Source organism: Aegilops tauschii, chromosome 5 (assembly GCF_002575655.3).
Source record: "Aegilops tauschii subsp. strangulata cultivar AL8/78 chromosome 5, Aet v6.0, whole genome shotgun sequence".
Lineage (NCBI taxonomy): Eukaryota > Viridiplantae > Streptophyta > Magnoliopsida > Poales > Poaceae > Aegilops > Aegilops tauschii.
Window position 1 is genome coordinate 162,992,041 of NC_053039.3, and position 72,089 is coordinate 163,064,129.

The window sequence follows — 72,089 nt, forward strand, 5'->3', positions numbered from 1 at the left end:
TCCAGCCCTAGGAAATTCCCCTCATGTCCCCGGTCCATAATGACTACCGATGAACAACGGAGGGATGCTTTAGTAACTAGACAACGTTACCTACCGTGCCGAGCACGGTTCAATTCCCTCGGTCGCCGCTCGATAAGGTCACCCGTCAACTGCATTGCCTAGTACTACTACTACACCAGGATGAGCACAGAACTGAGCCCGTTTGTTCGTGCCTAGTACTTGAGTTAATGTATCAGGCAATGCACTGGTACGGAGGGATTATCCTTTTACTCTGCATATATAACTTGTCTGAAGTCTAACTAAGCAAAATGTTTGACCAAATCCTTTCTTAAGAAATACAACAGGACAGATGTATGGCTTGAAAATTTATTGCATGATGCAGGTTATGATATTGTTTCGAATCCTGGATCTTAAATTTCAGAAAACCCAAAAGTGACCATAAATTCTTGGTCACATGATATGGCACAAATATTACTTCGTAATTTTTTCCTTTAATTTGAGAAAAGCTGCTTATGACAAGTTGCACAAATGAAGAGCCAAGGTATTTTGGAACAAAGACCTGTCACGTTAAGGCGAACGCTTTCACTATTGAAACCGTGGGCATTTACGTGCCGCCATGAGTCCCGCTTCTCATCGGCAGGTGCCGTCCGAGCAAGCGTGTGAGTCGACGGGAGGTGTGCGAGCAGACCTCTGCGCCGGCTGACAGGGAGGCCTGCGAGCAGACCGCTGTGTAGGCTCACCGGGAGGCGAGCCCTTTGACCAGGCTCCGCCGCCTACCTTCGTCCCAACTGCTCCCACTTAATGTCACCAGTGCCGTAGTTTAAAATCAACCCGGCACTACCCGGTATCGCTACCCTGTCGTCTACCTCCAACCAGCCTGACCTAAACGTACGCCATGCCGCATCACGATGGTCTTCCCTTAGTCTTCTAGTTTCCTGAGGAAGACATCCAGCCGGAGTCTCAAGAACATAAGGCGCTTTGGGACGAGCTTGAACTGGCCTTGCGGGAAGACGCCGCTCCTGTCCCCGCTCCCGTTCCGGCTCGCGTCGCCCCGACTGCACTAGTGCCCATCCCTGTGGCATTGATGGGCTGGGAGCCGCACATTGTCGCCGAGCTTGATCCCACGGGGTTCCACAAGGCCCCCGCCGACTTTCAAGCGCCCGTGCACCTGCCAGCACATGCGCCTGCGCGTGCACTGACGCGCACCCCCGTGCCGGTGCCCGTGCACCTGCCAGCGCATGTGCCTGCGCGTGCACTGACGTGCCCGCCCGTGCCGGTGCCCGTGCACACGAATGTCTCTGCCGCGTCGTTGACAGCGCCTGTCCCCGCACGGGTGCCAGTGCCCCCCTCAACGGCATGGATGGCCGTCGTCAACCGCTTCCTTGGAGCAACGCCAGTTGCCTCCTCCGGCCAGTTGACTCGCTCCCAAGTCCAGAACATTTTGGCCTTCCTTGAAGCTAGGCCAACGTTCAGGAGTACGCCAACAACGGTGCAAGGCGCCGCCGTCGCCGTTAGTCAATGGCCCGACGACACACAGAGCACGGCGGAGGAGCCGCTTCCCACCGCAAGACGCCCCCACCGCCGCGTAATCTAAATTTGCCATGAAAAACGTTCGGATTGCCATGCTTAAAATCCGAACATTTATCATTTCCGTTTATTTTAGATCGATCGTCGTATAATTTAAATTCGGAGTCAGACTGAACAAAATCTATGGTTTGATCGATTGAATGTTCTGCTAGAGCCGTATCAAATTAATATAAAACATCATCAAGCCACATGTATTCCTTGTCATCCAATGACCTAGATTGCTTCAATGTCAAGCGCTCAACACGTTTAGCGTGCAGTTAATTTCATGCCAAAAATAGTGCTAATCACATAATAACACGCAAATAATATCCTACTTAATATCCGCATGAACTTAATATACTTCCAAATTAACGTGCATTGCACGTACACACTGACTAGTGCTGCTAGCACGTGAAACTGGTGCCGTAACTTGTGAACGCGTCCAGATATGGTCAACGGCAACATCGCCGCGAGTTCTTCGTGTTTGCCCGTGCGTCTAAACGCATAAGGGGAGGAGAGAGAAAGCACACATGGAACCAACCAGTAAGTGAAGGCGAATAGTACTAAAAATAATATTACATGTTATCCATTAAATAGGCTATGGTAATATAAAAACATTATGTGAACAAAGGGAGGTACAACAAACATTGTTGTTCTACGTATGTTGCCTATTGACGTGCGGCTTGAAGGCCGTGGTCGCATGTTCGATCCTCGTCCTTTATTTTTTAATTTGTATATGGGTCCAAATTTGTTTCATGACATGTGGGCCCCTCGGTGTGTAGTTTGTAGCACTTTAATTTGTGGGTCAAAATTTGTTCCATTCCAAGTGGAGTATCGGTGTGTAGTTTTGTAGCTTATTTATAATAATTAAAGAGAACAACAGAGTTTTTTGCAATAATACCATGGTGCGACATTGAAAGCGAGAAAGGACGTGCGAGAGAGCGATGACTTAGCCAGAGGGAAATCAACAAGGGGAGTTGCGGGGGTTGCGGTGTTTGGAGTAGTTGTGGGCCGAATGCTACGAAAATATAATCTAAACCGACCGGAATAAATGCCTACATAAATTAATCCAAGGTTGGAGTGCCCCTTGCAATGTAAATAGCTCCGGCTTTGCGAGGGATGGAGAGGTATCTTCAATGTGTGGAAGATACGGTGTGACAAAGCGAGGTCAATCGAGAGACATATAGATAGAGAGACAAAGTGAGTGTGGTCCGACATTCATTGAACAGATATATATGCTCTGGAGAGATATTGTCCGATTGAACTTTTGGCAAGGGTGAGGGCTGTAAGATAGAGCTTGAGAGATGATCCAGTCACAGACATATGGATATATTTTGTGTGTGGGAGGAAGCAAGGTCAATCAATCACATAGGGTCATCGTGCGATCGAGAGAGTGAGACGGGTTGGAGAGAGTGACCTAGATAGACAATGTGCGTGAGAGAGTATACAATGTGAATAGGTCGAATTGGGCTCAAACATGGTGATATATTGTTTTTGTCCGAGAAAGAGCAAGGTCAATCGAGACATACAAGAGAGAGAGAGGGGGAGAGAGAGAGAGATTGAGCGAGCGTGGCCCACAATGAGGTCGAAAGAGTGGGGCGGCTTGGATGGACTGACCTAGATAGACAATCTGCATGAGAGAGTATAGAGTGTGTCGATTGAGGCCCGAACAGGGAGATATATCATTTGTGTGTGAAAGAAAACGGGGTTAAACGAGACTCGGATAAAGAGAGCGAGATTGAGCGAGTGTGGCCCGCCGTGCGGAAGAAAGAGTGAGACAGTCTCGAGGGAGTGACCTAGATAGACAACATGCAGGCGTGCGCACGAGAGGTTGGGGGGCTAGATAGGCAATGCATGTATTTAGCGTGAGAGGGTGAGAGGGAGAGCGAGAGAGAGAGAGAGAGCTCAGCATGGGGTGCAATGGCGGGTGTGTGAGGTAAATACATTTGGTAACAGAGTGGAAAAGGGGGTTGTGTAGTTGAGAGAGTTAGAGATCGAAACATGGAGAGAAAGAATGAATGTGTGTTGGAAATCGATAGCTTCCTAAGGTGGTTAGGAGAGGAAGATTGACCGATACAGGAAGTATGTAGCATGTGTGCGGGGGGGGGGGGGCTAAAAACAACATTTGAATGTAGATAGTACGAGACATAATATCGATGTCTCAATTCGGTGTGCATTGTAAGATTTGAACTGAGGACCATGCATATGGGTAATTATTTCAAATTCGTGCCATACTAGGTTTCAAAAAGTTGACATTGACTCGATTTGTTGTGCTATTTTGTAGGTCATATGTTTGAATCCATCCAAAAGTTTTCTCACTACCATGGTGTTCATCATATACATATGAATTTGTATTAAAAAAGTAGCATGGATACAGTGAAATGCGAAATCCACGTTAGAATTGGAGATTGCTATGTGACACACACTCTAATTCAAATAACTAATTATGTGACACACACTCTAATCCATGTTAGCGTGGATACCATGGATACCTTTTCTATTTTTTTCAAATAACTCTTGATTAATTAATTTATAGTATCACATTTCGAATGACTAATTATTGCAAGGAAAACACGGGCATGGTAATACATACAGATTCGTTTGCAAATGAAAGAAGATTTGTTTGCTTTCTCAAATATAGGCGCACCAGGCAGACCAGGGTCGTGTCGTGGTGGTCGCGTGTGTCGGACGGACGCTTAGCACCCAGCCACCCACACCCTCCCTCCCCCCTTCCCCCAAAAAAAGGACGACGACAAAATAAGTTCGCGCTTCCACGTTTTGGATTGAAATATCTGGCGGCCCCAATTCTAGCCCTGCAAAATCTCCCTTCTCCACCGTCCCCTTCCGCGCCCAGATTGCTCAAATCCCTAATTCGCCGCCAACCCAAGCAAAGTTCGGATCGCCCCTTGTCTTGTCTCTTTCCCCACCTCTGTGCTAGACGACGACGAAGACGACGGTCGCGCTTCACCACCGCATCGGAGCTACCTCATCTACGCCCTCGTCCACCGCACCGGGTGGTCCACCGACAACTTCGGCCGCCGCAACCGACGTGCGTCACAGACACCGACTTCCACCGCATCAGGTGCGCTTCACCGATGCCGTCTCCCAGCTCACCGGGGCTACTTCATCGAGCACATCGTCGCGCCTCCGCCCCCCGAGGCCGCTGGGGCTTCACCAACGGTCTCGTCCACCGCATCGTAGCGCTCCGCTGCCACTCAAGATCTGCATTCGTGCGTGGCCAGCGAACGCCAGCACATCACCCTCAGCGGCTCTTAAGTGACCCGCACTCTAGCTAGGCGAGCATGCCGAAACACCGGCCCGAACTAGGTATCCACACATCACTCCCTTGTGCACTGTTCCGACGATGTTTGGATATCCTTTCACTGCTCTCTTACCTTACACGCCTATCCAACTCTGACTTTAACTCTTATTTCTTCTGGAGATATCATCTGAAACAAGCAAATCCATTTTTTATCGAAGCATGACGGCGCACATCCTGCACACCCGTATAACCTTGTAAGTATCTATCCTCCGGTACAACAGCAAGGTCGATTCCTCTTATTTGATCAACCATTCGCCGTGTCAAAAATGCAGAGGTGGATGCAAGGAGCACAAGGCCCACACATCCAAGCAAGTGGTAACATGGACTTGTACATGGAACATCCCAAGCGCAAGCAGAGCTGCAATGAGCCTGTACAACGAGCTAGCGTAAGTCCCTGCATTTCATTTAATTCGTACTGGCATTCGTGTATGATTTGTGTGCAGTGGCGGATCCACGAATTCAAGTTACCAGGGGCGAAAATTTAACTTAAAAAATACGAAGGCACTTGCACTGCGGAAATCAACATAACTTGAGAAATGTGAAGCTACATGCACTTTGAAAACCAGCTAATGATCCAAAGTAGTTCAGATTATAAACACTAAGTGATGCAAGCACCAAAAACACAAAATGCAACATGGTGTACAAGGACTACAAACATGGTCTGTACCTGCTTGAATTATTCGTTCTCTGGCTGAAAATATCGAAGTGTAATTGCACCTATAACCAATGCGCAAACTGCATATCAATATATCTATCATGCACAAGTATGCCAATAGTTTCAAACAGCAGATTAGAAAAGTATTTATGCTACATTGTCATGATACGGGGACTTTCTGGTAGATGGCCTCGACGTTTCCTCAAGCCATGAAAATGCACTATAATTCGCTTGTCATCAATGCTTGCAAATCTCTATGTCTCTCTCAACATAGAAGATCATCATTAGACACTAAATCCTTCAATGGGAGCTTACAAAATGCTTGAATTAGATCCCTCATTAGACACTATATGTTCATCACCAGGAGCATGTAAACTGTTTGCATCAAATCCTTCATTAGCAGTCTGTTCATTAGACATGTCAGGCTCAAGAATAAGATGAGCTTGGATGTTTGCACCGCAAACTTGATTAGATACATCAGATTCAGTCTGTTCAATATTGATTGGGGGAGTTATAAAATAAGTAGAAATTGGTTTCATTTTCTCATATATTCCCTACATACAAGCAGTTTTACAACACCGTCAGGTTTAACTATTGGCCAGAAATTGAAGAGTTGAATTTGATATAATCAGGGATGTGATGTACCAGCTCGTCGCGCATGCTACTCTTGCAATCTGCGACTATCCGTTTGCGCAAGCTTGATGCCATGCCCGTGCTGCCGCCGCTGCCTCCCACGCAGGCTACACCCAGGGTTGGATCTTCATCTTCTTGTCCTTCCATTCGCTTGAAGCCCGGCGACCGCCCTCCAACGAGGGCGCGAGGAAGTGCTGTGTCGGTCTGTCCAGCGGCGGCTAGGTTAGGAGCAAACCAGACTAGAGGCTGGAGTGGATGAATTGGGATTTTTCATGCTGTCGATCGATATGGGAGGCGCTCGTTTGGGCCGCGAGCCTACTATAGGGCCTGCCTTGCACTTATGTTATTGGCCCATCGAAATTGAAACATTTTTGTTTATTTTTTACATTGCCTGCTCGTGCGTTGGGACGAACAAAACTAGCCTGGGCCAACCTATACGACTCAAACTAGGTGCACACTTTCCAGCCACCCGAGGCGGGCGCCCATACCAGCCCCTATGGTGGCGTCGCCCCTTTTGCGTGTATGATCCGGGTAGTGAAAAATATTCCACTGGCGCTTTTGATTTACCCACAGAATGGTTGAATTGCTTGTTTCTATGAACTAAGTTCACCAATAATGTGAATGATGTCAGTCTTTTCATCCTATTGTAGATTGCTTAGATCTCGATATGCCAAAAGTAATCGCATGAAATATACAGTAAAAGCCAGTGTGATGTGTGTGGCTACAACTAGTCTGACTACACGTCCTCATATAACATATCAAGGATGCACCATCTTACCAGATTAACCATTCGACTTACCAATGCAATGTGGGAAGAAAGAAGTATTGGGGACTGCGTATCCAAGAAATTGATGCCATGGACTCCTTCGTACAACCTTGTAAGCGAAAAAGAAGTTGTAGTGTGCCTGGACAAAGAACTAGCGTAAGTTCAGTTACCTGCTTCTTGGAATTTTAGTTAGCCACTTATCGCAAAATTGTTTAATTACGTTGCTTGGCTTAATTTAGTTTGCTACTGATTACATAATGCCACAGCCTGTTAATCCTATTATAGACTGCGCCTATCTATGTGTTTGATACTTACTGTTAAGAATTACCTGTTTGCCTGAACTTAAATAGCTACTTGTTTGTTTAACTGCTTTGCTGCTGCAACAACGGGTTACAATGATGTTAATAACTACTTTTCAGCATCCAATTGAAACTCTTTAATCCCTTGTTTGTTTAACTGGTTTGCTGTTATAACTCCCAGTTGAGATGTTTTGCTAACTTCAACTTTTCTGGATCCAATTGGAACTTTAATGGCAAAACAGGTTAGCCGAAGATCAAAGAGCAAGGTCCCCATGGACGTTGTATCATCCCACAGCAGTGGCACCGGCCCTATCGTGCATTATGAATTGCGAACTACTGATGCTCTAGAGGCTAAACTAGTGGTAGAAAGAGATTCTGCTTCTGCACTTAGAGATGAAGTTGACATGTTGAGGAAGCAAATAGCACAATCAGTGGTTCTACTCAAGACAACCATTAAATATTTGGTGGATTTCAAAACAAAGCAAGCTGAGACTGACCACATTCTTAAGGTCCTGAAGGAAAAAAGGAAACTAAATTCCCACTTGGTAAATCATAGGTGAAATGTTCTTTCCATCGTCGAATAACCTTTGTGTTGTTTGTTCATGTAATCAATCAAACCATTTGTTTAAGAGATCATGTAATAATTTTTTTTTGTTTTTTGTTTTTTGGTTTGTAATTTTATTTGGGCACAAGTCTGTATTAATTGATAAGACTCGGAGACATTTCATTTTGATTGTTGTGCCAGACCTACAAATATGCCAATCGGGCTGAATGTGCATTCAGCAATAATAGTAGTATAGATGGACCGTAAGTGGAACGCATCGGAAAGGGCCAAGATGTTGTAGTAGCTTGGCTAAAAAAGGATGTTGTTGTAGCAAAACAAATTATAGTGGCCTGGTTTATGTACGTTAGTTGATATTATTGATCCATATACTCTATAAGTGTTTATATATCTGTTAGTTCTGTACATTCTTGGTTGATTGACTCGGTATTTAAATCTTGATACATCGCTTGTGTACATATGTAAATGGGAGTATACATTATGCTGCGTGTGACATTTGAGTTGGACATGAAGTGTTCCAAATATTCGAATTCACCTTAAACTGGATTCTAGCTTCTGAATTTGAGTATCGGCATTTGTAAACCATATTCATATATGACGGTGGAATACATCTTTGTCGTCCTTTTGAAGATATATAATAACACATAGAATGATTTATAAAGATTCGTTTAGGAATACAAAATGGATTCGAATTTAGTTGCCAGGGTAAACGTGGATGCTTATTGTCCCAAAATTCGAAAGAAGCGGCAAAATGTCTCACTCCCACGTCGGCTGCCCGAAGGCAAGTGTTTGGGAGATGGAAATTACTGTCTACCCATTACACGGACAATCCATCGGCCCGATTTCCACTGCTCTAAATAGGGGTAGGTTAGTAACTTCAATTAGACGTGACACGACCGCCTCTGATCCCATTCCGACATGGTGGGCGCCAAACATGGGCGGCAAAACACATTTGATTCAAGCTCATCCGAAAGACCTCTGTTTCTCCCTCCATTTCCCCATTCATACACGGTGGGCGGCAAAACGAACTCGACTCGGCCGAAATTGATGTAGGCAAATATTTTCAATAGGGGCAGGTTTGTAACTTCACTCAGACGTGACACAACCACCCTACCTGTCAGCCCCGTTCATACACCGTGGGCGCCAACCACCCTCTCATCGCCTGAAATCGCTCTGGGCAAATATTGGTGAGATGCGAGGTTACCGTCGTATCCCCAAACGGGGGCTAAGTTCGTAACTTTCCCGTATTTCAGACAGGCGCGTCCCAAAATCATGGTTCCCCGTACCTCTCCCTCCATTTTCCCATTCATACATCGTCCGCGCTAGAACACCATCCCCACACCAGCCTCCATCTGCCACCCCATCCATCGCCGCTGTCCTCCACCCCATCCATCGCCGCCGTCCTCCACCACATCCATCGCCATCGTCCTCCACCATGCCGGAGCGCCTACCAAGACCGCGTCATCCACTGCTAGAGATGGACGTTTCTCATCCACGACGAGGGACCAAGACCCTTGCATCACGTCCTCTCGCTTCATCGGCGCCGCCATCCTCTTTGTCGGGGCCGCTCACACGACCTTCTCTTACACCGCAACGGGACTTATCCCCCGATGCACCAGTCTACCGTTGCAGATCTGCTTCAACGCCACCGACAGCCATCGCACCCCCGATGCCTACACGGCGCCGCAAGAGAGGTGGTACTTCATATCTCCTCAACTTTTTGATCTCAACCAGAAATAGATCTTAACTTGGTTACTCTACTGTCTTTTCAACTCTTAGAATTTAGTTCTTAGTTCGAAGCAAACAATGGCTGCTAAATATCATTTCTCCGGTTTGCAGCTTCAAATCTGCCATGGCACAGTCATAATACGGTTTAATTGATCTTGTTGTTTCCGTGGTGGTTTCTTTAATAGAAATCGGAGGGGAAACCCTCTTTTGCTAAAAAAATATGCTTAGAGTTTCCCCCTTTTTTGATCACTATACAATCAGAATACGTGCTTCGTATCATAATAGCACTGCTCCACCTATCAAGCTAAGCAAGCTTATTTGTTAAAATACGAATCTGATATTATTAAAACAGAGTCGTTTAATTGGTCAGCTAAATGTTCCTAAATTTGTTTCGAAAATGCATTTTCGCCGCTCGGGTGTGTATCTCTACAGGGTGCCCACGGTGGGCCGGCCCACCCTGGGATTTTGGGTCGTCCTAGGCCTGATTCCATTTTGTTCTGTTGCGCGCTTCCGGTCTCTACTCGCCCCCAGCCGCCTGCCTCGCCGGCGACTTGCCGTCCTCCGACGGCATGACTCTAGGAGGAGACGCCAGACTAACAGGAGGTCAGGAGCCGCTCGCCCAACAGCGTCACCGCTGCCCGGGTGCGCCGCCGTGCCTACCTTCCCAGTCCGTTCAGGGATCAGGCATGCAGAACCCACTAAGCCAACCCAATTTATCCTGAGATACGACCTCAACACTCAGCAGCCACTCCTCATCACCCATTTTCTAATTGATTCATTACTCATTAGGTAGGACTGTCATGAGGGTTTGTTGTGTGCTCAGTGCTACCTACACTTAATGGTTCAGATGTATTTTGGTAATCTTTAGTACCTGCAAAGTTCACAGCGTTTTCAAAATTCCGGCCCTAGGAACAGACACTAGTCATTTTGGATTGTTGGTCGCAGTGACATTGACCCAGATTACTACTGCAAGCTAGGTTTGTTGACAACTTTACTTGTCTTTCTTACTCATTCGATATAATATCCAATTATTCACGTTGATTAGTTGCAAACAATAAGTGCTAGACAAACTTCTTGATTCATATTTTGGACGGTCTCTTACTGCAGTTACAATTCTGCATACTTGTCCTAGTAAGCTCACAAGTAAATGATTGATTCACTACATCTATGCTTGCCTTGTCATATTTGTTGAAAATATTCTTTTAGGGTGGACCACCCTGATTCTAAATACTGGAACCGTAGACATGAGTGAATAGTATTTCTCTATGTGATCTCTTCCATCATGTGTGGGCAACGAACACTGCATTGCATAGAAAGAAAGTGTCATTTCCAGCTTTTACATAGGCTTCGATCTTTTGCATGGAATACAATCTGCCTCCTTGCTTTGTGTCGCACTACCAACACTCCACCCTTGAAGCTAAACATTATGCCACTCATAAATCCTTAGTTTATTTGTTCAAATACGAATTTCATGTGATTCTAATGTTCCTACTTCAGTTTTGAAATGTGTGTCTGCCTATATAGAGACATAAGGGGTTTGTATTTTTGTGTGTGGTCTGGTCAGCACAGTTGGGGGGTGAACTTTGCATATGTAGGGTTTTATAGGGAGACACTCTTCAAGTTGAATCCACAATGCATTCCATCGATAATCTGATCACTTTTTATGTTTTCATGAATCTCAGATTCTGAACGGCATCATAATGATTATGAGCTTGCGCGCATGAAAAGAATAAAGCAGAACAATGCCATGGCTGTCAAACTTGGCATTAAGGGACTGAAATCAAGTCTGGATGCAATGCAATGCAAACGCTCTCCACCTACAAATTCATGCTCAGAATATGATCCTAACAGTGATTCTGAGCTAGAGGGAGACCTAAGTCAATGTAGATCCCTAGTGGAGGGGTCAGAGGAAGATGCACTATCTTATTCACCCATCAAGGTGCTTGCTCTAACTTTCCAAGGTTATATTGGTCGCACATATCTTGCAACTGATGCATTGCTTCTACTTTGTTGAACTACCATTAGCTTAGTTTACACATCCTGTATGTGAATACGCCCCGCCTATCCATTTTCAGTACATATTCCATCTGTCATCATACCATATTTATCCATTCAAATGTTGTTCTTGTGTATCAGATGTTCAAAAGGAAGAGGGCGATTGCTGATCGTGGAGGAGCACAAGCAAAGTATTTTGAAAAGGTAGTGGCACCTGATAAATCAAATAGCCCATTAGGTGTAGTTGCAATATCACCTGACCCACAAAACACCCCAACTCTAGCAGACTCTAGCCCTACTACATTGGTCATTTCTGATGCCCCAACTCAGCAGACCCCAACTGCAGCAAACATTATGATTATGCCAATTGACATAGCACCAGCTCTACAATGCAAAACCGCCATTCCAGAAAAGAGTACACCAAATCCAGTTGCCAAATCCCTTTTCCAACCAGAGAGAGCCCCAATTGCAGCAAATAGGACCCCTGTTCCATTTCTTCCTAGTTTAGAAGACGAAGCTTATATTGTTGTCAGGAACTTTGTGCGCATCTTTCCTTCTGGAAAGATTATACCGCAGACACATAACAATTTCCAGTCTTCCTCCGCAACTTGCGCGTAAGTAATGTACTAATGTTATTCATGGTCATTACTGCATATGTTTCTGCTGACAGAAGACACAAGATTTCATTCTTTTAAATAGGCGAGGACCAAACTGGATTGTGAAGACGAGCAAGGGTTGGTTGCGCTTTTCAAGCACTCGTTGATGAAGTATCGTTCCTACCTGAGGCAAGCACACTTCGATGGAAAGCCTCTAAACGAAATTTCTATAAAGTCTCCGGTGCTACATTTATTCAACGGTGACTGGAATAATCTTGTTACACATTGGTCTCGGCTGCAGCGTAAGGTAATGTCTATGATATCACATCACAATTTGAACTACATTTCTGCATTTGCCTTAACGTCTCACTTGTACGAAAGCTGTTAGCAGAAGAACATTCATTCTCAAGGGACCACAGAATCTCGCAACTATACTGCACACTGCATTGCTCTTGTGAGTACATCTTGCTCTGTATGACCATACTTACTTTCATAGCTGTTTGATTATGTAGCATCACTGCACATGTTAGCCTCGTTATCGTGCATTTGGTGGACATTATAAGATCCGTATGGACTCTTACATAAATTTAGAATCAACCCAATGCTTTTGAAGAGGTTTAGCTCTTCAATCCTCTTGTAAGGACTGAACATCGTCTATCACTGTGCTTACATTAACAACTACTCCCTCCGTCCCATAATATAAGAACCTTTTGTAAAGTACACCCGTGTTCAAAACACTCTTGTATTATGGGAAGAGGGATTGGTTCATTGTGTAGCATTCTGCATCTTATCTCCCTCGCCCACCATTTACTAAAAAAGATCAGATCTATATTTAATCTTACCAAAAAGTAGAATACATAGACAATGCAGTGCAGAAGTGTAGCCCATTGCTCTAGTCAGTACATTTTGTCCTGTAACGCTTGTACTTCCAGGGATTGGTAGTTGATTATGTAGCATCAATCTGCATCTTATCTTCATTATCCTCTATCCCTTCCAGTATTATCATATCTATAATTACTCTCTATAAAATGTAGAGTAGATGCAATGCTTATGAAGAAGATTCTGTGCTGAAATTCTTAAGTTATCCTTCCCTTGACATGGAGAAGGGCATTATAAAGCCGGTGTTAACTGTTAATGAAAGTCAGTCCTTCTAAAGCCTTTATCCTCAACTGATGTTTAATTTGCTCATACTCCCTATCGTTTACTGCTGTTTAGCTTGCTGTTTCTACCAAAATGCATGTTCGCAAGAACCTTAAGTTCTAAGTTTTACTTGTAAAATCAAATTCCTTATTCATACCATGCACATTACTCAATACTCCCTATATGTATGCTTGTTTTGTGGATCTATAATCCAGTGTGTGGTGAAGCAGCCCACGTTTGCACCTTGTCATGTCCCGTTTTATCTTACTGATGTGGCTGATGATATGAACAACATGCCATGCACATTAACCAAAATAGATACAATGATTTTCTTTGCCCTTCATCTATGCTTGTTATGTTGACATGGTAATCAAGTAGTGTGGTAAAGCTCCCCGCATTATGAACAATGCCAAATTATGCTATTGATAGTTTGAACTTACTCCTTTTTTCTAATTTGAAATTGGATGTAATTGATACCACAGTTATCATCTTTGTTTATACACGTGCAAAACATGTCATCTCTCTGCTTTGTTTCAGGGTGATATGCCTGATGGCATGCACAAGTCTGCTGAAGGCTGTGAGACAAACCCAACATATATTGCAGCAAAGAAGGCAAAACATCTTGAAGATAGCGAGATAACCCCAAAGTCTTGTCTTGATGCAGTGTTCAAGTTACTTGAGACTAGCAGCCGGACAAGCTCACAGAATTCGTTGTCTGAATCAGTTCAACTTCTTCAGTCCCAAGTTCTAGCAGAAAGGCATTCTGCAACTCAACTTCGACTTGAAGTCCTATCTCTAAGAAAGATTGCGGAGAACACCAATGAGAACCTCATCGCTAAACAGCTACACCTGGAAGCTATGACCGACATGCTAGGCCGGTCTCACAGCCTTGCTCAGCAGCTTGCGCAGCAGTTCCCGCGCAAGGCTAACCTTTCTTGAACTGTCTTGGAAGTGGTCTCGGTTCACTATTATTTTGTTACGCTACAATGGTGCCCAGTTTTTGTAATCTGCTTCTTCGTTGCACTTTATGATCACTAGTGGCGAACTTCGATGCCAAGTGGATGTAATATACTATAAATCCTTTATTGTATAGTGTAGGTTTATTCTTAGTTACTATGCCGTAATTTTTGTATTGTATAGAGTAGGTTTTTTCTTAATTCCTACTAGTTACTGCCATCATTCGCTATCTGAAAAAAATTAGATGTAGTCGACCGGGCCTAAACATTCGCCTCTAACGGGCCTGGTTTTTAGCGGGCCACAATTGGGCCGGCCTGCATCTTTCTTGGGCCCAAATGATTGGGGCCTTCACATTTTGCGTGAGGCCCACAACTTACACCGGCCTATATTTTAGTTGGGCCTTTTGTGGACCCAACGCTTAGTTTGGCCCAGGTAGCGTTGGGCCATTATCAGGCTTAATATTGTACTAGCCTGTTACGGCCCAGATGAAACCATGGGCCTTTAGCAGGCCGAAATGCATGTTGGGCTTCAATTTTCACTAGTCGTTGACGGGCCTTCAGCAGGCTGAAATGTAGACCGGGCCTTTTTGGGCCCAGTTATATCATGGGCAGTTACCAGGCCGAAACATATCTCGGGCCTTAGTTGGCCCACTGATATCATGGGCCTTTAAAAGGCCGAAAGCATAGTACAGACATCAACGGGCCGAATTATGCGACAGGCCTTTAACACGCCCAAAGTTACGTTGGGCTTAACTATTGCCACCTTTATCACGGGCCATTAGTGGGCCCGATGTCCCATCGGACCATATATGGCCCATGGGCAGCACGGGCCATTCCCAGGCCGAAAGTCACACCGGGCTGAAATGGGCCCATGTCTACATCGGGCCTCTAATAGGCCGAAAGTCACTGGCTGTAATTGGGCCCAAATATTCGGTGAACAATTAACGGGCCAGATCTGGCTTCGGGCCGTAAATGGGCCCAAATATTCGGCGAACAATTAACGCGCCAGATCTGGCTTCGGGCCGTAAATGGGCCTTTATTAAGCAGGTCGTTATTGGGCTGGCCCACTAGTACCTGAGTAAGTACTATGGGCCTTTGACTGGGCCGGCCTTTTTAACCTATATGGGCCTCTGTTGGGCCCAGCCACGTGTCGACGTATCGTAGGCATGTCTCTTCCAATGGACGGGCGACATCTAGCCCACTGACGAGCTGACAGGTGTTCCCTCCGGCCAATCAGAATTTTACACGTGGAAATTTCCCATTGGTCCCGACTGTTAACGAGTTATCGGATCCAAAACCGGACCCGATAGCTTAACGGCATTCCGTTATGGTGGATGCCACGTGTCGATCACCCTTGACGAAAGCACTTCTGTGACGCACGATTTATCGTCATGGAAGTGGACACTTCCGTGATGATAATTTTGGTAATGTCATGGAACACTTCTACGATAGCATAGGTATGACTATCTTGATTCTATCATAAATTTGTCATGGATGTACATGCATGACAGAAAACGTGACCTACTGTGAAAAACACGTATCATCATGAAAGTGTATTTTTTTCTAGTGCATGTACGTGGCAGCTAATAATAAAGCTATCAGTGTGGCAGTTGTCGTGGAGCGCAAAGAGGCAGGCAAAGAGTATTAGGTTTCGCGGTTGGTTTATATGTCAGTGAAGTCTTGACGGAGTCCAAGCAGAGATACCCACATTGGCAAAAGCTGGTGTTTGGGGTGTTCATGGCCAGCCGCAAACTCAAGCATTATTTCCTTGGGCATCCAATCAATGTGGTTGGTTCTGCTCCTCTAGGGGATTTCATTCAAAACAGAGAGGCCACTGGCCGGGTTGGTAAGTGGGTAATTGAGCTTGGGCCACATCATCTGAAGTATGTGCCCAGAACAACCATCAAGTCTCAAGCTTTGGTAGATTTTACCAATGACTGGACATAGCTACAGACACAAAAGGAGAAGCCAGACAATACATACTGGACAATACAACTTGATGGATCTAGGTAGTTGGAAGGCTCGGGGGTTGGATGTATTTTATCTTCCCGACGAGGTGATAAATTTTGCTATGTCTTGAGACTTATGTTTCCCTGTACCAACAATGCAGCTGAGTATGAAGCCCTACTACATGGGCTCCGTATGGCCAAGGATATGAACTTGAGCCGGGTCAGATCCCTTGGTGATTCAGATCTGGTTGCACAACAAGTGTCAGGGAAGTGGGATTCTAAAGACCCGCTCATGATGGCTTATCGTCAGGCAGTGACTAATATTGCTGGTCACTGTAGAGGTTATCAAATGGATCACATAGATTGGTGGCAAAATGAGGTTGCTGATGCACTTCACAACTGGGGTCTCAGTGTAAGCCGGTTCCCCCTAATGTGTTCCTTGATGTGCTGCACAATCCTTCGGTCAAGTTACCCTCAGAGGAAGACTTAGCCATCCCTGACCCTGAGGGGTAGTTGGTGGCGGCTATACATGCTATTCCAGATTGGACGATGCCTTATCTGGCTTACCTTACTCGGGGCGAGTTGCCAGAAGATGAATTTTTTGCACGACAGATCATAAGGCGGTCTAAGTCCATGACAGTTGTCAATGGTGAGTTACAGAGATGTAGTGTGATTGGTGTGTTTGAACGCTGTGTGTCCCTTGATGAAGCCAGAGAAATTTTACAAGAAATTCATGTAGGAGACTGTGTTGATCATGCCGGGTCAAGATCTTTAGTGGGTAAGGCTTTTCGACACGGTTTTTTCTGGTTGACGGCTCACGCGGATGCAGAGGATATTGTTCGCAAGTGTGACGGTCGCCAGAAATTTGCACGACAAGCTCATGTGCTGGCTCAAGAATTGCAGATGATCCCAATAACTTGGCCGTTTGCGGTCAGGGACTTGATATGGTCGCGCCCTTCAAGAGGTCTAAGGACAAGAAAACTCACCTTTTGGTTGTAGTTGACAAATTTACAAAGTGGGTTGAAGCAGAGACGGTGAGCAATTATGAGGCGGCAACTGCAGTTCAGTTTATAAAGAAGTCGATCTTCCGCTTTGGTTATCCTCATAGTATAATCACTGATAATGGGAAAATCTATCTAAGGGTGCTATGAAAGAATTTTGTCAAAGGGAGCATATCTGGCTTTATGTTTCATCTGTGGCTCATCCACAGTCCAATGGCCAAGCTGAGCGTCTTAACCAAGAGATATTATGAGGGATCAAGCCCCAACTGATGGTTCCTTTGGAGCGCACCCCGAGTTGTTGGGTTGAAGGGCTTCCCGCAGTTCTCTGGAGCATAGGGACTACTCCCAACAGATCTATGGGTTACACGCCGTTCTTCATGTTTTATGGCATAGAGGCGGTTCTCCCAAGTGATATCCGTCACGACTCGCCTAGGGTGGTGTCTTACGTTGAAACAGACAGCAAGACAACTCGCCGGAATGCTCTTGATGCCTTGGAAGAGGAACGTGATCTCGCGGCGGCTCGGTTGGCGATTAACCAGCAAGACCCGCGTCGCTATCATAGCTGAATGATTCGAAGCCGCACTTTCCAGGAGGGCGACTTAGTGCTCCATTTGATTCAGTATCAGACAGGCATACATAAGCTTTCAACTCCTTGGGAAGGGCCCTTTGTGGTTAGCAAAAACCTCAACAACGGGTCATATTATCTCATCGACTTACGTGAGCAGAATAAGTCACGTACCTCTAAGGAGGAGACCAGCAGGCCTTGGAACATTGCTCATCTTCGGCCTTACTACACTTGACCCATCGGCTCCAATCATTGTACATACATATCATGTATATATATTTTATGATTAGTTATAATAAAGTCGGCATCCCCGAAACTCGGGCCTCTATCGTTTCATCTCATATATTGTGCATGAGTGTTTTATTTGTTGATCACATGTCACTTGGGGGCTTCCAACTCATCGAGTTTAGCCTTCTCACCCTGTTGACCAGGAAAAAAGACGCCACATTATTAGTTAAACCTGCTTGTATGTCTGATGCTACTCCGAAAAGATGACCCTACATACTCTTGACAAGTCAATCTTTATGAACCTGAACTTGTCAAAGTTAAAACGGTGGCTTAAGTCATGTGAGAGCCAGTTTACGGGAAGCGTGGATAAACCAAGGCTATCATGATAGCTTCATCGAAGCAAGACCTGAGCCTCAAAAGCCAGTCTTTTTGTCGAGCCTCAAAAGCTGACTTACAATTTATTCAATATATATGAATATGGTTTATCTCTATTTTTTGCAGGATATTCCAGGTAAAAATAACTCCGGGTTGCTTGTGATGGCTATTGAGCCTTTATTGACCATGAGTCAACGAGTTATCAACCCACAATTGCTTTTCAGCACTCAATTATCATGACCATAAGTCGCCGCTACATAACTAGCCAGATTATTTCACACCAATTATGACTTGGTGGAATTTTTTGCAAATGTCAGAGGTATGTGCACTTACAGGTTGTTACAGGTGACTTATCAAAACAAGTGCAAGCAATGGTTGCACGATATTCAAACACAAGTCACCCAAGACGGGTCAAATAGGCATGCATTGATCCAATAAATGTTTCAAATAGCAGACAGATAAGTATTTAAACAAATGTTAAACGTGCACGAAGGCACGACGGACCAACCAAGTATTTTAGCTAAGCCTATTACGTGGCTACAGCTGAGCCTAGAATATTCGAAGTTTTTTGGCAGAGTGTAAACTACTATTGCAAGCCGGCCCCTGTGCCGTCCGGGTTAGACTTTCCTTGACCCCCAGCAGTTGACACCTCCGGGTTACCCTGCGCCGGCTCTTCTGCTTCTTGGATCTGATAGTTGAAATCTGTTAATGCTTGGAAGACAACTTCGTTGTGCAAGATAGGAGACGGGTCAACATCATGTGCGAATAGATGCTTACACCATTGTGGAGCCAGATCAGACGATCTTAGTATTGGCGGCGGAATCTGCGTGTTGCTGTCATCATAAGCCGGCTGATATTTCTTCAATTCCATGCCGACGACATGTTGACTCGCCAGTGGTCGAGATTCTTTTACATAGCACGCGTAGTCAGCTTGAGAAAAGGTTGTCCCATCGTCTTTATACTCTGGGAACCCGCCGGCCATCTCTGCCATATCTAATTCTGGTGCATAAGCCATAGCCCGGCTTAATGTGGTCGTGGCTCCTGAGCGGGCGGCTGATCTCTTTAGTTCTTCAACTTGTTGTGGAATGGTTGACAACCTCCTCAAATCATCTTTTATGAATTGTGGCAAGCCTTTTTCACCCATTACAGCCTTCAGAGTGTGCATGCTTCTAGCATATAATTGTTCTGCCAAGGAAAATACATCCTTCAGCTTCATGATGTTGGCTTGAAGGTGGCGAGTTATGTCACCTGCACAGAAGTAGCAATTTATGAGCCTCCAGGCGAGATATTACTTATGCGTGACTTGTCAGGCGAGTTACTGTTCCTTTATAACTTGAGAGATGACTTACCAAATATGGCTTGGGTCATTTGAGGGACGTGACGCTTCAACCCGACCAGCTCTTTAGTGACCGGTGTCAAGTGATTTTTGGCGGCTTCTGCTCGTTGGGTCAGGGCGGCTTTCTGAGATTCAAAAGATTTCTTCTTTGTTTCAAAGTCCGCCTTGATTTTTTCCAACTCTGCCAAAGAAGATTGCAGGCTTGATTCAGCCTTGTCCTATAGAGCCTGTTCAGCTTCAAAGTCCTTTTTAAAGCCGGTCAAATTTGACTCGGTTGTGCTTAGAGCTTCCTACAACATAAGGAGGTAATTCATAAGCCGACGATAATATCAAACCCGTTACTTGGTGGTTATGCCGATTTAGTTTCAAAGGAGAAGTCCCAAGCACATTGCAAGCAATATACTTGGAACTTGGGGGTTAATGCATATCATTTTTTTTCTATCTTAAAGAGTACAAGAAAGACCCGACTCATCTCATAAAAATGAGCCGGCCCTTGGGGGCTACAAGTCAGTTCTTCAACTATTCCATAATATGGAAAGACCTGACTCATCCTCGAAAGATGAGCCGGCCCTTGACGGCTACATGGCATTTCTTTTCCTAAGCATATATTTGAAGAACCTCCTTATCATTCACATGATAACCCAGCCCTTGGGGGCTACATTGCAAAAATTGCAGATTTATATCTACGTCCTAAACATACTCAAGCTTTCCTATGATCAAGACTTGGGGGGCTATATATATAGCCGGTCTATTCTGCTAATATTAGCAGAATAACTATTCTGATAACACTTCCGCACTGCATGCTCAACGCAAGTGCACGTCACTGTTTAAACCAAGTATGCTGCAGTACTCAGGCGAGCGAACTTCGCGTCGGAAAAAACTGCACGCTTGTGTTTTTTTGGTACCTTTTTTGCGCTAGTTTTTTAACTGTTTGTCAAACGAGGCTTGTAATATACCGTTGAAAAGCTCTGGATTAGGCGCAACTTCGCCATGTTGAACACTTTTCAAGATTCTTCGCGGCTTAAGAGCAGTTTTGAAAATGGTGTGACCCATGTCGAGTGGCAGCGAGCGTTTTTTCGCAATTTCTTCTAAACCGCTTGTCGGAATGAAGCAAATAATACACCGTTGGATAGATATCATCGAGGCGCATCTTTTTCGTATCTAAATGTTTCTCTAATTCGTTACGGTTTAAGAGCAGTTTCAAATTTACTAAATCGCGGAATTTTGTTTTTCAATTTTTTTTCAAATTTTCGGTACTGTTCTCGCTCCAGGTTTTTAACCATTTGTCGAAACGAGGCGTGCGATACACCGTTAGAAAGCTACGGACGAGGCGCAACTTTCATATGTTGATATGTTTTTGAGATTCCTTATGATTTTTAGTTAATTTTGAAAATCGTGCGGCTGACGACGAGACGCAGCGGCTGTTTTCGCGAAATTTTTCTGAACCGCTGGTCGAAATGATTCAAATCTTACGCCGTTGGAAAGTTATCGACGAGACGCAACTTTTTCATGTAGAACACTCTCTCTAATTCCTTACGGTTTAAGAGCGGTTTTGATTTTACCGAAAAGCGGACACTGTTTTTCGCGAGACCAAAATTGTTGTGTGTACTTCATCGGACAGAAGAATGCACCGCTCCAAACGGAAACCGCACTGCAGCAGACAGTCAAGTAAACTTCATAATTTCTTTTTGTCGGACATAAACTTTCTCGCACAAGTTTTTGTTGTCTTTTTTTCAACTTTTTTTTCGAACGAGAGTGGACCACAACACTTCCGAAAGTGAACCGTAACACTACCCAAAGTGAACCTCATGAGTTCTTGTTGTCTTTTTTTCATACTTATTAATTTTTTTACGCGCGTTGACCAAGCGAGTGGACCTTTCATCGGACAGAAGAACGCACGGCTTCAAACGAAAAACCGCACTGCAGCAGACAGTTAAGTGAACTTCATGATTTCTTTTTGTCGGACATAAACTTTCTCGCACAAGTATTTGTTGTCTTTTTTTCAACTTTTTTTCGAACGAGAGTGGACCACAACACTTCCAAAAGTGAACCGTAACACTACCCAAAGTGAACCTCATGAGTTCTTGTTGTCTTTTTCATACTTATTAATTTTTTACCCGCGTTGACCAAGCGAGTGGACCTTTCATCAGACAGAAGAACGCAGTGCTTCGGACAGAAAACCGCACTGCATTAGAAGGGGCAAAAGAACTTCATGTTTCTTTTTATTTTTTTCTAACTTTTATGAATGAGAGTGACCGTAGAGACGAGACCAAATGAACCACATCAAGGGGGATGTGGGTAAAGTGAACGGCGACACGAGTCTAAGTGGACCGCATGACTTTGTTGTCTTTTCTCCAACTTCTTTTTTCAAGCTTACATGGACCACATGATTAAGATTAGTGAACCGCATGGTTGAGGCCAGAGACTGCTTTTTCCCCATCGGTAAAATGAACCACATCGCATAAACTAGTGAACTACATTTAAAAGGAAAGAACGTATTTGTTCTGAACCAGATGAAAGTAGTGTACTGCATGTTTCTACAATTTTCTTTACACAGCGACATACCACAAGCATCATTTACAAATGAACATGTTTTTACATAATAAGTGAACCACGTGTGTTCTTTATTTTGTAATGTAACATCAGGTCTCAACATTTTTATAGGAAAAGAGCCCCCAAAAATGCAATTACGAACCGAGCAAACTGCATCACCTTTTTTTGCGTGCCACAACCAAGAACAAAGAGGACTTCAAAAAAGTGAAATAATTTTCTTCTACACATTGAGAGAACTATAAATGGCGCAAAAACAAATTTCAAGGCTCTGCGTAGTGGTTGACTGCACCACGACACGCTGGGGTTCGTACTACGAGATGCAAAGTGTACTGCCTACTCCACTATAGAGACGTGAGGGGGGTGCTCGTTGAAGACCAAGCCGTTGCTGAAGTTGTTGCTGGGTGTCCCACGATCTGCATATACATGTGCAAAGAACCGCATCTTACGCTGGCGAAGCTGCACCTCCGCGCTCGCCGAACTGCTCCCAAGCAAAATTTGAGAAAGCAATAACAATATCCTGAACTTTAACTATGCCGTAGCCACACCACAGCTTCCTGTTGTTGGGGAAGAAGAGAACCACCGCACGCATCTTAGCCGGTGTCGCGCCACACCCTGGTTCCCGGCGCGGCAGAACCCGTCCTCACCTCACACAGAGCAGCAGGAGAAAGCACGGCCAGCGCCATGGATCTGATAGTGAACTGCAAAATGAAATTCAACGAGCTGCAAATAAATATCAAAACGAGCTTCAAAAAGAGCAGCAAAAACAAGTATTTTCTGAACTGCACAGGGCGGCCGTTGATCTTCAGCTCCAGCTCAGCGGATTGCTTGATACAGAGGGTAGCGACAGACTGCAAGAACGGCGTTTGGGGACTGCATGCGGAGGAGCGACGCTCCTGTTGAATCGGGTGACGGCCCGTCGTCGGGGCAGCACACGGGAGCATGGGGGCACGCCATTGGGGCGTGGACTGCGCGTGCAGTGTGGCCACGACACAGAGTCAGAGAAGGGCCGAGGGGAAGGCCGGATCTGTTCTTGAAGGAGGTTAGGGAGTCCGCCGCCGCGCTCCTCACGCACTGGGCACTCGCAAGGCGCAAAGAGGATGGCCGGTTCGTTGGCAAGGCATGGGGGGAGCAGTGGGCTCACAGCACAAAAGTGTACTGCACGGGGAGTCAGACGATGGCCACGTGTGCCTGCTGTGTGGACTGCTCCAGCGGAGCGACAAAACTCCCGGAGAGGAAGACCCAACTGACCTGCATTAGGGAGCAGCCTGGACTGCTTGCTGTCAGTGGAGAATCATAGGGAGAGGAGCAGAGGAGGGGGAGGAAAGGAGGAGGCCAAGGCGTCCCCTCGATCGAGGCAACAGGGAGTCGGGGAGCCTGGAGCTGCAATCCCGTCATCCACGAACTGCACGGACTCGCCGGCCGAATTGCACAGGCCAAAGTAGTGAGATGGAAGGGAGCCTGGACGCGTCGGATTTGGCCGAGAGGTGGAAGCAGCAGTCGTCCATGGATAGATTCAAGATGTCGCTGTTCGTACTGCGGAGGCCAAGAGGGAGGCAGAGGAGAATCCCATGGAGGGCATCGACATGCACCGGCAAGAGGGAGGATCGATCCAGTGGAGGCAGGAGTCTGGGGGTGCGTGAGGAGAACTGCATTGGCGTCGTTGTCGTGAGGGGCAGATCCCCATTGTGTGGCCGAGCAGCGGAAGCTGCAGCTCTAGAGACGAAGTGGCGGCGCGCGGAAGAACGGATCCAGTCGCCATGGAAGCAGATCTTGGCTGGGGACGGGAGGCAAAGGAGCGGCAGTTGCGCCTAGTGCGGCGGTGAATGTTAGGTACGCATGGGGCGGCGCAAGGACAGAAGCACGGGAGTTGAGGAGGTCCCTCCCCGTGTGGCCCATGGCCGGGTGCGCGGCGGCGCCGGCGGTGGATGACGCCGGATGCTGGCGCGGCGGCACCGGCGGTCGAGGAAGCCGGATGCGGGTGGGACGGCACCGGCGGTGGATGAAGCCGGATGAGGGTGGGGCGGCGCCGTCGAGGGAAGAAGCTGGGTGGGGTGGGGCGGCACCGACGAGGGAAGAAGCTGGTGGGGTGGGGGCGGCGTCGGTTGCGCTGGCTAGAACCGGAGGGAGGTGGCAGGGCTTGGTGGGGCGCCGGGGGGTTGGCGGGGCGTGCTGTGTCCGGACGGGGCGGCGGGATGCGCAACCTCTCAGGGCTCGCCGAGGTGGGGTGGGGCGCGGCGGCACCGGCCAAGATAGAGGCGAGAGGTTTGGCGTGGGGAGGGGAAGAAGGTAGGTAGGAGTGGGGGGAGTGCGGGGTGGATGTGCGGTTTTCCTTTTTTTTTAGTTCGTGCGTTCGGTTAGGGTGTTAGCAGAATAAGAAAGTGTTAGCATAATAAGAATCTTAAGGGGTATTATTAGACCCACCCTTTTTATATGCGGTTTTCCTTTTTATATATACTGCACGCTCAATGTGAGGGCACTGCACTTTCTGTAGCAAAGGTACTACAATACATATAGTAGTGAACTTCGCGTCGGAAAAAACTGCACGCAGTGTTTTTTGGTATCTTTTTCGCTCTAGTTTTTTAACCGTTTGGCGGAACAAGGCGTGTAATATACCGTTGAAAAGCTATGGATTAGGCGCTACTTCATCATGTTGAACAATTTTTGAGATTCCACACGGTTTGAGAGCTGTTTTGAAAATAGAGCGGCCCAAGACAAGTGGCAGCGACCATTTTTCGCATTTTATTTCTAAACCGCTCATCGGAATGAAGCAAATGATACACCGTTAGAAACATATCATCAAGGCGCATCTTTTTCATATCTATTATTTTCTCTAATTCGTTACGGTTTAAGAGCAGTTTTAAATTTACTAAATTGCGGAATTCGGTTTTTTGAAATTTTTGCAATTTTTTATACTGTTTTAACTCCAGTTTTTGAAATGTTTGTCGAAACGAGGCGTGTGATACGCCATTGGAAAGCTACAGACAAGGCGCACCTTTCACATGTAGAAATGTTTTTGAGATTCCTTACGGTTTTTGGTTAATTTCGAAAATCGTACGCCGGACGATGAGTGACAGCGGCCTTTTTTTCTTGAAATTTTTACAAACCGCTTGTCGAAATGATTCAAATGATACACCGTCGAATAGATATTGATAAGGCGCAACTTTTTCATGTTGAACACTCTCTCTAATTCTTTACGGTTTAAGAGTTGTTTCGATTTTACCAAAATGCGGACACTCTGTTTTTCGCGACACCAAAATCGACATGTGTACTGCATCAGACGTGCAAGCGAACTTCATTTTTATTTTGTTGTCAAATGTAAATTTTCCACGCGGTCAAGTAAACTACATGATTTTCTTTTTGATTTGTTCCTAACTTTTTTATGAACGAGAGTGGACCACAGAGACGAGGGCAAGTGAACCGCAACAATATCAAAAGTGTACCGCATTACTCTTTTTGGCATTTCCTTAAGATTTTCATTTGCACTTCACACTTGGGGGGTAAGTGAACTGCAACACATCCGAAATTGAACAACAACACTCTTGATGAATTGATGAATTGAACTGCATTATATTAGAAAGAAAATCACACTGCTCTCAGACGAAAACCGTACTACATGAAATGACAAGGGAACTACATGATTTCTCTTTGCCCTTTTTCTATCTTTTTTCTATGATCGAGAGTGGACCGCATAGACGAAGCTAAGTGAACCACATGAATTTACAAAGTGCACCGCCAAGGTTTTCCCAATTTACTTCATCATTTTTTTAACAAATTATAAACTATGTCCACAAAAAATTGAAAAAGAAATCCTTCAAAATATTGAAAAGTGAACTCGTCTGCACAATTTTCTAGAAAATGAACTCCTCTTTACTATGCATTGTACTGCAACTTTTTTACAAAGTGAACTCCTCTGTACTATGCATTGTATTGCAAATCTAAACATATAATTTTTTTATAAACTGCACTGGGAGAGCCCCAATGGATCTCCATGACACACACTACAACAGCAGTATTGAGCCTCTCAAAACACAAATACACATACGAACTGCACAAGGAAATTATCAGCACCGCGCTTGGAAACCGTAAGCCGACAACAACCAGTTACATTGCCACGCACTCCGATGAACACCCAAGTGACTTTTTTGCGAAATAAACTCCTCTATACTATGCACTGCAAATCAAGAAGACAATTTTTTATGAACTTTACTAGGGAAGTCCCAATCTAACTCCACGACCCACAATACAAGACATCAATCAAACTTTGAATGAACTACACGCAGGAGAGCGAGTCCACCAAGAGAGAGCAAATTCCGTCTTGTGTTTATTTTTTTTATAATTGGGTTCTCCTCCATTTTTCTGCATTAGAGAACATAGTGGACTGATCTGTGAAGAAAAAAGTGGGTTGCAATACTTGGTCGTTGGAGAGGACGCGATCGAACGGGATCCATGGAGTGGCGCAGGGACAAGGTCGAGATGGCCATGGTGCCACCTGCAGGGCACAAGCACGATGTGAGGGAGAGGTGAGGAAGTACAGGATTGCACACTTGTGGCCCAACATAGCACACAGATCAGATAACACAACAAAAGAACTAAAAAATAACATGTTTTTAGGGGCTAGCGAAGTGAACGCTGATAGCTGCCGAAACACACGCATGCCACCGACAAGCTGCAATTGCTATTTTTGCGAACCACATTGCTCGCCCACCATCAACCAAATGGGAATTGCACGCTCCAGATGCCTGCATGAATGCACGCAAAGAGCTCCCGTACTGCATGCCATGGTTTTGCACAACGGTGAGGTGCACAGAGCTGTATGGCGTCGCCGTTCGAACTACATGCCGCGGGCGCCAGGGACCTCGCCGGGAGATGAGGAATGGGAGGTCGGCAGAAAGGTTGGGCTCCCGTGGCTAACGCGGAGAGAGCAGGCGCCGGCGAGCTTGGAAGGGAGGGTAGCTGGGGTGAACAGTCATGGGGGAGAAGGAAGCAGGGGGCATCGGTGGGAGGTTGACGTCCCAGATCCGCCGCCGGGATGCTCGCTGGGGCGGTTGCTGGCCCGAATCCGCCGCCGGGAGGCTCACTGGGGTGGTTGCCGGCCCGAATCCGCTGACAGGAGGCGCGCTGGGGGCGGTTGCCGGCCCAGATTTGTCACCGGGAGTCTACCTCGCTGGGGACGCATCAGGTGTCATCGGATCTAGGCCCCTGTGAGGGGCCTGCGCGGCAGGAAGGGCCCGTGCTCGCCGGAGGAGGCGAGGCCGACGCGAGGTGGACGGAGGGGCAACGGCGCTGGGTGGAGGCCGGGGCAGACGGCGGAAGGGACTGAGGTGGTGGTGCGGCGCGGTGGAGGGAGCGCGTTGTGGGGCTAGGTGGTTGCGTGGGAGCAGGAGGCGGTTGAAGGCAAGGGAGGATGGTGCCGGTCGCTCGAATCCAGGGGCGGAGTGGTGGCGCTTTCCTGTCGGCAGCGCTGAGGAAGGTGGCTGGAGAGGGTTGGGCGGCCGGGGCGATGGATGTTTGATACTTCTCCGTCGTATCTATAATTTTTGATTGTTCCATGCCAATATTATACAACTTTCATATACTTTTGGCAATTTTTTATACTATTTTCGGGACTAACATATTGATCAAGTGCCCAGTGCCAGTTCCTGTTTGTTGCATGTTTTTTGTTTCGCAGAAAATCCATATCAAACGGAGTCCAAACGGGATAAAAACTGACGGAGATTTTTTTTGGAATATATGTGAATTTTGGGAAGTGGAATATATGTGAGACGATGCCCGAGGGGGGCAGGCGCGCCCCTGACCCTCGTGGACACCCCGTAAGGCGGTTTCTACCCTTCTTTCGCCGCAAGAAAGCTAATATCCGGATAAAAATCGTGTTCAAATTTCAATCCAATCGGAGTTACGGATCTCCGGGAATATAAGAAACGGTGAAAGGCCAGACCTGGGAGCGCAGAAACAGAGAGAGACAGAGAGAAAGATCCAATCTTGGAGGGGCTCTCGCCCCTCCCAAGCCACGGAGACCAAGGACCAGAGGGGAAACCCTTCTCCCATCTAGGGAGAAGGTCAAGGAAGAAGAAGAAGGGGGGCTCTCTCCCCCTCTCTTCCGGTGGCGCCGGAATGCCGTCGGGGCCATCATCATCACCGCAATCTACACCAACAACTTCACCGCCCTCATCACCAACTCTTCCCCCCTCTATGCAGGGGTGTAACCCCTCTTTTACCCGATGTAATCTCTAGTTAAACATGGTGCTCAACGCTATATATTATTTCCCAATGATGTATGGCTATCCTATGATATTTGAGTAGATCCATTTTGTCCTATGGGTTAATTGATGATCGTGATTGTGAGGGATTCCCCCTGTAGGGTGTTGCAATACATTCATGATTCGCTTATAGTGGGTTGCTTGAGTGACAGAAGCATAAACCCGGGTAACGGGGTTGTTGCGTATGGGATAAAGAGGACTTGATGCTTTAATGCTATGGTTGGGTTTTACCTTAATGATCTTTAGTAGTTGCGGATGCTTGCTAGAGTTCCAATCATAAGTGTATATGATCCAGGAAGAGAAAGTATGTTAGCTTGTGCCTCTCCCTCAAATAAAATTGCAATAATGATTACCGGTCTAGTTATCGATTGCCTAGGGACAAATAACTTTCTAGTGTGACAACAAGCTCTCTACTAAAACTAACTTAGTTGTGTCTTCTTCTGAACAGCCCCTAGTTTTTATTTACGCGCTCTTTATTATCTTGCAAGCCTATCCAACAACACCTACAAATTACCTCTAGTTGCATACTTGTTCTAGGTAAAGCGAACGTTAAGCGTGCGTAGAGTTGTATCGGTGGTCGATGGAACTTGAGGGAATATTTGTTCTACCTTTAGCTCCTCATTGGGTTCGACACTCTTACTTATCGAAAGAGGCTACAATTAATCCCCTATACTTGTGGGTTATCAAGACCTTTTTCTGGCGCCGTTGCCGGGGAGTTATAGCGTGGGGTGAATATTCTCTTGTGTTCTTGTTTGCTTTATCACTAAGTAGTTTTTATTTGCTGTTCCAAGTTGTTTTCTATCTTTAGTTATGGGTAGGAAATGCAAAATACCAAAAAAATAGTGGTACCTATGGAACCAATGGTTGAAGAACCACTCAAAATATCTTCGATCCCTATGTGCTCGGGCTGACACCCCAACTATCTTAGTTGAGGGCAAATCTTTAGATGAGCATGCTTGTTATGTGCGACACCGCATATCTGAAAAGGGAACTTTTACTGGATCAAATTCATCATTTGCAGTGCTATGCTTGGAATTTATGTTAAATATATGATTGTACTTGTTGTTCTAAAGACCCTAAGAAACACCTTCCTTACCAATGTGAGCTTAGTGATAATGGAATCGTATCTTCGTATACTAAGGGTGTTTATAATTACTATGATGTTCAACAAATTGAAGAATTTGTTGCTTTTAGGGTACTTGTGAAATTGCTTCTTTTATTGAAGAGTGTGATACTACTCTCTACAAATCTAAAAATTTGGCCATACTTAAATATTGCTATGATAATTATGCTTCTAATACTTATATTAAACCATATATTGAGGACTCCTCCGCTGTCCAAGAAGAGACTAATATTTTGCAGGAGTCTATGGAAGAACAAATTAATGACATTGTGAGCTCATTGGATGAAAAAGATGAGGAGGAGAGTGAAGAACAAAAGGAGGAAGAGCGGATTGATCACCCGTGCCCACCTTCTAATGAGAGTAACTCTTCAACTCATACATTGTTTAACTTCCCTTCGTGCTTACCGAGGGATGATTGCTATGCTGATTGTTATGATCCCGTTGATTCTTTTGAAATATCCCTTTTTGATGATGCTTGTTATGCTTGTGGCCAAGATGCCAATATGAATTATGCTTATGGAGATGAACTTGCTATAGTTCCTTATGTTAAACATGAAATTGTTGCTATTGCACCCACGCATGATAGTCCTATTATCTTTTTGAATTCTCCCGACTACACTATATCGGAGAAGTTTGCCCTTATTAAGGATTGTATTGATGGGTTGCGTTTTACTATTACACATGATGATTTTGGTAGATATAATATGCATGTGCTTGCTGCTCCTACTTGCTATTATTATGAGAGAGGAACTATATCTCCACCTCTCTATGTTTCCCACACGATAAAATTGCAAGAAACTGCTTATGCTATGTATTGCTCTTTACTTGATGTGCATGAATTGTTCTTGTATGACATGCCGATGCATAGGAAGAGAGTTAGACTTTGTCATTACATCATATATATGTTACTTTGCGCTCACTACTAAATTACAAATCATTGTTAATTAAAATTGGCTTTGATATACCTTGGGATCCGGTGGATTCACTACTTGGGCACTATATGCCTAGCTTAATGGCTTTAAGGAAAGCGCTGCCAGGGAGACAACCCGGAAGTTTTAGAGAGTCATTTATTTCTGTTTAGTGCTTTTATAAAGTTTTAAAACAAAAAATAAAGAGGGAAACCCAAACCTTTTTCAAAAAGGAAAATGAAAGTGAGAGAGACAAGCATTGTTGAAGTGGGGGAGCTCCTTGAACTTTGTTCATGCTCACAGAAACTTTGTGAATCTTCATTACAGAAACTTAAAAAAATTGTCCTCTTGTACAATTCCATTGTATTATAAAAACAATGTGCCAAGATTTGCCTTTAGGATGTTTACATTGCTTGTTGGTTTGTGCGGTGCAAAACCGAAACTTTGGCTGTAGTGTGCGATTTTACATTTTTTACTGGAATGTCAAACGGCTCTGAAACTTCTCGCACTGTCTTTCTATACAAATTTTCTATTTTTCCTAATTATTTCAGAATTTGTGGAGTACCAAAGGTATGGTGAATGTTCATATTACTACAGACTGTCCTGTTTAAGACAGATTCTGTTTTTGATGCATAGTTTGCTTGTTTTGATGAAACTATCGATTTCAATCAGTGGATTAAGCCATGGAAAAGTTCTATTACAGGAGCTACAATGAAAAAACAAAATATGAATTGGTTTTCAACAGTACTTAGAGTAGTGATTTGCTTTATTATACTAACGGATCTTACCAAACTTTCTGTTGAGTTTTGTGTGGATGAAGTGTTCGAAGATCGAGGATGTCTCGATGTGAGGAGACGAAGGAGAGGCAAGAGCTCAATCTTGGGGATTCCCAAGGCACCCCAAGTAAATATTCAAGGAGACTCAAGCATCCAAGCTTGGGGATGCCTAGGAAGGCATCGCATCTTTCTTCAACAAGTATCGGTATGTTTTCCGATTAGTTTCGTTCATGCGATATGTGCAAATCTTGGAGTGTCTTTTGCATTTAGTTTTCACATTTATTTTATGCACCATGCTGGTATGAGATAGTCCTTGGTTATAGAATGCTCATTGCACTTCACTTATATCTTTTGAGTATGGCTTTATAGAATGCTTCATGTGCTTCACTTATATCATTTGAAGTTTGGATTGCCTGTTTCCCTACACATAGAAAACCGCCATTTGTAGAATGCTATTTTGATTCACTTATATTTTTTAGAGTGTGGGCATATCTTTTGTAGATAGAATTAAACTCTCTTGCTTCACTTATATCTATTTAGAGAGATGACAAGAATTGGTCATTCACATGGTTAGTCATAAAATCCTACATAGAACTTGTAGATCACTGAATATGATATGTTTCATTCCTTGCAATAGTTTTGCGATATAAAGATGGTGATATTAGAGTCATGCTAGTGGGTAGTTATGGAGTGTAGAAATACTTGTGTTGAAGTTTGTGTTTCCCGTAGCATGCACGTATGGTGAACCATTATGTGATGAAGTCGGAGCATGGTTTATTTATTGATTTTGTTCCTTATGAGTGGCGGTCGGGGACAAGCGATGGTCTTTTCCTACCAATCTATCCCCCTAGGAGCACGCGCGTAGTTTGTTTCGATAGCTAATAGACTTTTGCAATAAGTATGTGAGTTCTTTATGACTAATGTTGAGTCCATGGATTATACGCACTCTCACCCTTCCATCATTGCTAGCCTCTTCGGTACCGTGCATTGCCCTTTCTCACCTCGAGAGTTGGTGCAAACTTCGCCGGTGCATCCAAACCCCATGATATGATACGCTCTTTCACACATAAGCCTCCTTATATCTTCCTCAAAACAGCCACCATACCTACCTATCATGGCATTTCCATAGCCATTCCGAGATATATTGCCATGCAACTTCCATCATCATCATATACATGACTTGGGCATTCATTGACATATTGCTTTGCATGATTGTAAGATAGCTAGCATGATATTTTCATGTCTTGTCCGTTTTTTTATATCTTTGCTATGCTAGATCATTGCACATCCCGGTACACCGCCGGAGGCATTCATATAGAGTCATATCTTTGTTCTAGTATTGAGTTGTAATATTGAGTTATAAGTAAATAAAAGTGTGATGATCATCATTATTAGAACATTGTCCTAGGTGAGGTTATCAAAATAAAAGAGGCCAAAGAAGCCCAAATAAAAAAAGGCCAAAGAAGCCCACCAAAAAAAGGAAAAAAAATAAAAAAATGAGAGAAAAGAGAGAAGGGACAATGTTACTATCCTTTTACCACAGTTGTGCTTCAAAGTAGCACTATGTTCTTCATATAGAGAGTCTCTTGAGTTATCACTTCCATATACTAGTGGGAATTTTTATTATAGAACTTGGCTTGTATATTCTGATGATGGGCTTCCTCAAATGCCCAAGGTCTTCATGAGCAAGCAAGTTGGATGCACACCCACTTAGTTTCCAGTTTGAGCTTTCATACACTTATAGCTCTTAGTGCATCCGTTGCATGGCAATCCCTAATCCTCACATTGACATCAATTGATGGGCATCTCCATAGCCCATTGATTAGCCGCGTCGGTGTGGGACTTTCTTCCTTTTTGTCTTCTCCACACAACCTCCACCATCATATTCTATTCCACCTATAGTGCTATATCCATGGCTCACGCTCATGTATTCCGTGAAAGTTGAAAAGGTTTGAGAACGTCAAAAGTATGAAACAATTGCTTGGCTTGTCATCGGGATTGTGCATAATTTGAATATCTTGTGTGGTGAAGATGGAGCATAGCCAGACCATATGATTTTGTAGGGATAACTTTATTTGGCCATGTTATTTTGAAAAGACATGATTGCTTTATTAGTATGCTTGAAGTTTTATTGTCTTAATGTCGAATGATAGACTATTGCTTTGAATCACTCGTGTCTTCATATTCATGCCATGATTAGATTATATGATCAAGATTATACTAGGTAGCATTCCACATCAATTTTTTTTTCATTTACCTACTTGACGACGAGCAGGAATTAAGGTTGGGATGCTGATATGTCTCCGTCGTATCTATAATTTTTGATTGTTCCATGCCAATATTATACAACTTTCATATACTTTTGGCAAATTTTTATACTATTTTTGGGACTAACATATTCATCCAGTGCCCAGTTCCTGTTTGTTGCATGTTTTTTATTTCGCAAAAAATCCATATCATACGGAGTCCAAACGGGATAAAAACTGACAGAGTTTTTTTCTGGAATATATGTGAATTTTGGGATGTGGAATCAATGCGAGACGATGCCCGAGGGGGCCATGAGGCAGGGGGCGCGCCCCAGGGGGGCAGACGTGCCCCTGACCCTCGTGGATACCCCATAAGGTGGTTGCTGCCCTTCTTTCGCCGTAAGAAAGCTAATATCCGGATAAAAATCGTGTTCAAATTGCAATCCAATCGGAGTTACGGATCTCCGGGAATATAAGAAACGTTGAAAGGCCAGATCTGGGAGCGCAGAAACAGGGAGAGACAGAGAGACAGATCCATTCTCGGAGGGGCTCTCGCCACTCCCATGCCATGGATACCAAGGACCAGAGGGGAAATCCTTCTCCCAACTAGGGAGAAGGTCAAGGAAGAAGAAGAAGAAGAAGAAGAAGAAGAAGAAGGGGGGCTCTCTCCCCCTCTCTTCCAGTGGCACCGGAACGCCGCCGGGGCCATCATCATCACCACAATCTACACCAACAACTTCACCGCCCTCATCACCAACTCTCCCCCCTCTATGCAGCGGTGTAACCCCTCTTTTACCCGCTGTAATCTATACTTAAACATGGTGCTCAATGCTATATATTATTTCCCAATGATGTATGACTATCCTATGATGTTTGAGTAGATCCGTTTTGTCCTATGGGTTAATTGATGATCGTGATTGGTTTGAGTTGCATGTTTTATTATTGGTGCTGTCCTATGGTGCTCTCCGTGTCGCGCAAGCGTGAGGGATTCCCGTTGTAGGGTGTTGCAATACGTTCATGATTCGCTTATAGTGGGTTGCTTGAGTGACAGAAGCATAAACCCGAGTAAGGGGGTTGTTGCGTATGGGATAAAGAGGACTTGATGCTTTAATGCTATGGTTGGGTTTTACCTTAATGATCTTTAGTAGTTGCGGATGCTTGCTAGAGTTCCAATCATAAGTGCATATGATCCAAGAAGAGAAAGTATGTTAGCTTATGCCTCTCCCTCAAATAAAATTGCAATAATGATTACCGGTCTAGTTATCGATTGCCTAGGGACAAATAACTTTCATGTGTGACAACAAGCTCTCTACTAAAACTAACCTAGTTGTGTCTTCTTCTAAACATGCCCTAATTTTTATTTACGCGCTCTTTATTATCTTGCAAGCCTATCCAACAACACCTACAAAGTACTTCTAGTTTCATACTTGTTCTAGGTAAAGCGAACATTAAGCGTGCGTAGAGTTGTATCGGTGGTCGATAGAACTTGAGGGAATATTTGTTCTACCTTTAGCTCCTCGTTGGGTTTGACACTCTTACTTATTGAAAGAGGCTACAATTGATCCCCTATACTTGTGGGTAATAGATGTGGAGGTTGGGGCAGATTGGGCAAGGTGAGGAGGGCACGGGGGAGAGAGAGAGAGGAAGAAGGTGGAGGGGGTGGGGCTGCGTGTGGAGTGGGGGAAGGAGGTGGGCACGGTGGAGACAGAGAGGAAGAAGGTGGAGGGGGTGGGGCGGGTGTGGTTCGGTTCGGTGTTTTCCACAGTGCGAATGTGTTCGCAGAATAAGCCTGCTATTAGCAGAATAAGACTCTTAAAGGGTGTTATTAGAATAGACCGACCCGATATATATATATATATATATATATATATATATATATATATGTATATGTATAATACTGGAAAGATGAGTGTACATCACATTTTCTTTTCATCATGCTGACCAAGCCAACTTCTAGATCCCAGCTCGTAGAGAGGCAACTCAGATAGCCTGTATGTAATTCCTCTGTGTTGAACTCCTCATAGCTGGGAAGTTCAAGTTTGGTTTTCCCTTTTCCATACAAGGGTGCCTAAGTTTTGGTTGTGGCCTTGGTTAGCACATTGGAGACTTCTGGAGGTTTATAAGCCTCACCCGTAATGGTAACTTTATCATTATCCTTCTCAAGAGGAACATCTTGAGTTGCCTTGGTGGGACTCAGAGCTCGAGCAGGACTTGGCGGGTTAAGATTGTCCGCCGGGTTAGCTTCGGTATCCATAGCTTTAGTTCCGGCCGTTTCATTTTGTTGTGGTGGCTCAACTTGACTGTGATGATGGCTTTCAGAAATATCAGCATGGGCCTCAGGGGTCGCCAAGGTCTGATTCTCGGACTCAGGAATATCTTGGTTTACTGAAGACTCAACCACTTTTCTTTTCTTGCTCTTAGATTGGCCCTATGAACAAAGCAGTACAATCAAGGGTACATGATATAAAAGAAGTTTACCCTTGATTAATGACAAAAGGAGGTAGCTTTGAAGCGGTTGACTCACCGGATGAGGGTGATGACTCCTGATAATTTGAATTGGAAGGGTTAAGAGGCTGCTTGACAAGGCTGGCTTTGGGTAAAGAAGGTGATGGACTGTATGGCTGTCGGATTCAGGGCTCCGCAATTCGAAGAAAGGTTCAAACTCTGGGGCGTGTGTGAAGAACTCAACCTCTCCGGTCCACCAGCTCGTCACCCCCGCGGCCTAGGTCGATGAACAAGGAAGAAGATGGACACGACAGTTTTACCAAGGTTCGGGCCACTTTGCGGTGTACGACCCTACTCCTCCTTTGTGGTCGATTTTCCTCACGAGTGGCTGAGGATGAACTAGTACAAGGGAAGAACAACCTTGAGAGGTCTGCTCTGGTGAGGGTGGAAGGGCGGATCAGTCGACCCCTTCTACGGTGGTGGCTAACCTATACTTATAGCGGCCTCGGTCCTCTTCCTACAAAATGAAGGCGGAAAGGGATCCCATAGTGGCCAATTTGAAAGGGGACAAGTAGTACATCTTATCCCGACGAAAGGTGGCCTTCGCCTGTGTCGGATTTCAAGTTCCGGCAAAACCCTTAAGGTCCGAACACTGGGGTGCGCATGAAGATCTCTCCGTCCCCTAGCTTGCTCACTCACCACGATCTCAAAGCTCAGCACGTCGAACTCGAAGAACAGGGGACACACGAGTTTATACTGGTTCGGGCCACCGATGTGGTTTAATACCCTACTCTAGTGTGGTCTGGTGGATTGCCTTATAAGCTGAGGATGAACAGATAGAAGAGAAGAAATGCCTCCTAAGGAGAGGTGTTCTTGAGCTCGGTGAGCTTGTGTGGTTGATGGTGATCCGAATGATCCGTCCCTTGCTAAGGTGGTGGCTAATCCTATTTATAGAGGCCCGGGTCCTCTCCCAAAATATTAGGTGGGAAGGGATCCCACAACGACCAATTTGAAGGGGGACAGCTAGTACAAGCTATCCTGACAGAAGGTGGTGTTCGCCTGCCAAAGGCTCTGGTGGTTACGCCGTCGTGGGCTCCGCGATGACCTCCGCCCTGCCGTCCTGCTGGTATTGGTCTCCTTGCATCGATATGAAAACCTTTGCCTGATGCCTCGGGACTCCTCGCCTACGCTTGCCCCTTTAGCACCAAAGAGGCAATGGGTACGCTGCACCCGCTCGGGCCCGCCTGGCCTTGGTCGTCAGGGCTCACGTCACGGGAACCTCACAAGGTGCCCCTCGCCTTGATCTCTCCGCTCCTCGCGAGCGAGCCTAGTGAGGCCGCCCCTAAGGAGGTCTTGTGGCATCCGCCTCACGAGGCCTGGCCCCTCGCGACGGTCTTGAGTGCTTGCTAGTGAAGGTGGGCCATACCAGGTCGCTGCCGGAGCCACGCCATGTGCCGTAGGCAGGCAAGTCTGGGGACCCCCATTCCCAGAACACCGACAGTAGCCCCCAGGCCCAAGGCGCGCTCGGACTTGGCTTCGAGGCGAAGCCAAAGGGCAAGTGCGGAGCGCCGCGGGCCCCAACTGCCTACGGCCTTGATTGACGCGTGGTAACTAACGGGACGTGGGCATCTCCGCTTACCCACACAGCCTTGATATCCGCCTGGCTAGGCGGCCACCGCGACCAACACAGTTATTCCTTCGTCGCTAGCGACGCGCTCCCCCAACTCTTCCGCCTCCTCGAAGCAACAGCCCCTTCTTCCAATCTGACCTGAGCTCTGTCCTCTCTGTCGTCATGGCGCCGAGCCGACCGAAGAAGGGGATGAACATGCTCTAGTCCTTAGCCGAACCACCCCGGCCTTCGAGTCGGCTGTCGGGCGGTCGGTGGTGCTCAACCAAGAAGCCATGGGCAAGGTCTGCCCAGCTCTCACCGCCGACTTCCACGAATGGGGGAAGACTGTGGCCTGGCCCGCATCTCGCACCTCCATTGAGAGGGCAGCCATTGAGGTCCTCATTCTCCTTGATGCCCTATGGGCCGGCTTGATTCCCCCTTTCTCCTCCTTCTTCAACGCCGTGCTTTCCCATTATCAGATCCATATGTTGCACTTAGATCCCCAATCAATCCAACGGTGGGCATTGCTCCCTCCGTGGACTTACTTCGCCATTTCTTCTCGCTACACCTGGCCGACCCGCGACAGTGCTCGGGGTGTCTGAGCTTCCAGGCCATGGCCGCGACGGACGGCTCGGGGATTGACTTCAAGCTCCCGCCGTCTATGAGCAAGTTTCGACAGCGGTGGGTATTCGTGGACGCCGGCCTGCTCAGCCCTCTTATCTCGCTCCCATCGGCACCCGCCGTTCCCAGTTCTGGCAGGGGCCACGAGAGGCTCGCCGACCCGCGTCTTGCCTACGTCTCCGGTTGAAGAGGCTGAAGGATCTTGGCGTGACCGCGCCCATGGTGGTGAAGGAGTTCATTCGGCGCCGTGTTGCCCCGCTCCAGCACCATTCTCGACCAATGTGGACTTTGTCTGGCAGCAAGGACCGCATGAGGCTTCACGAGTCCGGGCTTCCTCTTGAGGCGCAACAAACTATGCTCGAGATCCTGACGGGCGACCTGTTGCCAGCCGACATGCCGGAGGAAGGTTGCCTCTTGTACTTCTACTTAAACAAGGTGGATTTCGCGAGGCAGATGCCCCCTCTCGACGAATGGGGACTATGCATGTCCGGTCTTGAAGGGCATCGCGAGAACCCGGTCTCTGTGGCTCCCTTGCCTGACACTGGCGCAGCGACATCCCTAGAAGTGGGCGCAGGGGGCAACCATCGCTGGCCGCTGGCGACGCGGCTGCCGAAGGATCGGCGCCGCTCGGGGCTCCCGGAGGGCCAACCCATGGCTCCATGGAGAGTCGTCCTGATGAAGCAGCCGGAAGGGCGTCGCAGCCTGGTGCTCCCGAGGCCACAGCCCCCGAGGCCCCGGCGGGTAGCTGCGAGACGGAGACAGAGGTCTCCACGCGGTATGGCACCCCTGAGGTCACCTCCTCAGGAGCTTCCCCAGCTGAGCCCGGGGCTGGCGACCGTACCCCGGGCTTCGGCCGGCTTCGGCTGAACTTCGATGCGCTCCGGAAGAGGAAAGGGTCTCCAAGCTGCAGCGGTGATACCTTCCGGCCATTGAAATAGAGAAAATACATCACCGTGACAAGTGAGTACCTTATCTTTGTAGTTTCTCGAGTGCCGCTTCCCTTCCTGACTGTGGCTCCCCAGGGTCCCATCTGCTAAGGCGGCGAAATCTCGTGAGAAGCAACCTCCTCCTGCCTCAAGTCCCCTGCTGGCCTTGAGCGCCTCAAGCCAGCCTGCCGCGCATGGCGCGAGGTCGTCCGGAGAGGCAATCGCGCCAGTCTGGTGTCTCGAGCACGCGTTCTTGCCATCTCTCCTTCGTGGCCTTGCTTGGGGCGCGACAAGCGTCCCAAGGGCTCCTCCTTTGCTTGTCGACCGTGGGTGGGTGGCCTCAGCCCTGGCCTCTCCTTCAGGTGATGAGTCGCTCCTCCCCGGGGCTCTCGCAGGGCCCGAGGAGCGCCCGGCAGGGCACCAGCCCCCAGCCCCCTGCTGGGAGGAGGCGAGCCCCCTCGGACATCTTCAATGACTTCTAGCACGAGGGACGAGCCTGGTCATGCGTTTGAGCTCACGCGCAAGCGGGGTGCTGTCCGCCACGAGCTCTTCCTGGAGGCGATGGGTGCGCTGAGCCGGCTTGGGGAAGAAATCGTAGACGTCGATGCCCACCTTGAAGCTGAGGGTCTCCGGCTGATGGACGAATGTCATCAACTAAAGGTGGCCATCAACCTCGGGCGCCTCCAGCGCGAGCACGCCAATGCGAAGGCCGAGGCCTCCCTTGCAACCTCACGCAAGGCCAGTGCCCAGGCCTTGGAGGAGGCCAGGGAGGCTGACCTTCGTCGTGAGGCCGCCGAGAAACGTAGGCAGGAGTTCCTGGCCCTGAATGCCTCCCTGGATCAGCAAGTGGAGGTGCGCAGGGCTGCCTTGGCATCGATGAAGGGGGCGCCATCTGATGAGGAGGAGATCTTGAGGCGCGAAGAAGCGCTGATGCTAGAGGATACGGAGCGCAGCCTCGAGCTTGAGCGGTTGGAGACGAGGGAGCGTCAGGTCGCCGAAGCGGAAGATGCTGCTAGCGCGCGCGAGGCCATGACCCAGGAGGAAGTTGACCGCAGAGTGGCTGAGGCTCGTGCTGATCTTGCTAACAGGTACAATTTGAAGCTGAAGCTCGTGGAGGCCGAATCGGAGGGTAGGACTACCGCCCTCAGGTCAGGGTTGGCCGAGGCGGAGCAGCGCGAGAAGGCCGCAACAGCTGCCTTGATCTCCGTACAAGCCGAGCTGGTCTCCGCCCGTGCTGAGCTGCTCCCGCTTCAGCAGCAAGTTACCAGGGCCGAGTCCTTCACGTACCAGAGCAGGGAAGACGCGCTTCGCCAGCAGGCGCTACTGCGCGAGCATGTTCGCATGCTTCGGGACCTCAGGACGAGGGCCAATCAGGCGCTAGTTACCATCTGTGATGAGCACACCCCTCACCCCCACACACAGGACTATGCCAGTCATCTTCGCTTCTTCGCCGACGTCGTGACGCGCCTGGAGAACCGGGGCGAGAGGGCTCGCGAGCTTGTGGACGAAAAGAGCCGAGGACTCCTCGGGCGCGCATTCTCCCGCGTCTTCAGCCATCTCCTGAACACCAATCCTGACTTTGACTTTGACACCGCCATTGCCCCAGTGCCTGAGGTCATCTGGGACAACCTAGCGTGCTGGGTGGATTACAATGTGGAGGCTCTGGTTAGGGCCTTTGCTTCTGATGATGACGCGGTGGTGGTCGTGGCGAATGAGGGCGGCGTGGTTGATGACGGTGAAGATAGCGCCAGCAGCCTGTCCGGGAGCGACTCGGGAGACACGGCGAGCGATATGTCCGACTGAGCCCATGCTCCTTTATTTTGAACCTGCACGCAAAAGCTTGGGCACGACCCCTCACAATGTAAGAGAATTTTGGGGAGGGGGAGCCCCTCATGTAAACAGACTACCATTTTACTCCTTAGGCCTGGCTTAAAACGCGCTCTTGTGTGCTTGCAAGCCCCTTGCGGGCTTGCTGTCGTAACTTACTTTGGTCCAGTCGGGCTTCGAACTGATTTGGCAGCTGCGGATGTGCATTTCGTCTGAGGGGAGCCCCTTGCGAGCTCGCGAGGTTTTGGTTTCCTGAGGGTCCGCTAGTCCATCCAGGAGGGCCTCGCGAGAAGCGAACGCCAGTGATGGTGAGGTGCGCGCATAGCGCGTGTATGCCGCTGCCAGCGCCCGCTCGCGAGGTTTTCGGAGGGGGGAGATAGCGGACGCAAATCTCCAAACAAAGCATGAATCTAGTAACTCAGGAAATCAACACGAGCAAGAAAGAATGCCCCCCACGATTGCCAATGGAAATACAACTTCTAATTCAAAATCAAAGGCTGCAAATTTGAGCTACAGAAAAGAGGTCAAAAGCAAATGGCCGCGTCCGGCACCTAGCTAGTCTTATTGTCTTCCGACCAGCGCGGAGCTAAGTGCTTTCACTGGCTGTGAGCATAGTCATGGGGGGACAGTGTCGACGGCCAGCGCGGAGCATGGTGCTTCCACTAGGACGTGGGCGGGAGCCCCTGAGGCCCGAGGGCGGCACTCCGGAGACTCCGGGGCGTGTACAGCCTCACTCATTATTACGTGAGAGTGTCACGAGTGGAGATCTTCACAGGCGTGAGCCTTGCTTCATATCGCCAGACAAGGGCCTTGCCTTGCGCCACCCTCGACCACCATTGGGGCGTCCAGAAACGAGGACGATGCCAAGGGGCAAAGGGGACGCTAGCGGCGCCCTCGGAGACCACGGGCCCTCTGCCGGGGGGAAGGATCGCCAGTGCCCCCCGACAGAGGACCTACCTCCGGGTGACGCCTTGCTTTGTGCGACGTGGGGAGGGGCCTTGCTCCTGGATCCTCCCACGCAGCCCCCAGTGCGCTTCCCCTGGTGGGAAGGAGCCTGCCGTGCTGGGGCCGTTGTCCACCGCAGTGACCTGATCCACTTGTGACCCATGGTTAGCGTAAGCCTGCTCCTGAGAGATTAGCGGTACCCTGCAACTGTTGTCGCCGGCGGGGTCGGTGAGGCTCCCAGGTGGCTCCTGGAAGGCCTCAACTTCAAGCGTCTCCTCTTCCCAACCCGGCTCGAGGAACGAGCCGGGGTCATCCTCCGGCGTGTACTCCTGGTCCATCATGCGGGGCACATAGGCCTCCGGAGACGTTGTCCCGGAAACTCCACCGAAGTGCCCTGCTCTCCATGCCATCGGGCCAAGCATGCCGCCCTGAGGATGGAAGGGCGGCATCCTGCTGGGGACGTAGAAGGCGACGTTCGCGACTGCGCCCGCTGGGGGAGGCACAGGTGCGGCTGGGTGCCCGTCTCCACTAGTCGCGTCGCTGCAGATGAACCCTCCTGGTGCCCCTGGGAGTACGCGGGCGCGGCGAGACCCATCATGCGATCTGGCCACAACATGAGGCGTAGGCAGGGAGTAGAAAGGCGGCATACCCCTGGTTGCAGCGTCCAACAGCTCAGCGACGTGCTCCAGCAACGCTTCGCGGCCGCTCTCTGCTAGTAGGCACCGCAGCAGCTCCTGCGCCACTATGAATGCGGCCCTCATGTTTGCTTGCTCCCGTTGGGTGTGCGGCGTCGTCGCTGCGGCATAGCTCAAGGCCCTTGCGGCGGCCCGCGCGCGCTGCGGGGTAAGGGTGGAAGGCGTCGGTCCGTGCCGCCTGTGCCCCACGGCGTTCGGCGGCGCGTGTGCCGCTTGGAGCGCGGAGTTGAGGTCTTCTTGGGCGGACGATGCCGCCAGGCCTGGCCAAGCTGCCTAGTGGTCGGCGTTGGCCCTCAAGTCGCCGGACATCGGCACCGCGGGATGTTGACGGGTCTGCCGATGGCAGAGAGGCTTCGGCGCACCCCTACCTGGCGCGCCAAATGTCGGACTTCGGGTTCCGGCAAAACCCTTAAGGTTCGAACACTGGGGTGCGGACGAAGATCTCTCCCTCTCCCTAGCTCGCTCACTCACCACGATCTCAAAGCTCAGCATGTCGAACTCGAGGAACAGGGGACATAAGGGTTTATACTGGTTTTGGCCACCGATGTGGTGTAACACCCTACTCCAGTGTGGTGTGGTGGATTGCCTTGTAGGCTGAGGATGAACAGATACAAGGGAAGAACAGCCTCCCGAGGAGAGGTGTTCTTGAGCTCGGTGAGCTTGTGTGGTTGATGGTGATCTGAATGATCCGTCCCTTGCTAAGGTGGTGGCTAGTCCTATTTATAGAGGCCCGGGTCCTCTCCCCAAATATTAGGAGGGAAGGGATCCCACAACGGCCAATTTGAAGGGGACAACTAGTACATGCTATCCTAACAAAAGGTGGTCTTCGCCTGCCAAAGGCTGTGGTGGTGACGCCGTCATGGGATCCGCGATAACCTCCGTCCTACCGTCCTGCTGGTCTTGGTCTCGTTGCACCATATGGAAACCTTTGCCTCATGCCTCGGGACTCCTCGCCTGCGCTTGCCCCTTTAGCACCAAAGAGGCAATGAGTACTCTGCGCCCGCTGGTGCCCGCCTGGCCTTGATCATCATGGCTCACGTCACGGGAACATCACGAGGTGCCCCTCTCTCTCCGCTCCTCGCGAGCCAGCCTAGTGAGGCCACCCCTGAGGAGGACTTGTGTCGTCTGCCTCGCGAGGCCTGGCCCCTCGCGAGGGTCTTGAGTGCTTGCTGGTGAAGGTGGGCCGTACCAGGTCGCTGCAGGAGCCATGCCATGGGCCGCAGGCAGGCAAGTCTGGGGACCCCCGTTCCCAGAACGCCGACAGCCTGCAAAGCTTCTGGTCGTGACGCTGCGGTGGGCTCAGTGATGACATTCGTCCTGCTGTCCTGGCAGTCTTGGTCTTGTTGCACTGGAATGGAAACCTTTGCCCGACTCCTCGGGAACCCGCGCGTGCGCTTGCCTCCTTAGCACCAAAGAGGAAACTGGCTCTTCTGTGCCCACTTGGCCTTGGTCGTCATTGCTTGCGTCTCCCCAACCTCATGAGGTTGGGCACCTGCATAGAAATCTCCGCTCCTCAGGAGGCAGCCTGGGGAGGCCACTCCCTCCAGAGGTCTTGCTGTCGCCCGCCTCCCGAGGTTCGGCCCCTCGCAAGAGTCTTGTCTTGTGGGTGTTGTTGATGGGTCATACCAGGCTGTCGATGGAGCCACGCCGTGGGCCGCAGGCAGGCATGTCTGGGTACCTTGGTTCCCATAACACCGACAGTAGCCCCCGGGCCCAAGGCGCACTCAGACTTGGCTTCGAGGCGAAGCCAAAGGGCAAGGGCGAAGCGCCATGGGCCCAATCGCCTGTGGTCCAGGCTAAAGCGTGGCGCTCGATCGGGTGTGGGCATCTCCACTTCCCCACGCCGCCTCGGCAACTGCCCGACTTGACAATTGCGTGGCACATGCAGAAAGGCCATCATTGCTTGGAGCGTGAGAGGCCGACGGCTAGCCCTCCTCCGACTATAAAAATGGGAGGGGGCGGATCCCCCATCTCATCTTCGTCTTCTCGCCTCTTGCTCTTTCTTCTTCTTTGTTCCGCCATCTTGCCAGAGCGTCCATGGCGCCAGTGAGGAGGTTCTCTTTCGCGGAGAAGTGAAAAACCCCTCATGTAGAACCTGAGCTGCTCCCACCGAAAAAGGCGCGACCACCCTTGCGATGCCCCCGCGGCACCCATGCCAAGGCGTCCTTGGCATGAACGCGCCACACCGGACTTCCCGGTCTGCGCGTACGTTCGCGCACATAGCCCCGCCCATGGAAGCCGCACGGCCGCCTCCCCCACAAGCCCATGCACATGACACGGCTCGTGACTTCGTGGTGTGAGCCTAGGGGAGTTGCCCTTGTCCGTGACTCCTCCAACAGCGGTAGCGCTTCCTCCGGACCAGGTTCGAGCGACGATGACAGCTACGAGCTGTCGCGTCGCCGCACCCGGGCCTACGGGAGTTGCAGCGCCATCCTGATGTTTTCGGCGATGCTGCCAAGGCCATGGCTCTCGGGAGATTTTTCCTTTTGCTTCGTTCCTACACGAAAATCATGATGGACCCCGTGGGGGTATGTAAAAACCGTGACGCTCGCACTTTAATGTTATTATTTCCAATCGATGTTGTATTTGTGCCTCTCGCTTTGGCATGGTTCCCCCCGTTCATTCTCACGGTAGCTTAATGCTCTATGCCAACAGGACCCAGCCCCCAGGCAAGCTTCGGTCGTCGCTGGTATGCCAGGTCGCGATGCCGTGGGCAAGGCCAGGAGGTGAGCGGCCCGAGGTCTGGTAAGAGCCCCTGAGGCGCGATGCTCAGGAGGTCCCCTTTGGCACGCAAGCGGCTCCCGAGGGACTAAAAGGGAAGTTTCCTTGCCTAAGCGAGACCGCCAGAGATAAAGCGCTGATTATGAGGTTCACGCCTACGCATGCGAGGTGACTTATCTTGTCGAGCCTACGTCATTCCTTTGCTGCGAGGGCAAATTTCTTGCGCGACGCCAGGCTAGGCCCTTCTCTCAACGGCGCCCCTGGCAGGACTCCCGCCGATTCTCTCTCTACCACTCGTCTGGGTGATGTACGTTCTCGGGACCCAGCTCTTGAGCGAGGCTCAGCCACCGCAGGTATGCCAGGTCATAGTGCCGTGGTCAAGGCCAGGGGGTGAGTTTCGGATTTCGGGTTCCGCATACCCTTGTGAGGTTCAAACTCTGGGGTGCGTCCGAAGAACTCGTCCTCCCCAGTCTGCATGATCGCTAATCTCATGGCCTAGCTCAACGAACCGAACGAAAAAGATACACAACAGACTATCCTGGTTCGGGCCACCTCGCAGTGTAAAACCCTACTCCTGCTTTGTGGTGGATTGGATTCGAGGGGCTGAGGATGAACTAGTACAATGGGAGAACAACCTCACGAGGAGGAGTGTTCTTGTGCTCGATGAGCTGGTGGGAGAGAGGATGATCTGAATGATCCGTTCTTACTATGGTGGTGGTGCTGCCCTATTTATAGTGGCCTTGGTCCTCTTCCCAAATTTAGGCGGGAAGGGATCCCACAACGGCCAAATTTGAAGGGAGACAACTAGTACATGCTATCCTGACAAAAGTAGTCTTCGCTTGCAAAAGCCTCTGGTTGTGACGCCGTGGTGGGCTTGGCGATGACCTCCGACCTGCCGTCCTGCCGTCCTTGCGGTCTTGGTCTTGTTGCACCGGAATGGAAACCATTCGCTGATTCCTCGGGACTCTGCACCTGCGCTTGCCTCCTTAGCACCGAAGAGGAAACTGGTACACTATGCCCGCTGGCGCCCACCTGGCCGCGGTCGTCATGGCTCACGTCATCTGAACCTCGCAAGGTGAGGCTTGTGTAGATATCTCTGCTCCTCGGCAGCCAGCCTGGGGAGGCCGCCCCCCGTGGAGGTCTTGGTGTCGTCCGCCTCGCGAGGCCTGGCCCCTCGCGAGGGTCTTGAGTTGTTGATGTTGAAGCTGGGCCGGACCAGGCCGTCGATGGAGCCACACCGTGGTCCACATGCAGGCAAGTTTGTGTACCCCGGTTCCCGGAACGCCGACGGTAGCCCCCGGGCCCATGGCACGCTCGAACTTGGCATCGAGGCGAAGCCAAAGGGCAAGTGCAGTGCGCCGTGGGCCCCAATCGCCTGCGGCCTTGGTCGACGCGTGGCGATTGATGGGACGTGGGCATCCCCACTTCCCCATGCTACCTCGGCAACCGTTCGACTTGACGAGACCCTGGGGCATGCAGAGAAAATCATCATTGCATGCGATCCTGGAGGCCGGCGGTTGGCCTCCCTCTGGCTATAAATAAGGGGAGGGGCAGAGGCCCCTTTTTCTCATATCCGTCTTCTTGGCACCTGCTCCTTCCTCTTCCTCCTTGCCACGCCGTCTTGTTGTAGTTCTCATGGCACCGACGAGGAAGTTCTCCGCCACCGAGAAGGGGAAGGCCCCCAAGGAGGGACCCAGCTTGCCTCCGCCCAGGAGAGGGCGAGGTCACCCCCGCAAGCACGCCACGACTCCTGCGATGGCTCCTCGGGGTCACGGGCGCGCCATGGGCGGCCGCGGCGGTGCTTCTTCTCAAGGCGGGAGCCGCCAAGGGCCAGGAAGGCCCTGTGATGAGGGAAGGCATGCCATGGGTGCCCGGCCTCCTCGACCGTGGTTCCACGTGGCGGAGTTGCTCCCGGAGTTAATCGTGTGGTCGAAGAGGTCGACCGGCACCTGGCTCCCGCTCCCTCGCTTCTTCGCGGGCGAGCTGCTGGCCGTAGGGCTTGACGGCCTCTGGCTGCAGGCTGATGGCTACTGCAGCAAGGCTTCATAGGTTGGGGTTGAAGTTACAGCCGCTGGTAACGTGTCCCTGGCCTGCGGCTGTTAGGCGTTCACCCGTGCGCGCGGCCTGACCAGGAGGTGCACCCTCCACTTCAAGTACGATGGCCTCATGACCCTCTACGTGAGGGTGTTTGGGGAAGATAGTCATCCTGCAGGGTGCTGCCCCGAAGACGACAGCGGCGACGATGAGCTTGGCCTTGATGACAGCCACAACGACGCCGAGGGTGAGCTTGCCCTTGGTGACGGCCGCACTTCCTTCAGTAGGGGCTCCTCCTCCTCGGGTGAGAGTACAAGCAGCAGCGGCAACGACCGGCCGCGACGTCGTCGTGCTCGCTTCGAGGAAGGTGGCGGGTCATCTCATCGCTGTGTTCTAGTGAAGCGGGAGGAAGGCTCGGACCGAGTCTAGGGGCCACCGGCGCCAGGCCTCGGGAGCTGCCGCGGTCGTGCGGACTGCTTTTGTTTAACCTTTCCTTTCTTCTGCATTTTGAAAAAAGGAGAGGGCCCTGCTCGGGCGTGTAATGAACTGTGGTACTTATGCCACTATGCTATGCTTATTGTTCTCATGTTATGCCATGATATCCATATTCTGAGTAAGTGAGGTAGGATAGCTTAGCTTGATGCACTCGTAGTAGTAGTTTCCCATCTCGCGAGGGCGCGTCCCTTCGCATCTGGCGAAGCCCCCTTGCTGCCGACTCAGGAGCCATTGGCCTCAGGAGACATCGTAAAGTTGCAGAGTTATTAGAAAGTTTGACGGAGTGCCTTGCTCTTTGTTGCGCGAGCCCCCAGGCATGAGTTAGCTGTCGCTTAGTGCATCACTTCGCGCTGCCCGGGGGGCACGGACTTAAGAGTGTGCGCGTGTCCACGATCTCATCCGAGAACGTCTCGCAAGGATCAAAAGACACCGAAGCTCTGGGGAAACGGGGCTTTGGCGAAGTGTGTTCGCAGCGCGGGCGAACCCGATGCACGCACACACACACACACACACACACACACCTGCCCAGCCCCCACGCGTGAGACGCGTGAGGAGGAGCGACGGGCAACTGCCGCTCTCCCTGGGCCATGATCGAAAGGCGAGAGAAGTAAAGGAGGGGGAATCCAACTTGGCAATTGAAAAACGCGAGAACTCCAAATTTCATTAAAAGGTTGCAAACCAACTACAAAGAGCAAGCAAAAGAGCAACCGCGTCCGGCACCTAGACTAGTCTTCTCACCAGCACTGGGCCTTGCTTCATGGGTAGAACTTCCGGAGGTGCTGGATGTTCCACGCGTTCTGGATGGGGATCCCATCCCGCGTCTCCAAGCGCGCGGCGCCAGGACTGGAGACGCGGGCGACCCTAAACATGCCCTCCCACATGGGTGAGAGCTTATGCAGCCCTTCCCTGGAGAGCACCCGCCTCAGGACGAGATCACCCACCTCGAGCGTCCTGGAGCGGACACTACGGCAGTGGTACCGCTGCAGCGCCTTCTGGTACCTTGCCGCCCGGAGCAAGGCTTGGCGGCGGCGTTCCTCCGCTAGCACGATGTCCATCCCCCACGAGGCGTCCTGGCATGCCTTGTCAAACACCAGGACCTGCGCAGAGCGATGCTTGACCTCGTGCGGGAGAACCGCTTCGGCTCCGTAGACGAGGAAGAATGGAGTCTCGCCGGTTGGCTTGGTTGCCGTGGTGCAGGTGGACCACAGCACGGACTTGAGGTCGTCCACCCAGACCCTGGCGCATGCCTCGAGCTTCTTCTTGAAAGTTCTTGCCGTGAGGCCCCTTAGGACCTTCGTGTTGGCGCGCTCGGCTTGGCTGTTGCTCCTGGGGTGTGCCACTAAGGCGTAGCATATCTGCATTCCATGGTTAGCACAATATGTTTTGAAGAGATTGCTAGTGAACTGCGAGCCGTTGTCGGTGATGATGCGATTAGGGACCCCGAACCGGCTCACGAGGCCCTTGATGAACTTGACCGCCGAGCCGACCGGGATGGCGCGGACTACCTCCACCTCTGCCCATTTGGTGAACTTGTCGATAGCGACGTAGAGGTAGTGGTAGCCCCCAGGCGCTCGAGGGAACGGGCCCAAGATGTCTAGCCCCAAGACCGCAAACGGCCATGAGAGCGTGATGGCTTGGAGACCCTTAGCAGGATGGTGGATTTGCTTGGCATGGAACTGGCCAGGTTCATAGGATCTCACCAGCTCGGTGGCGTCATTGAGCGCCGTGGGCCAGTAGAATCCGCTACAGAATGCCTTGCCCACTAGGGTGCACGATGACGAGTGATGCCCGCAGTCCCTGCCATGTATGTCGGTTAACAGCTCACATCCCTGCTCCCTAGTGATGCATCGCAGAGAAATATTGTTTGGCCGGTTTCGATAGTGCTCACTGTCCTGAATGGAGTAGGTAGTGGCCTATTGAGCCTCATGCTCTGCGTCTTCCTCCTTCTCCGACAGGGTCCCCTGAAGCAGGCACGCCTTGAACTCTTGGTTCCAGCACCCCTCCTGACGCTCGAGCGCAAGGAGTAGACGCGCTCCCGAGGTTGGGCCGCAAGCGGGGGCTCCCGAGAGGGGCGCTGGGGGAGCTCCTCCTGGGGAAGTGTTGGTTCCATAGCAGGAAGGGTCTGTTGAAGGCTTTAAGAGCTGCTCCTCGAAGACGCCAGGTTCCTGAGGCAGGTGCCCGGACACCCTCTTAGCGATGTCATTTGCTTCCTTGTTCGTGCCGCGCGGCACATGCTACAGTTCTAGACCCAAGAATTGCTTCTCGATTTTACGTACCTCCGCCAGGTATGCCTCCATGTGTTCATCCTTGTCGAATCACGGGTTCCGGCAAAACCCTCAAGGTTCGAACACTGGGGTGCGCACAAAGATCTCCCCCTCACCGCTTGCGCCCTCTGTAACGCCCACGATGCGGCTATATCTCCCACGTGTCGAGGCACGACTTAGAGGCATAACCGCCTAGTGGTTTTTTCGCAAGAAGGGTCATCTTCACACAATCCCATGTAATGAACAAGAATGGGATAAAGAGTTGGCTTACAATCGCCACTTCACACAATAGATAAATATTATTCATACATCATCCAAAATTCAAACATATAGACCGACTACGGTCAAAATCCAGATGAAAATAAGATAACCCCAAAAGCTAGATCCCCGATCGTCCCAACTGGGCTCCACTACTGATCATCAGGAAAAGACACATAGTAACGACCTCGTTCCTCGTCGAACTCCCACTTGAGATCGACCCCATCATCTGCACTGGCATCGTTGGCACCTGCAACTGTTTTGGTAGAATCTGTGAGTCACGAGGACTCAGCAATCTCACACCCGCGAGATCAAGACTATTTAAGCTTATAGGAAAGGGAGGTGTAATAAGGTGGAACTACGGCGGCAAAAGCATATATGGTGGCTAATTTGCGCAAATGAGAGCGAGAAGAGAAGCAACGGAACGGACGTCAACTAGCAATGACCAAGAAGTGATCCTGAACACCTACTTACGTCACACATAATACAGACCGTGTTCACTTCCCAGACTCCGCCAAGAAGGGACCATCACGGCAACACACGCAGTTGATGTATTATACTTGGGGTCAAGTGACAAGTTCTCTACAACCGGACATTAACAAATTCCCATCTGCCTCATAACCGCGGGCACGGCTTTCAAAAGATAATACCCTGCAGGGGTGTCCCAACTTAGCCCATCATAAGCTCTCACGGTCAACAAAGGATAAACCTTCTCCCGGAAAGACCCGACCAGTCTCGGAATCCCGGTTTACAAGACATTTCGACAATGGTAAAACAAGACCAGCAAAGCCGCCCGAATGTGCCGACAAATCCCGATAGGAGCTGCACATATCTCGTTCTCAGGGCACACCGGATGAATACTACGTACATCTAAAACCAATCCTCGAGTTTCCCCAAGGTGGCGCTGCAAGTGGCTCTAGTTTGGACCAGCACTCAGAGGAACACTGGCCCGGGGGTTTAAATAAAGATGACCCTCGGGCTCGCGAAAACCCGGGGGAAAAGGCTTAGGTGGAAAATGGTAAAACCAAAGTTGGGCCTTGCTGGAGGAGTTTTATTCAAGGCGAACTGTCAAGGGGTCCCATAAATCACCCGACCGCGTAAGGAACGGAAACTCAAGGAACATAATCCCGGTATAACAGTAACTAGGGCGGCAAGAGCGGAACAAAACACCAGGCATAAGGCCGAGCCTTCCACCCTTTACCAAATATATAGATGCATTAATTACATAAGAGATATTGTGATATCCCGACATATCCATGTTCCGACATGGATCCACTTCAACTTCACCTGCAACTAGCAACGCTATAAGAAGGGCTGAGCAAAAGCGGTAACTTAGCCAAACAACGGTTTGCTAGGAAAGGATGGTTAGAGGCTGACATGGCAAAATGGGAGACATGATATAGCAAGTGATAGGTAGCGGAGCATGGCAATAGAGCGAACAACTAGCAAAGCAAAGATAGAAGTGATTTCGAGGGGTGGTCATCTTGCTTGCAAGGTTCTCAGAGTTGTCGAAAGCTTGATCCTCGTAAGCGTACTCAACAGGTTCCTCGTTCACGAACTCGTCTCCCGGCTCTACCCAAGACAAGAGCACAAACAAACGGAAACACAATCAACCACGAGAAATGCACAAGCAACATGATGCAAAACATGTATGATATGCGAGATATGATATGCGATGCATATGCGTGCTCCGGAAGGAAAATGATGAACATGGCAGTAACTTGGCAAACCAAGCATGCCACTGGAAAGATGAGATGATTTCGGTCCAAATCGATATAAAGATCACCGGAATCGGATGCACGGTTTGCAAATGGCAAGCAAAACAAGAATGACACGAATCTGCGATTAACAGCATGATAGCACTTAAAATGCAATGAGCAACAATGCTATGGCACTCCAACATAGCAACAAAGCACATGGCAGTAATCTACAGGAGATGCTTGACAAAAGACGAACACTGAGCTACGGCTAGATCACAATATATCAAGCTCAAACAAGCATGGCAAAAGTGTAAAAGATAACAGGTTCACAGACTTCGTGAAAAACTGGACATGGCAGCAAACAGCATCAGGTAGCAATGTTCAGAGCACGAAATCAACATGCTACAGGAACTTAACATAGCAAAACAAGGCATGACAGTGTTCTACGAAATGCACATGACAAAAGTCCCTTACTGACCATAAGCCAAAAAGGACCAGAAGATATGATGGCAAGCATGTAAACATAGCAAGTTTCGTTATCAGGTTTCAGACTTAGCAGAAAACAGAGCATGGCAGAAATAATAATATGTAGGCCTCCTTGTGAGCTTGAAGCACTCACTACAGAGGAATGCATGACAAACAAATCAAACCTACAGCAAGATGGCATGTTTATGAAGCTATCCATGGCAAGAACACAAGCATAGCATATATGGATCAACTACAATAAGCTTGGCAAAATTGCATATCATGTTAAGAATCTGCCAGAAATATTTTATAGCAAACGTAGAGCAAGATTGAGTCATGCTATGGCACTCCATAATTACAAACAATTACAGGAATGGATCAATTACAACTATAGCTACAAAACATCCTTACTGAACATCTCCAAAATATGCATGGATCTCTCTGTAGCATCAAGTTTACATGGCAACAAAATAATAGCAGACAAGGACTTAGAGAAATCACTAAGTCCCTGAAATCAGAAATATTACGGGGCCTACTTTGCATGCTTGTGCTAGTCACCACAGAGATCACAAAAATACATGGACTACACCACTGGAAAGATGGCATGGCATACTTCAAAACACATGTAGAGCTCATGCTCAAAAGATGCACAGATTAAAAGATACAAAAATAACAAATCTCCAAGTTCTGTCAAGAACCAGAGAATAACAGCAACTAGCCCTCTTCCAACAGAGATTTGGGCATCGAGATGACCTCTAATGAACATGGTGCAATTGAACAAAATGAAGAGCATCACGAGACGAACAATTTTACATACTACACGCGCGAATCAAAGCTACATGCAAGGAGTTACGCAACGATGAACATGGGTACTTGCTGTGAATAGGCAAAGACTTGGGAATTTTTGAACTCGGGAAAAGTCAACCTCGCGAGCGGTTACTGTAGCTTTGGATCGGGATCTGGCCGGAGAGCTCGGCTCGGGCTCGGGCTCCGGTGCCGTTGGCCGGCGACGGGGAAGGAGGGAGAGGCCGGAGGGGACGGAGGCGAGGCCGGAGGTGGCGCGGCGCCGGCGGGGAGGTGGCCGGCGGCGGGACCGGCCGGCGGCGGGGCGGCGCGGCTCCGGCGCGGAGGCGGCGGGGCGAGGCGGGGCGGAGCCAGCGGCGGCGGGCGGAGGCGCGGCGTCGAGCGGCGGTGCGGGCCGGGAGGGCCGCGGGTGGGCCGGCGGGCCTCGGCGGCGACGGTGTACGGCAGCGCGACACGTGGCGGCGGCGGGCGGAGTGGACGCGTCCGGCCGGAGGCGGACACGTCCGGTGGCGCGAGGGGAAACGAACTTGGGTTGGACTGCAGATGTATTTCGGGATGCCCACATATTTATAGGTAGGGGGAGCTAGGAGGCTCCAAATGAGGTGCGGTTTTCGCCCACATGATCGTGATCGAACGACCTAGAGCATGGAAGGGAGTTTGGTGGGTTTTGGGCTGGTTTTGAGGGGGTTTTTGCTGGACACTCAAATGGACTTTGCGGATGCCCGGTTAACCGTTGGAGTACCAAACGACCTCCAAATGGAACGAAACTTGACCGGTGGTCTCCGGGTGGTATATTATGGCCACTTGACAAGCCTCGGTCCATTCCGAGAAAGTTTGACACCCGCACACGAAAGAAAACGGAAGGGGTGCACCGGGGGAGATAGGAGTGCCGGATTGCAAAACGAACAACGGGGAAAATGCTCGGAAGCAAGAGACGAACACGTATGCAAATGCAATGCACATGATGACATGATATGAAATGCATGACATGACAAAAAAACAAAACGAAAGACAAAACCCACCACGGAGGGAAAATCATAACACATAGCCGGAAATGGCAAGAGTCGGAGTTACAAATATGGCAAGTTACATGCGGGGTGTTACACCCTCACACACTCCGCAATCTAAGGCTAGCCTCGATGAACTCGTAGCACAGGGGACACAAGATTTATACTGGTTCGGGCCACTATTGTGGTGTAATACCCTACTCCAGTGTGGTGGTGGTGGATTGCCTCTTGGGCTGAGGATGAATAGTTACAAGAGAAGAACAGCCTCCTAAGGTTGAGGTGTTCTTGTGCTTGTGTGGGTGAGGATGATCTGAATGGCTTCGGATCCGTCGAGACGAGATGCCTCCAGATGAGATGCCCCCTCCTACTATGGTGGCTAGTCCTATTTATAGAGGCCCTGGTCCTCTCCCCAAATATTGAGCGGGAAGGGAGCAAACTACGACCAATATGAAAGGGGACAGTTAGTACAACTTATCCTGACTAAAGGTGGTCTTCGCCTGCAAAAGGCTCTGGTGGTGACGCCGCCTTGGGCTCGACTGTAAACTCCGTCTTGCCGTCTGTCGGAGTAAATGGCCACGGGTAGCCTAACCGACTCCCCCTGGCTCTTCAAAAAATTATCAGGCCGATCGAGCCTTCAAGCATCCAAAGCACATGGCCGCCTTCCCCTGGCCGGCTGTCCCACAAGCCGACTACTGGAAGGCGACCCGGCCCTAAAAACCTTCCCGAAGAGAACCACAAGATGGCCGACTCCAGGAAGCCGGCCCCAAGGGGACCGACTCCCAGAAGCCAGCCACAAGAAGACCGACTCCCAGAAGCCGGCGAAGACTGCACCCTCAAGGGTTGCACCCACATAACGGTGATGAGACGGGGCGTGGCTACAGTACAGCCTGCCACCCCCGTATCCCGGAGCACGCATGGCCACAGTTCGCCGTACGGGTCGGCCATCCCCCGTCCGACGCGGCACTGTTGCCATGTTGACCATGACGCCACCCACGACAGGCTACCAGTACGGCCCACGGGCGATGGGCCCCTTTAGCCAGAGAGACGCTCGAAGGCGGCCAAGCCTCCCCCAGTCGGCCTGGGGCATAGCCGGCTCCCAATAGCCGGCTACCTCCCTCCCTCGAAGTATGTGCATCATTAAGGAGACAAGACAAGGTGAGGCTACAGTGAGAGCCCGCCAGGCGGCGGCACTGTAGCCATGCTTACCTCGACAAAGCCCTCATCATCAGGGGCGAGGCTACAGTAACCAGCCGCCGACAAGACCCCCAGGCGGTGGGGCCGGCCTGTCGGCCAAGAGGCCGGCAGCTGGCGGGACCCACCAGTCGGAAGGCCCCAGCAGCCGGCGGAGAAGCCAGCGAATACACACTGACGGCTAGGACCCGCGTCCAGCCGGATTACCATTTTACCCCTAGGTGTAGGCCTATATAAACCCCTAGGGCACCCATGCAAAGGGTTGATCTCTTAGAGTTTTAGACACCACATAGAGAGAAGAGGAGAGCTAGCCTTGCCCTTCTTCTTCCTCTAGCCACACAGCTCAAGGAGCCACTTGTAGCCACTTGTGTTGATCTAGTGATCATGCGGAGACCCCGCAGAGCAGGATTAGGGGTGTTATCTCCACGGAGAGCCCCGAACCTAGGTAAGATTCGCCGGCGTGCATGTCTTCGCCTTATCCCGTTTCCAGGCACCGGCGATGTCTTACTGGCTCCCACAATGATAAGCCACCCGTTGGCATATGTCGCACCTACCACCCGACATTTGGCGCCCACCGTGGGGCCAGGTGCACCATCGTCCCGAGACCTATTCTGGACGGGAACCCTTTTCCTCCTCAGCGAGCGTAGCCAGCCCGGCACGCCCGATGGCGCTTGCCCCGACGCGCTGCAAGGCGTCGACGACGCCTGCGCGGCGAGCTGCCTCGCCGATCTTCTTGGCGAGGCTCGCATCTCCGACGAGCCTGCGTTCGACGCGTGCACAGACTGCCCCGAGAGCCGCCTTGTCAGCCTCCTCGACCAGCTTCACGTCTCCAGCGAGCTTGCTATGGACTTGGAGTCGGTCGGCTCCACTGACCCGATGCTTGTTGATTCCGACACGGCATCGCTTGACGCCTTCCCCACCAACGTGGTGATCATCGACGACCCTCTTCCTCGAGCCGACAGTGGCAGCAGCGCTGTCACCAAGGTGCTGGTCATCAGCCACGGGACCATCTCAGGCGAGAACGCCCACGACGCCCTACAAGCGGCGCTACACGACTTGTCCGTCCCCATCCCGGCCGACGCCGACGCCGAGACACTGGAGGCACGCCGCCTCGCCCTCGTCGCGGAAGGCCAGAAGATAGCATCCATGAGACGCCTCACTGAGGCTCACCAGCGCGAAGTCGACCGCGCCGCCTTCGGTACGCCGCCTCCTGGCGGGCCGAGCCGAGCCGGCTTCGTCAAGAAGTGCGGCGCGGCCATCGCCAGCATGCTGGGAGAAGACCGCCCAGTCTACGCCACGCCGCTCGAGAACCTGCATGCCGCCCAGGCGGCCGTAGATGAGCTGAATGGGCTGGGGGCAGACGAGCTCCCCTACATGACTAGACGCATCCAGCAGATGATCGACGCGGCCACAGAGCGGTATGAAGCCAGCGCCCGCACTGAAAGTCCTCTCCCACGCCGAGAGCACGGCGCGACATCCCAGACGCCGACTCCAGACGGCGCCCGCGCAAGAAAAGACAAGGAGCCGGCTGCTAGCCGCAGTCGGACTCGGCTCACCATCGAGCGTGACGCGGAAGGCCGCCCCCAAGCTGTGGAATGACGAGGCAATCCGCCTCCTCCCCCGCCTCGTGGGGAGAGATATCCCACCCCGCCGCCTGTTACGCATCTGACTCTTGGTGGCCGACTAGGCCACCGCGAAGGAGTCGGCGAGAATGATGCCCGCCACCGGCTCGACCGTCTAGCGCGATCCCTAGTGCTAGAAGAAGAAGATGATGTCGGCCCGCCCTGCTTTGGCCCCCGCATCCACGACGAGCCCTTCCCCAAAGGGTTCTCGCTCCCAAGAGACACGCCAAAATACAATGGCTCCGGGAAGCCGGAAGACTGGTTGATCGACTACTCCACCGCAGTCCGCATAGCAAACCGCAACAGGCACGTTGCCGTGAAGTACGTCCCGCTCATTGTAAGTGCATCTAGTGCCCCTTAGTGATTTTGGTGTATTGAAGACTTATAGGTTAAGGGACTAATGCGTTTGTGAGTGTACACAGGTCTATAAGTCTATGAGGAGTTTGATATTTACAGAGAAAGTCGACCCATAAAAATGAAGTTCTTCGACTGAAGACTTTGGATTTCTGAAGACTTTCTGAAGACTTTGAAAGTGAAGAATTGGTGTGACCTTGAAGACTTGGTATTCATTTGAGGAACATGAAGCGTGAAGACTTTTGTTTTCGTAGTTTCATTTTCTCTTTCTTGAGTCATAGGAAACACCGTACTGTTAAAGGGGGTTGAGGAAATACTAAGGAAAAATTTCCATGTGATGCTCAACTCAAAATCTTACACCTACCAATCCCTTCGAGTGAAGCCATTGGAAATCTCATACAGTTCAGTCATATTCTTCAGTGACAGAGACGAAGTTCTTCTGGTCTCTGAGGAATTTTTTCTGACTGAGGAGTTAGGAATTCGCGAGTGCGGATTGCCTACACAGTGAGGAACATGTTAGCCCTGAGGAATTTGAACCTCAAATTTCCGACCGTTGCTGTGCTATGCGCCCGCTGTCCCAAAATATCTACCCACCTAACGGTCATATCATTGAAGGGCATTTATGTCTTATCATGCCGGGCTGCTCTCTAGGCTATAAATAGCCCCCCCTACAACCACTAGCTGGTTGGCTGCTCCGAGAGAAACTGACACTTGACATTTGAGAGCATCCCATCCTTCGAGGACTTTGAGCGAAGATCATCAAGTGAGGAAAACCCCAAACCCAAACACCTACAAACCCAAAGTGATTGAGCATCACTGAAGAGATTGATCCTGCGTGGATCTGACGCTTGTTACCTTTGAGGACTGTGCTTCTTCCAGACGGTTAGGCATCATGGTCTAGAGCATCCAAGAGGAAATTGTGGATCGCCGAGTGACCGAGTTTGTGAAGGTTTGGAAGTCACCTGAAGACTTACCACGAGTGATTGGACGAGGTCTGTGTGACCTTAGTTCAAGGAGAATACGGTGAGGACTGTGTGTCCGGGATTGGGTGTCCTCAGGTTTAAATACCTAGCCGCTCCAACCAGACATACAACTGAGACAGTAGTTGGAACTGGTCTACCAAATCATTGTCTTCACCAAGCCAACTGGTTCTATTTCCTCAACTCTTTCATTTCCTCATTAATGTGTTGTGCACTTGTTCATATCTGTGTTTGAAGACTTTGATTGAAGACTTACTCAATTTCCTCAGTTCAATTTCTTCAGTCTGTTTGTCTTCATCCTGTGTTATCCTGTGCTTATGCTTTCTGTACTCTGTGCTTGTCTTCGTTTCATCATGATGACTATGCTTGTGTTCTGCTATGCATACTTTTGAATACTTATTCCGCTGCAAGTAGTTCTTCGCTAAGGAATTTCCTCACCCATAAATTCCTTAGTGAAGAATTCATAAAAATCGCCTATTCACCCCCCTCTAGTCGATATAACACACTTTCAATTGGTATCAGAGCGAGGTACTCCCTTGTTCTGTGTGATTTTGGTTTAACCGCCTGGAGTTTTAGTTATGTCGACCGCAGGTATGATCAAGGTCTCTGCTAGGTGTCCTACCTTCGATGGGACGGACTACCCCTACTGCAAGAATAAGATGCGAATGCATCTTGAGGCAATTGATAGCGATCTCTGGTATGTGGTGGAAAAGGGTGTTCCCTCTGTGTCACCCTCACTAAACACTAAGCAACTTGATTCTCAAGCGAAGAATATCATATGTGGCCATCTGAGCAAAGGATAGTATGGAAGAGTGAGTGCTTTGGAAACTGCTAAGCTTATCTGGGATAGGCTGTCCAAAGTCAATGAAGGAGTCTCAACACAGCGTGACTCTCGAGTTGATGTTCTTCGCAATCTCTTCAACCGCTTCAAAAGACTCGACAATGAAAATGTTCAACAAACCTTCGATCGCCTCACTGACATCTCAAATGAGCTTCAAGCACTTGGTGCCACTGACATCACTGATCATGAGGTGGTGAAGAAACTGCTGAGATCGCTTGATTCCTCATTTGATACTCTGGCATTGATGATACAAGAGCGTGCTGATTAAAAGTCACTTGATCCCGCTGATATCCTCGAGAGGCTAAATACTCATGAGTTCCAGCTTGCTGAAAAGAGAGATCTCTATGGTTCGAGCTATGGCAGATCACGTGCACTGAAGGCCAAGGTAGTTTCTGAGTCTGAAGATGAAGACTCTGACAGCAGCCTTGGTGATCCTGAAGAACTGAGCCATGATCTAGCACTGCTCGTGAAGAAATTCCAGAAGTTCTCAAGACATGGTCGCTTTGGAAGACCCTCAAGGAGCAATGATTCCTCATCCAGTGACTACAAGAAGAGGCTTTGTCACAAATGCAAGAAACCAGAACACTACATCCAAGATTGTCCTAAGTGGGAAAAGGAATCAAAGAAGAAGAAATACAAGGATTACAGTTCTGATGATGCAAAGAAAAAGAAGAAATCCTCAAAATCTTCATCATCAAAATCCTCAAAGTCTTCATCTCACAAGAAGAGCAGCTCCAAGAAGGCTCGGGCATTCATTGGCAAGGAAATGGAATCTGAGGCTGAATCTGAAGAAAATGAGGAAGAGGAGGCATCTGAGGATTCCGAATCCGGTATGGCGAGCCTAGCCCTCGCTACTGCATTCGTCAGCAAGTCTATCTTCAACACTAAAGAAAATGACCTCACCAACAAGGCTGATGAAGGCAATGATGACTACGCTCCCACCTATTGCTTCATGGCAAAGGGTGCCAAGGTACTCAAATATTCCTCATCTGAATCAAGTGAAAATGAATCTGATGAAAACCTTAAGCCCAACTATTCTAAACTTGCTAAGATTGCTGTGAAACAACAAAGGGCCCTTGAAAAGGTTCAAAACATGCTAGACAAAAGTGATGATATGTTGGGTGAAGAAATGGATCGCACTAAAACCTTTGCTGAAAATCTTCAGAGACTTCAAACTAGGTTTGACAACCTTCAAGGTAATCATAACACTCTCTTATCTGATCATGAGAAGCTTTCTTATGAATTTCTTCAAAGAAAGCAAGATCTTGAGAAGCTAAGAGTGAGTTATTAAGATCTTCAGAAGGAGCGCGATTCATTACTTGCTCAACAAATTAGCGTTGCTCAGGAAGAATTTGTTCCTCCATGTTTGAAATGCATTGAATGTGAATCTGCTAATTCTTCACCTGAATGTTCAAATGCTTCTAATGCTACAAATTCCTCAACTGTCTCTGCTATCATTAATTCCTCATCTGAGGACATTGCTAGTATCACTAACGATGCAGGGCTGAAGGAATTGTACATGACAGGCATGTACAAAAGCCTCAAAGGGCATCAGACTCTTTGTGATGTGCTTAAAAAGCATATCCTCAACAGGAACCCTAGGAAAGAGGGTATTGCCTTTGAGAGGAAACTCAATGCTGATGGTACATATTGGAAGCCTGAGCAGTACCCCAAAACCTCATGGGTTGCTGCAAAGGGACCTCCAGTTGATCCATCTAATTTATCTGGCTTTACATGTGAATCTTCTCATTCTTCTGATGAGTCATTTGACTCCAACTACAAACTACTTAAAACTCAGAATGGTGAAGTATTTGCTAGATATGTTGGCACTAACTGCAGGAACGGTTCCCCTATGAAGAAAATCTGGGTTCCCAAAAGGTGCCTTGAAAGTCTTCAGGTGAATGTCCTCATGACACCACCTGTGAAGAATAGGAACCCCAGATCAAATTCTTCATATGGACCAAATTCTTCATATGGATCCAAGTCCTCATACGGACCAAATTCCTCACATGGATCATATTCCTCAAGAGGATCAAACTCCTCATATGAACATCATCGTGCTAACAACTCTGTTTCGCAGGGAAGAGCCAAGGGCTATGAATATGAGCATTATTCTTCTAATCATTATGTTCATATGTCCTCAAAGAATTTCTCTGCTTATTCATATGCTTACCCTAACTTCTCTTATGTGAAAGGAAACGGATTGGCTTCTATGCCACCTTTCTCGTATTGAGCTCACAGAGTGATGAACTCTTTGCCACCCCTTCAGATGTGGGTGGTGAAGAAAAACAACTAATCTCTTCTGTAGGGTCAAGTCTCCAGACGTACTTGAACGTCTGAAGAATTTGGTGGAGACCTGAAGAGTGCCTGAAAGGACGCAGGCTAATCATGAAGAAATGAACTTTCATTTCTCACGTCCTCATACTGTTTTAACTGTTGCATTGCTTGATGAAATTGATCTGATGAATTGATGTCATATTCTTCACTGATGAAGTATATGAAGTTCCTAAGCTGCACTAATTCATCTGCAGGATGATCAACCCAAAGCCACTGAGTTGGTCCTCGATAGTGGATGTACAAATCACATGACTGGTGACAAGAATCTATTGATTAATGCTCCCTTATCACCATCGCATCTGAAGCATATCATCTTCGCTGACAAAGGCAAAAGTCAGGTATTGGGTCTAGGTAAGGTTGCGATCACAAAGGATCGACACATGGACAAAGTCATGCTTGTCGAGTCCTTAGGATACAACCTCATGTCTGTCTCAATGCTTTGAGATCTTGATATGGTAGTTGTCTTTGGCAAGTATCGTTGTGTTGTGGTTATGGAAGATGACAATTCCAAAGTCTTCGAAGGCTTTAGGAGAGGAGACTTGTATATTGTTGATTTCTCTACAGGACCGCAACCAGCCGTGTGCCTACTTGCAAAAGCTTCAGAAGGGTGGCTATGGCATCGACGACTTGGTCATGCAGGCATGAGGAATTTGCACACGCTTGCGAAGAAGAAGCATGTCATTGGCATTGAGAATGTCAAATTCCTCAAGGATCACTTGTGTGGAGCTTGTGAAGCTGGAAAGATGACCAAGGCTAAGCATCCAGGGAAGACTATCATGACCACTACTCGACCATTCGAATTGCTTCACATGGACCTCTTTGGTCCTAACCATTACTCAGCCGTCACAAATGACGCATCTCTCTATGGGCTTGTTATTGTTAATGATTACTCCCATTACACATGGGTACACATTGTTACTTACAAACATGAAGTGCAGGAAGTCTTCAAACGATTTTCCTCGAGGGCTTCAACCAACTTTAGTGTGAAGATCAAGCACATCAGAAGTGACAATGGAACTGAGTTCAAGAATTCTGGTCTTAATGACTATCTTGATGAACTTGGTATTACTTATGAGTTATCTGCTCCTTATACTCCTCAGCAAAATGGCATCGTGGAGCGCAAGAACAGAACTCTTGTTGAGATGGCTCGCACTATGCTTGATGAGTACAAGATGCCTCGTCACTTCTGGATTGAGGCAATTTATACTGCGTGCCACATCATCAACAGGGTATATCTTCACAAATTCTTCAAGAAGACTGCCTATGAACTCCTCACTGACAAGAAACCCAATGTGATTTATTTCAAAGTCTTCGGTGCTAAATGTTGGATTAGAGATCCTCATCACAATGCTAAATTTGCACCGAAAGCACATGAAGGTTTTATGCTTGGTTACGGAAAGGACTCGCACACCTACAGAGTCTTCAACACCGTTCTTCACAAGGTTGTTGAAACTGTAGATGTGCGGTTCGATGAAACTAATGGCTCGCAAAGAGAGCACCTACCCTCTGTGATAGATGGACCAGCACCTGAGGAAACTATCAAGTTCAAGGCTACTGAGGATGTCATTCCTACCGAAGAATCTGCTGAAGAATTCATTCTAGAACGTGAAGAACGTTGAGCTAATGCACCTGAAGAAATTGCTGAAGAAAATGGTGCTGAAGAAAATGCTGATCAAATTCCTCGACGACAACCTACTCATCCTCGCGTTGCAAAAGAAGTGCAAGTTGAGAAGATCATCGATGACATTGAAGCACCAGGTCCTCTCACACGCTCAAAAGCTTCACATTTATCTAACTTTTGTGGGCACTATGCTTTTGTCTATATCTCAGAGCCCACTAAGGTAGATGAAGCATTTCTGGAGCCTGAGTGGATTCAGGCCATACAAGAAGAATTACATCAGTTTGAGCTCAACAATGTCTGGGAACTGGTCAATCGTCCAGATCCTCGCAAACACAATATCATTGGCACAAAGTGGATCTACCGCAACAAGCAAGATGAAAATGGCCTTGTGGTGAGGAATAAGGCACGGCTAGTAGCTCAAGGCTACACACAGGTTGAAGGGATTGATTTCGATGAAATTTTTGCACCTGTTGCTAGACTTGAAGCTATTCGCATATTACTTGCTTATGCTAATCATCATGATATCACTTTATATCAAATGGATGTAAAAAGTGCATTCCTCAATGGTAAGCTTGAGGAAGAAGTATATGTTTCTCAACCCCCAGGTTTTGAAGATCCTAAGCATCCTGACAAAGTCTTCAGATTAAATAAGGCCCTCTATGGCCTCAAGCAGGCCCCTCGGGCGTGGTATGATACTTTGAAGGAATTCCTCATGAAGAAAGGCATCAAACCCGGTTCACTTGACCCTACTCTTTTCACTAAATCATATGATGATGAATTGTTTGTTTGCCAAATATATGTTGATGATATCATCTTTGGCTGTACTGACCAACGTTATAGTGATGAATTTGCCTATATGATGAGTGAAGAATATCAAATGTCTATGATGGGAGAGTTGAAATTCTTCTTAGGTCTTCAAATTCGTCAACAGCGCAATGGCATATTCATATCTCAGGAGAAATACCTCAAGGATGTACTGAGGAAATTCGGCATGCAAGATTGCAAAGGCGTCAAAATTCCTATGCCCACAAATGGCCATCTGTGCACTGATGAAAATGGTATTGACTTCGATCAAAAGGTATACCACTCCATGATTGGTTCTTTATTGTACTTATGTGCATCTAGGCCAGATATTATGCTTAGTGTTTGCATGTGTGCCCGATTTCCAGCTACACCGAAGGAATGACACCATAAGGCTGTGAAGCATATTCTTCGATATCTAGCTCACACACCAATCCTAGGATTATGGTACCCCAAGGGCTCGGCTTTTGATCTCGTTGGATATTTTGAATCTGACTATGCTGGTGATCGTGTGGATCGCAAGGCAACATCTGGTACATGTCATTTCCTCGGACAATCATTGGTCTGTTGGTCCTCGAAGAAACAGAAGTGCGTATCACTGTCTACTGCTGAAGCTGAGTACATTGCTGTTGGTTCTTGCTGTGCTCAATTGCTATGGATGAAGCAAACTCTCAAGGACTACGGCGTCAACGTGAAGAATGTGCCTCTCTTCTGTGACAATGAGAGTGCCATCAAGATTGCTCACAACCCAGTTCAGCACTCGAAGACAAAGCACATTCAGATTCGTCATCATTTTCTTCGCGATCATGTGTTGAAGGGCGACATTTCTATTGAGCATGTGAAGACTGAAGAACAGCTAGCCGATATCTTCACAAAGCCCTTGGATGAGAAGAGATTTAGCAAGTTGCGGTGTGAGCTAAATATCTTAGAATCTTTGAATGTTCTTTGAAAAGGACATTCATCCTAACACTTATGCAAAATTGATGACTTAGATGTGCAACACATGAAGAAACTTTTTTCTTCACACAATGAAGAATAACACTCTAAGTGTGAAGAAATTAATGAAGAATTTGATTCTCAGAACCCTACGACAATTGTACGCGGTGTATGAAATCATCATTCTTATACGGTGGGTCACGCAACCACAAAAGTTGAAAATCTTCAATTTGAGTTTTTCCTCAGTTTTTGAAATTCCTCAGTTGTTCATATTCTTCAACTTTGCAAAATCTTCACTGTTTCCGTTGTTTTTCTTCATTGGCTATATATATATATGAGTTTATGTCCTCTACAACATTCACTTATGGCTAATTCTTCAAGTTGATTTTTCTGCTAAGTGAATGCGATCAGACCCTTCCCCCTCTATGCTATACTCAACCCAATCTATTCACAAATTCTTCATGCGCGTTCTATTTGAAACTCGTTCAAAATCTTCACTGTGTCCTTGTCAGCTGAAGAATTTGCGAACGGAACTTTTAACTTATCTTATCCAAATATTCGGCTTTGCCGCTCAAACCGTTCCGCATCCCACGATAGACTTATCTATTCACCCACGATCTAACACGATCTCCACTTCTCAGTACGTGGGTGACACATGTCAAGCGAATGAGAAGGGTTAGGGGCATGTTCGTCCAATTTCTTCGGGCGAACCGTTTTTCACCGTGGCTATAAATACCCCCTCTCCCCTTCCTCACCTCCTTTACTCCGCTCGACCTCTCTCCCGCTCGAGCTTCTCAAACCCTAGCGCCACGGCTACATCATCGTCAACGGTGAGGAAGAGCTTCACTGCCTCGACCTCGTCGCCGCCGTACTCACGCTGGCCGCGGAAATCTTCACTCCGCCGCCGCCGTAGCTGTCTTCCTCCACCGAGTTAGGGCGTGGAAGATCTGCACAGACGAGCTTCACTTCTCCACATCCCAGTTCATCGTGTTCTTCGTCCAGGGTAATTAAAAGTTACTTTTACTGCCCTCTTTGATTCAAATGTTTACTTCAAAATCTTCAAAGGTGTTTTTTTAATCCTCACACACTAAACACCTCACATGTCATCTGTTCTTGATTCGTTTCTCTAAGCAATAATTTTTCTTCAAGATTCCTCAATTGTGTGGATCTTCGATCTATACAACTCTGGAACCTAAGACAAAGAACGTTTAGTGAAATTCTTCAAGACTCATCTGGTCAAATTCCTCAAAGTTGTTCTTCTTGAAAAACCTTCTAAGAACGCATATGACCTCTCCAAATTCCTCGCAACTATACTCTGTTCACAAGTACTCATGTCCGCTGCTGAATCACTAGGTTCTCATCAACTTAACTCATTTGCAGCGTTCCTTGAAGAAAAGTTGCATACTTCTTCAGAGAGTTCAATTGTTCAAATTCCTCAACTGAAGAAAATGGCTAATGAAAAGAAGCCACAGAAAGGAGGAAAGAGGCCTGAGGTCAATACTGCCTTTGAAATCCCTGAGGACATTTATGCTGGGTGCTGCACACCCCTTGAGGAAGATAAAAATCAGCGCAAAGTGCGCATTCAGAGGATAGAATGGAGAAGGGCAAAAGAGTGGAGGGAGTACAGGTATGTGACTCCAAAATACATGAAGAAATTCGCTGTTACTACTCCATGCTCAAGACCACCATTGGCACCTGGCCAAGAAGCAGATCCCACTAGCATCAAGCGCGGTGAGGAATTTCCTGAAGAATGGGCCAAGCGCCAGGCCAAGTTGGCCAAACAGGCTAAAGATGCAGTGAAGAAATTCAACGAAGATTCCACTGCTGCTGCTGCTGCTGAGGCCTCTGTAAGGCCGAAGAAATCCATGGGAAAGAAGCCTGCACACAAGCCAAGTGCCTCTTTTTCAATGCCCTCACGGCCAATTTCCTCAGCTAAGCCCTCACGGCCAATTCCTCAAGCCGCTCCTGCTCCTCCCAAGTCCTCAGCTGCTCCGACAAAATCCTCAGCACCTGTGCATCTCGCCACGTGCCAAAGGACTACAGGCATCTCTATTGCCTCAGGAGCTTCAGCTAGTTCCTCAGCTGCACCAAACTCTTCAACAGGACCCTCACTGCTGAAGACAAAGACCAATGCTGGACGAGGAACTCGCCCAAGTCCTCAGAAGAAGCAGGTCTCCTTCCAAGTACCGTCTGAAGAAGACGAAGCTGATGATGAAGAACTTGCTGAAATCATCAGAGACAGGCAAGTCAGGGCTGCAAGAGCCAAGGGCACAAATGTGCCACTGCTTTTGGATCCAAAGTTGATCCTCGACTATATTGATCTCTGGCACAAGGACCCAAACACTCCTATGCCTGATTTCAAGTTGACACCTGGCCAAAGTCACATGCTGACCCATTTCATCAGTGAAGAAAAATGGAAATATGAGAAGGCCAGGCAGCTCAAGAAAGCACAGTACAGGAAGGAGAAGTTCCTGAAGAACAACGTTATCTCTATGACAACTGATGAACTTGTAAAGCTCCAGTCTGAAATCAAAGTCCTCAGCGATGATTTCAACACTTACTATGCTGATTGGAAAGGAGACAAGGTCAGGTTTGTCAATCTGACGAAGACACTAACTTCAAGTGCCGCTGCCCCTGTGCATATTGAAGTCACTCCGACTGAAGCATCTGCTCAGCAAACTGAAGAACATGCCAGCACCGCTAATGACAATCAGGCTGCTAAAGACAATGTGAGTTCCAAGGCTGATGACTGCATTCCAGCCACTAAAGAAATTCCCAGGGCACCCACTAGTGGTGCTCCTGAAGAAAATGAAGAAGTCATGGCAACTGCATCAGTTGTGCCTGAAGAAAACCAACCTCATTCCTCTGCTCCTCCTGCGCCTACCCCAACTCCAATCCTTCCATCTGCATCAAATGTGAAGAAGACCAAGGCTGCAGAGCGTGCAGCAGTGAAGAAAAGGAAATCATCAGCTTCTTCAGTTTCTTCTGCTCCGAAGAAAATGAAGCCTATGACCAACTCTTTTGCAAACCCTATTGATGCTATTCCGATCTCAACCATGCCATCAAAGGACCTTGTTCCTTTTGATGAAGAATATGTGATCCCTAGCGGATCTGATGAAGAAACTCCTTCTGCTGCTACGTCAGAGCAGATGGATGAAGAAATTGAAGTGGATGAAATCCCTTCAACCCCAGTTGTTTCCTCGCATATGCCTCAGTTTACTGCTGAAGAGGCTGGCATTGAAGAAATTGAAGATGAAGATGTGGACATTGGTTGTACCACACCTGTGATGAATGATGACTTTTGGGAAAGTCAGCACCCCAATTCTCCACTCTTCACTCCACTGCAGAAAATTCCTCAGTCCCCAGTCACTACAGTTCAAATGGGATCTGATGAAGCTCATGAAGACATTCCAGCCGCTAGTGCTGAAGAACATGAGAATGAAGAATTGAAGAACCAGGCTGCCCCTGAAGAGGAACCAAAAATTCCTCAGCCTGAAGAACCTAAGATTGCGATTCCTGAGGTTGTGATGCAACTCACTAACACTCCTCTGCCCAAGCCAAAGGATCCATTCTCCAGGAAGCAAAAATTCAAGACTGATGCCTTCTTTGGCGAGCATGTATTCTTCACTGATTACAACCCTTATGACTCTGCTTGCATAAGGAAGAGGCGTTTCTGGACTGCGAGCCAGGCAAATTTCTATTCCTCAGTGCTGTTCAACAAAGACAAAGTCTTCGATCATGAGCACATTCTTCACGTGGATATGGAATCTCTGCCATACTTCGAGCCAGTCCTCAGTTTTCTTCACGACACTGGATTGCTAAACTTCTGCACTGACATATGTGTTTGGAACGAAGAACTAATTCTTCAATTTTATGCAACACTGCAGATCACCAGAAATTCTGAAGATGTGAATTCATGGGTGTTGGACTGGATGTCTGAAAACACTCACTACAAGGCACCAGCTACTGAATTGCTTCGTGCCTTACCTCTCAGTCCGCCTCTTGACGGTGCTTGTTGCGTCTACAATGAACCTGAGCTTACCGATCACTACATGCAAGTGCTGATGAAGCCTTTGAAGCCAGGCCAGGCCCCAAGAACAAAATTCGTTGCGAAGGAATTGCTGTATGTGCCTCGGACTGTCTATCGCATTCTAACAAAGACATTGAGTCCTATAAAGGGCCATGACTCAAATGAAGAAGAAGTCGTTGGCATCATGAAGAATCTGCTTTTCAATATCATTCATAGCGTTCCCGTCAACTTCCATGATTTCTTCATGAGGACTCTGGCCAATGTCGCCATGTCACCATTTGAGTTGAAGCCTTATGCACCATGGATTATGAGATTCATCAGAACAAGGTCTTCACTCAACTACAAGGCTGATACACTGAACCATTGCAGCTACTTGCCCCCGATCGAAGTCCTCAAACGGACATTTTCCTCAGCTGATGAAAAGGGCAAGGCTACTGCTGTAATTGATGAAGGCATTCGTCCATTGGATGGAAAATTTCGCAAGGCTACATCCTACTCCACCAATGATGACTTTGCCACCCATGACTCTGCCGCCAACGCACCCAAGCAAAATCCTCAAGGCACAGCACCCAGGGTGATGACTGACCGTGAGCTTCTCCTCAGTCTTCACCAGAAGGTTGATCACAATCATAAATGGGTCAAGCGTCAGTTTGGTTCAATTCTTCACAACATGACTGCTACCCACAATGCAGTGAAGAAAAACCACTACTACCTTCATGAAACCCTCAACCGCACCTGGGTTGTTCTGTCTCAAGTCTATAGTGAAGAAGATCTGAAGAAAATGGGTTTCAAGGAAGATCTTGACTGGGTTGCACCTCCTCCGAAGAAGTACAAGAAGGTCAAGGTTCCTTCCTTGGTGGCCAGCTCCTATTCTTCATCACGTGACACTGATGAACATGAAGATTTGGACGACACTGCGGCAGGCCCTACTCCAACAAACGACCCCAACAACGCTGACGCTCCTTCATCACCTTGATATTCTTCAGGGGCGTTAGTCCTCATTTTCGACCCTTTTGGTCATTCGATGACAAAGGGGGAGAAATTTGAGTTAGTCTTCAAGCGGGTCTATCTTATATGGGCGTTTTTTTTCTAAGTTGCAACTCTCGTTCTTTTGAAGACTTTGCTGGATCGAGTTGTAAACTTAAACTCTATGGTGGCCTGATACTTTTTGTTGTTTCTTCTGCATGCTTATTCCTCGTTAATATTATTACACGCATGCTGAATTACATCAGTCACCATATTTCATCATGCATTTCAAATTCTTCATATATTATGTCAAATGCGTTTATGAATTACAAGATATAGGGGGAGATCTCCATGATTCAACTCTTCAAGTGTGCATTGCTTCAAAAGCAAATTCCTCACTATGCACATCTTCAGGGGGAGTTCTTCTATATCTTGCAATCAAATTCCTCAATATCAGTATTTACACTTCATATGTTTATCCCCATTGAAAACTTAACCTATATTGTCATCAATCACCAAAAAGGGGGAGATTGTAAGTGCATCTAGTGCCCCTTAGTGATTTTGGTGTATTGAAGACTTATAGGTTAAGGCACTAATGCGTTTGTGAGTGTACACAGGTCTATAAGTCTATGAGGAGTTTGGTATTTACAGAGAAAGTCGACCCCTAAAAATGAAGTTCTTCAACTGAAGACCTTGGATTTCTGAAGACTTTCTGAAGACTTTGAAAGTGAAGAAATTGGTGTGACCTTGAAGACTTGGTATTCATTTGAGGAACATGAAGCGTGAAGACTTTTGTTTTCGTAGTTTCATTTTCTCTTTATTGAGTCATAGGAAACACCGTACTGTTAAAGGGGGTCGAGGAAATACTAAGGAAAAATTTCCATGTGATGCTCAACTCAAAATCCTACACCTACCAATCCCTTCGAGTGAAGCCATTGGAAATCTCATACAGTTCAGTCATATTCTTCAGTGACAGAGACGAAGTTCTTCTGGTCTCTGAGGAATTTGTTCTAACTGGGGATTTAGGAATTCACCAGTGCGGATTGCCTACACAGTGAGGAACATGATAGCCCTGAGGAATTTGAACCTCAAATTTCCGACCGTTGCTGTGCTATGCGCCAGCTGTCCCAAAATATCTACCCACCTAACGGTCATATCATTGAAGGGCATTTATGTCTTATCATGTCGGGCTGCTCCCTAGGCTATAAATAGCCGCCCCCTACAACCACTAGCTGGTTGGCTGCTCCGAGAGAAACTGACACTTGTCATTTGAGAGCATCCCATCCTCCGAGGACTTTGAGCGAAAATCGTCAAGTGAGAAAAACCCCAAACCCAAACACCTACAAACCCGAAGTGATTGAGCATCACTGAAGAGATTGATCCTGCATGGATCCGATGCTTGTTACCTTTGAAGACTGTGCTTCTTCCAGACGGTTAGGCGTCATGGTCTAGAGCATCCAAGAGGAAATTGTGGATCGCCGAGTGACCGAGTTTGTGAAGGTTTGGAAGTCACCTGAAGACTTACCATGAGTGATTGGACGAGGTCTGTGTGACCTTAGTTTAAGGAGAATACAGTGAGGACTGTGTGTCCGGGACTGGGTGTCCTCAGGTTTAAATACCTAGCCGCTCCAACCAGGCGTACAACTGAGACAGCAGCTGGAACTGGTCTACCAAATCATTGTCTTCACTAAGCCAACTGGTTCTATTTCCTCAACTCTTTCATTTCCTCATTACTGAGTTGTGCACTTGTTCATATCTGTGTTTGAAGACTTTGACAGAAGACTTACTCAATTTCCTCAGTTCAATTTCTTCAGTCTGTTTGTCTTCATCCTGTGTTATCCTGTGTTTACGCTTTCTGTACTCTGTGCTTGTCTTCATTTCATCATGATGACTATGCTTGTGTTCTGCTATGCATACTTTTGAGTACCTATTCTGCTGCAAGTAGTTCTTCGGTAAGGAATTTCCTCACCCACAAATTCCTCAGTGAAGAATTCATAAAAATAGCCTATTCACCCCCCTCTAGTCAATATAACGCACTTTCACTCATGCTTCAGGGCAC

General features: G+C 48.5%; 1 long non-coding RNA gene across 1 annotated transcript; it reads right to left on the bottom strand.

Moving 5' to 3' along the window:
* Positions 1-22,234: 22,234 nt before the first annotated feature.
* On the bottom strand, positions 22,235-24,534 carry LOC120964445 (uncharacterized). Its single transcript, XR_005756794.3, has 2 exons — positions 23,006-24,534; positions 22,235-22,923 (listed from the first exon to the last, which is right to left on the bottom strand). It is a non-coding gene; the product is annotated as an uncharacterized lncRNA (long non-coding RNA).
* Between the last annotated feature and the right edge of the window lie 47,555 nt (positions 24,535-72,089).